The following is a 72,089-nucleotide window of genomic DNA, read 5'->3' on the forward strand; positions in this document are numbered from 1 at the left end:
GATGAGCTAGATGATCATAAAGTTGTCAAGATTATGTTGGAAGCTTATTCACCTAGAAATGAGATCATAGTCACTCTAATTAGAGACAAGAAGAAGTTTGAGTACTTCACACCAAATGATGTACTTGGGAGGATCTTGACCTTTGACATGCAAAGAGAAGAAGCAAATGAGAGGAAGAAACTTGGAGAATTGGAAGCAAAGTTAGAGGGCATCAAGATCAAAGATGTAGCTCTCAAGGCCAACAAATCAAGCAAGCAAGGCTCTACAAGCAAGTCCAAGATCAACCAACAAGCTTCAACTAGCAAGCCCAAAGCAAGCAAGCAAGTTCAAGAAAGAGTAGAGACCACATCATCTTCAAGTGAAAGTGAAAATGATGATGATCAATATGAGAAAGTTGATGATGTTGCTCTCTTTATAAAGAGGTATCACAGGGGGCTAAACAAGCAAGGCTACAAGGTAGTGAAGAGGAGCTTCCCAAACAAGAAAAAGAGGACATGCTACAATTGTGGAAGCACCAATCACTTCATTGCCAAGTGTCCATATGAGATCAAGGACAACAAATACAAGAAGGACAAGAAAGAGGAGAAGGCCGACCATAGAAAGAGCAAGAAGTACATGGGAGAGGCTCACATTGGGCATGAATGGGACTCAACTAAGGAAAGCACAAGTGAAGAGGATGAGAAGGTTGCAACTATTGCTATTCACAAGTCGTCCCCTATACCAAGGCTCTTCAATGACATGTCCAATGATGACTACTACTCCCCTCACATTTGTCTCATGGCAAAGGGTGAGAAGGTAAAATCCAAATCGAAGGCCAAATCTCCTCCACCTCCTAGTGATATCTCTAGTAGTGATATTAGTGATAGCTCTAGTGATGATAAATCTAGTGATGAAGAAATAAACATGATAACTAAAAATTTGGATGGAAAGACCAAATTATTCATCACTAAGCTAATGGAGGATCTAGAGAGTGTCCAAGCCGAGCTAGAATCTAGAGAAGAGACTCTTATCCAACAAGAGGATCTCTACATTGCTAGCAAAGAAGCTCTTATATTAGAGAGAAGTGAGATGGAATCCTTGCGCAAGGCTTTGGCCAAAGAGCAAGATGACCATGCTATCACAAACAAAGCAAATAAAGCTCTCAAGAAAAAGTATTGTGACTTAGATGAAAAGCACAAAGAACTTGAGATGCAATATAGCATTCTTTGGGATAGCAACTCACATCTCACTAAGGCAAAGGAAACCTCTACTCCCTCCACTAGTCAAGGTTGTGGAAAATGTTTTAATCTTGATTTGAATGTCTATTCCACTAACCTTGCAAACATGGAAGCTATGAGAAAGGAGATTGCTAGGCTCAATGAAGTCATTGGAAAAATGGTGGATAAGTGTGACCCAATCCAATGTCAAGAAGGTTGATGAATCAAAAGGGCCATAATTCAAGCAATGAAGGCATCCGTCAATCAAGCATGGGCTTGGACACACAAAAGGAGCCAAGACAAATGGAAGAAGGATAGTGAATGGCTATGAGTGTGTGCAGTTTGAGAGGAAGGACAAAATTCATACAGATCGGCCTGCACATACCACGACAGTGCAGCATCCCTGAGCAGCAGTGCCACCCAGTGGCAGTGCCACAATGCCGCGCCCCGCAAAAATGGGAAGGCTACCAATTATGTTCCTAATCAAATTAAGCCCAAGAAGAAAGTGTACCAGGAGAAACAGGTTTTCTAGAAGCCTAAGGAACCAGTGTGGGCCACCAAGAATAAGTATGCCTATCAACCAAAGACTTATGCACCTCGACAAAGCTTGACATCATGCTTTGTTTTGAGGAACAACAGCAATGGAAAATTGGTTGCTAAATATGTTGGAAAGGAAACCAACATATATAGAAATACTTCTATTTGGGTTCCTAAGATTCTTGTATCTAACATGCAAGGCCCCAAGTCAAATTGGGGACCTAAATCTAGCAACTAAACTTGTTTGGTAGGCATACTCCTCCAGTGGATCAAGTTGGGTGCTTGATAGTGGATGCACAAATCATATGACCGGAGAAAGGAGTATGTTCTCATCATATTCCCGATGACGCACTCAACTAAAAATATTGTCTTTGGAGACAATTCAAAGGGGGATGTGATTGGTCTCGGTAAAGTTGCTATAACCCTTGAGCATTCAATTACAAATGTATTACATGTTGATTCGTTGAGTTACAATTTGTTGTTCGTTTCTCAATTGTGTGAGATGGGCTACAATTGTCTCTTTTCGGATAAGAGTGTGGAAGTCTTTAGAAGGGAGGATTCCTCTATTGTCTTTATAGGTCAATTAAAGAACAAGCTTTACTTAGTTGATTTCAACAAAGTAAAGCTAAGCTTGAGACTTGTTTAGTGGCAAAATCTAGCATAGGTTGGCTTTGGCATCGCCGACTAGCCCATGTTGGGATGATGAACTTGGCCAAACTTCTAAAAGATGAACACATTCTTGGACTAACAAATGTTCACTTTGAGATTGATAGGATTTGTAACGCTTGTCAAGCTAGAAAGCAAGTTGGAGCACCTCGCCCACCAAAGAGCATCATGACCACCAAGCAACCATTGGAGCTAATACATATGGATCTCTTTGTACCGGTCGCCTACATAAGTATCGGGGTAACAAATATGGTCTTGTTATTGTTGATGACTATTCTCGTTTCACTTGGGAATTTTTTTTGCATGACAAGTGCCAAGTTCAAGAGAAGGTGAAGTTATTTGTTAGAAGAGCTCAAAAGGAGTTTGGTCTTCCCATCAAGAAAGTGAGAAGCAACAATGGGACCGAATTCAAGAATACTCTAGTTGAGGAGTTTCTTGATAAAGAGGGCATCAAGCATGAGTTTTCAACTCCATACACACCTCAACAAAATGGTGTAGTAGAGAGGAAGAACCGTACACTCATTGACATGGCAAGGACAATGCTAGCTGAGTACAAGACGCCGAACATCTTTTGGTGTGACGCCGTCAACACCGCTTGCTATGCCATCAACCGCCTCTACCTACACAAGAAGTTGAAGAAAACTTCATATGAGCTTCTAACTGGTAACAAGCCTAAGGTGTCTTACTTTAGAGTGTTTGGGTGCAAGTGTTTCATACTTAACAAGAAACCCAAAATCTCTAAGTTTGCACCTAAAGTTGATGAAGGTTTTCTTCTTGGTTATGGATCAAATGAGCATGCCTACCATGTCTTCAACAAAACCACCAGGAGAGTTGAGGTTGCAGTAGATGTGACATTTGATGAATCTAACGGCTCTCAAGTGGAGCAAGTTGATTCAAGTATTGTAGGAAAGGAGGATCCACCATGTGAAGCAATCAGGCAATTGGCTATTGGTGATATTAGACCACAAGAAAATGAAGTCACTGAAGTGGTGGTTCCTCAAGTTGCTGCTGCACCAATTTCCACTGACGTACCTGATGCTACACTGCAGCAAACACCTGCTGCAACACCAGAGCACGGCAGTGCCACACTTGAGGGCGGCAGTGCCGCACCTACACAGTCTAGAGCAGCTGATTTGACTCCAGCTCATGGACAAAACCTACAACTCATATTTGAGCAAGATGATGATGAAGATGAAGAAGAGGCCATTAAGCATCCAAGGCTAAGGCAAACAATACAACAGGATCATCCCATTGATAACATCCTTGGGAGTCTTCGAAAAGGGGTAACAACTCATTCACATTTAGCAAACTTTTGTCAATATTACTCGTTTGTTTCCTCTTTGGAGCCTCTTAAGGTAGAACAAGCACTTGGAGACCTAGATTGGGTGATGGCCATGCAAGAAGAGCTCAATAACTTCGAAAGAAACCAAGTGTGGACTTTGGTGGAACGACCCAATACCAATGTCATTGGTACCAAGTGGGTCTTCCGCAACAAGCAAGATGAGAATGGAGTGGTGACAAGGAACAAGGCAAGGTTGGTTGCTCAAGGTCTCACTCGAGTAGAGGGCTTGGACTTTGAAGAAACATATGCACCGGTGGCAAGACTTGAAGCAATTTGAATGCTTCTAGCCTATGCCACTCATCACAACTTCAAGCTATATCAAATGGATATGAAGAGTGCATTTCTCAATGGCCCTATTTAAGAACTTGTCTATGTTGAGCAACCACCGGGCTTTGAAGATCATAAGTTCCCCAACCACGTCTACAAACTCCAAAAGGCGCTCTATGGGCTTAAGCAAGCACCAAGAGGATAGTATGAATGCCTTAAGGAATTCTTGCTTAAACAAGGCTTTGAAATAGGCAAAGCTGACCCTACCCTTTTCACTCACAAAGTTGGTAAAGATATATTTGTGTGCCAAATATATGTTAATGACATAATATTTGGTAGTACTAATCATACTTTTTGTGAGGAATTTAGTAGGATCATGTCAAAGAGATTTGAGATGTCCATGATGGGTGAGTTGAAGTTCTTCCTCGGATTTCAAATCAAGTAGGTGAAGGATGGAACTTTTATTAGTCAAACGAAGTACACCCATGATATGCTCAAGAAGTTTGACATGGTGAATGCCAAGCCTATCAAAACTCCCATGCCAACCAATGGACATCTTGATCTCAACATTGAAGGGAAAGCCGTGGATACCAAGGTATATCGTTCCATGATCGTCTCTCTACTTTATTTGTGTGCATCTAGGCTCGATATTATGCTTAGTGTGTGCATGTGTGCTAGATTTCAAGCTAACCTGAAAGAGTGTCACTTAGTGGTTGTTAAGAGAATCTTGAGATATTTAGTACACACTCCTAACCTTGGTTTGTGGTATCCTAAGGGCTCTAAGTTTGATCTACTTGGGTATTCGGATTCCGATTACGCCGGTTGCAAAGTAGATCAAAAAAGCACTTCAAGGACATGTCACTTCCTTGGACGATCCCTAGTGTCTTGGAGTTCTCAAAAGCAAAATTGTGTAGCCCTTTCCACTGCCAAGGCCAAGTACGTTGCGGCCAGTGCCTGTTGTGCCCAACTACTTTGGATGAGGCAAACTCTTCATGATTTTGGATGTCATTTTACCAAAATCCCATTATTATGTGACAATGAGAGTGTCATTAAGCTTGCAAACAATCCCGTAAGCCACTCTAGAACCAAGCACATAAACATCCGTCATCATTTCTTGAGAGACCATAAAACCAAAGGAGATATCAAAATTCGCCATGTGAGCACCGAAAAGCAACTAGCCGATATCTTCACAAAGTCCCTCGATGAGTCAAGGTTTTGTGCTTTGCGTAGTGAGCTAAATATACTTGATTCTCATAACATGGTTTGAATTTTAGCATGCCTCTATTTGATAAACTAGTATCTAGGCAAAAGAGTTGAAAATTTTCATATTGTGCATGAAAATGATTTATAAAAGGCAACTTATGTATCATGATCAAGGTCTGTATTGATTATTTGTTTCTGGTCATGGTATATACGTGATATGTGTCCATATCTTATACAGAGAGAGTCATATAGATTATAGCTAACTCCCACTGTTTTGGGGAGTGCGGCAGTGCCGGGCTAGGCATGCGGCAGTGCCACACTTTGAATCTTAATTGAGGCAGCAGCTGCAGGTACCGTTACCGCCGCCGTCGTCGTGGCGGGCTGCGGCGGCCAGCTTCAGGGAGAGCCTGTCCCGCTCCCTCTCCTTCTCCCTCAACGAGCAGGAGAAGGACGACGAGGTTGAGCTGAGATGGGCGGCCGTCGAGAGGCTGCCCACCCTGGACAGGCTCCACACCTCGCTGCAGCAGCTCCATGCAGCGGCGGACAAGGACCAGGACCAGCTGCAGGCTGCTCCTGCGCCATGGCAGGTGGTGGACGTGCGCACGCTGGGTGCGGCGGAGCGGCGCACGGTGGTGGACACCCTCATCGCCAATATCCACCGGGACAACCTCCGCCTGCTCCACAAGCAGCGGCAGAGGATGGACCGCGTCGGCGTCCGCCCGCCCACGGTGGAGGTGCGCTGGCGCGACGTCCAAGTCGAGGCCGAGTGCCAGGTGGTGCACGGGAAGCCGCTCCCCACCCTCTGGAACGCCGTCGTCTCCAGCCTCTCTGTACGTGTTCTTTCCATCGGCGCCCGGCCGGCCCAGCTCTCTCCTTTCTCTCTCTTCTGCGGCGTCCATTACGTCGTCCATTGATTCCATCAGGTGGTGAGCACCATGCTGGGCCTCAACCGCCAGCAAGAGGCCAGGGTGCGCATCCTCCACGGCGTCAGCGGCGTCGTCAAGCCGTCCAGGCTGACGCTCCTCCTGGGACCCCCTGGCTGCGGCAAGTCCACACTCCTCAAGGCGCTCGCAGGGAAGCTCAACGCCACCAGTCTCAAGGTGACAGGAGAGATAGAGTACAATGGCGTGGAGCTGAGTGGCTTCGTTCCGGAGAAGACGGCGGCTTACATCGACCAATACGACCTTCATGTCCCTGAGATGACTGTCAGAGAGACCATCGACTTCTCTGCAAGATTCCAGGGCGTTGGCAACAGAGCAGGTAATGTCTCCAGATCAAATTATTAACTGGTGAGCACCACTCACTCTCACTACCATTGTATCTTATTTTCTCAGAGATCATGAAGGAGGTGATTAGAAGGGAGAAGGAGGCCGGCATTACCCCTGACCCTGACGTCGACACTTACATGAAGGTAAACCACCACTAGTAGTTTATCAATTATATATCATGCATGTTTTTCCAATGCAAGTGCCCACATCATTTTTATATAGTTTACTTAACTTTTTTCATTGTCTAACTATAACAAGCAAATTATGCATGCATGTGCACATATTCTACTCCAATTCTAACGGGCATTATTGTATCTTAATTTCATAGGCGATATCTGTGGAAGGTTTAGAAAGGAGCATGCAAACAGACTACATTATGAAGGTACTACTATAGACGTACTACAGTACAATTGTCGCCTGAGGACACATATGCATGCTCTTGGTGTTGGTGGCCCACCGTATATACGAATAAGCTCTTCCTCGATTGACAGATTATGGGACTTGACATATGTGCTGACATAATGGTGGGAGATGCAATGAGAAGAGGTGTTTCAGGCGGTGAGAAGAAGAGACTTACCACAGGTGATTCCACGACTCAAATTATTTGAGGGCGTCCCAACTACAATTATGTAGGGATTGAATTTCTTCTTCTTGAGTTCGAGGGATCCCCCATATATGCATTGCAAACAGGACATAGAAGTTTTAAGCGCCCTCTAGAAACGTAGGAGGTTCACAGGAATTGTATATCTAAATTTTATAAGAATTAGTTCAATTTCACATGAAAAACGTAGGATTTAATGCCCGCGTGGGGGGGCAGGGGACTTTGATGCCCTTTTTGGTGAATAACATATGATGCTGAGAAGCACCAGCCTCCTGGACATGGATATCGTGCTTTTGAGACCCTCCAGTATCTAATATATCGGTTCTAGGTTTGATGTATGTGCATATCACGTTTGTGGCAAGTTCCCTCTTATTCATTGTGGTTCATAGAGTAGACACTGTTTTGGTGGACTTATTACTTGTGTACCAAGTTAACATGTCGGTTTGCCAAAATCACATTTCAACATTATCTATATTATTATATAATCCTGAGAGCATTTCCAATAGATTACTTATCTCATCCCAATACTAAAAAACTACTAGATTACTTATCCTCTCCCCAATATCAAAAACACTTAAGTAACTACCAAAAACCACAGCCATCGATCGTTGTTCTTGCCACGTGGACTTTTCCGACAAGCCGGTGCCATTGTTTTGCCATGGAGGACAACTACACATGAGTCATTCACCATTGCCCGTCAATCGAGCGCCACAAACATGAATCATGCACCGGCGGTAGCCAATGTTGCCTACAGACTCAATCACGGGGCGGGTGGTGGATCCGTGCATGACGGAGCGCGACACCAGCAACCAACCTAGCTGCTTCCCCACGCTCGGGGCTTAGTGACAAACCCGCTTCCCCATGCCGGCGACCAACCTGCTCCCTTGCATATCTAGTCATAGGGGAGTTCGAAGCTGGCGGATCCAGTTATATGGGGGAGCTCGAAGCGCGTGATGACAACCTCGAGGAGCAGGAGCAGCTTTTGCTTCGCAACAAAGGCACGAGACGAAGCAACCGGTGCAGTCGTTGTCGTGCCTGGCATTCTCGGCGCCACTGGAGCTGGGGAACCAAGAGAGGTGGTAGAGACTAGAGGGCAGTGGAATGGCGTCGGGCCTCGGGAGCAAGGAAGGGAGAGGAAACGATGATTTTGGAAGTAGACACATAAATGACACGTGGGTCTCAGATGTCAGGGCAGATATAGGGTACCGGGTTTTGGTAGTCTGTTGGATGTGGGAAAGAAAAAACTACATTACTAATAATGAGAGAGAACCTATATTCAGTTTTAGGGGATGGAGGATAAGTAATCTGTTGGAGATGCTCCGACGTCAGTAACTAAATTTAGTTGACTCAATTGAGGATGCTTGTTCCATTACTGAAGATTCTGTCTTACAGGAGAAATGATAGTAGGACCCTCAAAAGCACTCTTCATGGATGAAATATCAACTGGGTTGGATAGCTCCACAACATTTCAAATTATTTCTTGCCTCCAACAGTTGGCTCATATCTCAGAGTCTACCATACTAGTCTCACTTCTTCAACCAGCACCAGAGACGTATGAGCTTTTTGATGATATTATCTTGATGGCTGAAGGAAAAATTGTATACCATGGATCTAAGAGTTGCATTATGAGTTTCTTTGAATCATGTGGATTCAAGTGCCCTGATAGGAAAGGCTTTGCTGACTTTCTCCAAGAGGTAAATATACAAAATTGGTTATGTAAAAACAAGTAGCATCATAATTAGCAGTTTCTATTACATTTCCTATAGCATTGCTTGTTCATAACACTTGTTGGGGGCATGGCATAATGCATTTAACAAAAAATATGTCTCCCACTAGAACAAACGAGAGTATATGGAACTATGTATCTTTGTCTCTCTACATCCTACAAGGGAGAGTTGTGTCTTGACCATTGACCTTCAACACCAGAATCCCGTCCTCTATCATTATTGGTTTACAAGATTGGCCATATACTGACAGTCTTCATTGAGGAAACAATCCGAATATCTATAGCTTTTGCAAACTCTAACAGAATCATCCTGTTTATGCAGTAATGCAAAAGGTCAACCTTGCATGCCAAACTTTATCTACTTTCATTTTTTGCAATATGCAGAATAGCTAAACTAGACATTTAGGTTGACACAGTGTTCTTAATAACTACTATTTATGTGGGCATATGTCTCAAGTTTCACTGTTTGTGTAACGTACAAAGGAGTAATATCTATAGTTTGTGAACTGTCATGAAAAATTGTAAAAAATGTACATATGAAGCAATAATCAAGTATAGATTAAACTATATATTAGGGTAACAGATTAACTTCGTTAGAAGCTAGGAATTCTTATTCTTCCATACTTATATATAGGTCTTATCGGAAAAGGATCAACAACAATATTGGAGCCGCGGTGGAGAATCATACAATTTTGTTACCATTGACCAGTTCTGTGACAAGTTCAAAGTGTCTCAAATTGGCCAGAACCTTGCTGGGGAGATTTCAAAGCCTTATGACAAATCAAAAGGGCATAAAAATGCCTTGTCCTGTAGTATCTACTCGTTATCCAAGTGGGAACTCCTCAAAGCATGTTTCGCAAGGGAGCGTCTCCTCATGAAACGAAATGCCTTCATCTACATAGCAAAAATTGTTCAGGTAAGCCACATAGAAATGATATTTTGTAGAAAACATTGTCGATAAATACAAATTGTTGAACATACAGATTTAGTATTATTAAACAAATATAAAGACTAATCACCTAATTTTGTAGTTCCACATGATTCACATGGAACTAAATATTGATGATCATAAGAAAATTACACATATTATTCGTAGCTTTGGCTATAGGGAGAAATGTATGGGATGTACACACACACACACACACACACACACACACACACACACACACACACACACACACACACACACACACACACACACACACACACACACACACACACACACACACACACACACACACACACACACACACACACACACACACACACACACACACACACACACACACACACACACACACACACACACACACACACACACACACACACACACACACACACACACACACACACACACACACACACACACACACACACACACACACACACACACACACACACTTCCTACTCAATTTGATAGTTAAGAATTTTCATTACATGTGCTTATATGAACTACTTAACTACACTTTTATGGTGTAAAGTATGTCTTACAGTTGACATGAACTAAGGTATGATTTTACATTTTCTTAGTGCGCCCACTAGCAATTAATAGTTCACTATTACCGCAGATTGCACTACTTGCTGCTATTACTGGGACGGTATTTTTGAACACACATATGGGTGTTGATAGAGTTCTTGCTAACTATTACATGGGTTCACTATTCTTTGCACTGATCCTGCTGATGGTGAATGGATTCCCTGAGCTTTCTATGGTAGTTAGCAGACTTCCAGTCTTCTACAAACAAAGAGACTACTACTTCTATCCTGCATGGGCTTATGCAGTACCGGCTTTTATCCTAAAGGTTCCAATCTCTTTAGTTGAGTCAATAGCTTGGACATCACTATCTTACTTCCTCATTGGCTATACTCCCGAGGCATCCAGGTAGGAATTACAATTTTGTTATGACTAATTTAATCACATAATTTTTCTGTTATCAACTTTGGTAATAATGCTTGTGTGTCAACATTTTATCTGCATAAGCTTCTCTAATAAAGAGGTAAAATCATGCATCTCATGTTTTTTTGTGACTATCATGCATCTCATGTGTGTACATATTTATGCGCATTTCCCCTAGTCTAGCCAAAAGAAGCATTGGGTAGATTCTTTAACTAACTTTTCAGTGACCCCTGTTGAGGTCAATTATATATAAGTTCTTTAGGCCTTATTTAGCTCTAGGTTTCTAAGATTCAGTTACTAAGTTTGCTAAAAAAATTAAGAGATTCATTTATAGATCTGTATGTTCTGACACACTCCATTTGTGTCCGTAGATTCTTACATCACCTTCTTATCCTCTTCCTAATCCACACTGGAGCATTGTCGATGTTTAGATGTGTCGCCTCTTACTGCCAAACAATGGTGACTGGTGTAGTGGGTGGTACAGTGGCACTTCTACTCATCCTTCTATTTGGGGGTTTCCTCATTCCTCATTGTAAGACATTCCCATGTTTTCATGAATTTGTACTTCAAGCAAGATATTGGCCTACAACTATTGAACACAAACTGCTAACACATTTTGTGTCAAATTGCTACAGCATCCATGCCTAATTGGCTGAAATGGGGATTTTGGCTTTCACCATTATCGTACGCTGAGATAGGTTTAACTGAAAACGAGTTCTTAGCACCAAGATGGATAAAGGTAAACTTTGACATAAAGAATTTGTACCACCAATTGTGCACTCCATAAGAAAATCATTCCCCTTGTTCCTTGGAAGCATGCCATATTTTCTTATACAATATTTGTGTTTTTTACTTCAGTTTACTACCTTGTTAGCAGAACTTGCAAGCGAGGTATACACATGGAATTAGTAGATTGATTATCAGAGTACATGGTGCATGTTTATGTATGCAAGGATATTCTAGGGCTGGCTTAAAGAATTAGAACCAACCACAAAGATCCTTGCCTATCTCAAATAAGTCTACACTTCCCAAAGGTGTGCATGGGACTCTAGCTAGGTCCACGATAGCACAAGCGATGTATGCTCGACTCTAAGTCCATGGCTTTAGTGAAGATATCAGGGTGCTGTGGAGAAGGCATCCCTTTAGTAAAAATATCAGGGTGTTACGATAAAGTAGGAACGCGTGGAATACATGAACAAGCAGACAAAGAGCAACTCTCTCATGAACAAAATGAAGATCAAACTCCATAGTCTTGTTGTGCTAACATTGAATGGGGTTGGAGGACATGTAGACAATGCTGATGTTGTCATAGTATACCAATTACCAACTTAGCTCAACAAAGAGGAGAGCAGAGATCAAGGAGTAGCTGATGTGTAGCCAAGTAGATTTGGTGATTGGAGTGGCCAAAGCATGATATTCTACCTCGACACTAGAGCAAGACATATTACCTTGATATTTGGATCACCAAGAGATAAGGTTGCATGCCATCAAGAAACACAATATAGCTCGAGGTGGGCAAGTGTACCAAACTCAAAGGGTCAACATCACTATAGAGTTACAAAGACTTCAAGTGTCCCAGCGCACCAAGATTACAAGGGCACAAAGCCCAACTTACTCTAGGTCGTCTCAAGATAAAGCCTAAGGACTCGCTAATCAAGCTCTAAGCAAGATTATAAGCTTTGGATATTAACACAAAGCTCCCATATGGGGTTGGAGTGTATCTATAGCTTCTCTTGTCTCCAACAACCTTCAAATAGCCAATAGAAGCCACCCAAGTATATATATAGCTCCTCATGGCTTGGATGACTAAGACGACGGTGCCAGAGCGAGGTGGATGTGTTGGTGGGTTGGGCGCACAGTGAAGACACAAAGGCCGATGAACACTAGGGGTATAATGGTCTGTTGATATTGGCACCTAATGACTAGTTTTTGCATTTGAAGATCTTTCATTGAGCAACCAGTGGGCTTCAATAAATTTAGTAGAATGATTGCTGTTAGTGGTAAATTGGCAAACATTTATAAGATTCTTAATCCTTAGGGAAGAACATTATTTATAGGAAAGAACAAAACAAGTCGGTTGGTAGTAGAAGTGACGGGAAGCAAAGACGACCCATTGTTGGCAACATTAGATGAAGAAAAATGACACTACCATAGAAAAGAAGAGCATGGAAGGATACAAACGTCAAAGGCCATGTGGGAGGTGGCATTTTAATCAAAGTAACACTTGTTTTGCTAGGCCAACGTCAGTGCCATGGTGTTGAAGTTGGATGCAAGGGAATGTTGGTCTCATGAAGAGACACCAGCTATGGGGTTGTGGAACACTGGAGGGGTGGCATGCAATGTTCAGGAGCACTAACCAGAAACGCTTGCTATAGATGTAGTGATGTGGACTAGTTGCATGGGGTGAAGGGATATGAGCAAGGGATGGCCAAGGACTAGGACACATCTAAATGGACTCGGTCCATGGTTTATAGATTGATGGATAGGGAGAGAGAGAGAGAGAGACTTGATTACCAATGAATTAATGTTCAAGGTGTCAGATTAGTTAGCTCCGGCAATGCCTAGAAACAAGATCGCATAGACGGATTTAGATGGTAGCACATGAGACACAAGGATTTATACTGGTGCGCTAAACCCTACTCTAGTGGTGAGACTGCTCTTGTGTTTGTATACTCAATTACAGGGGTTGTTGCTCCTAGCTATGTAGTAAATTGGAATGATGGGAGAAGATCCCGAGCCCGAGGTCCCTACCCTCCTTTATATAGGTAGAGGGGGTAGGGTTACAGAGAGGGTGATCTGGCTAATAGATTGGATTCCTAGTTTCTTACACGGAATATGCAACAGATTGATCCTAGCTATCGTCTAGATACGCCTGCCTTGGCTTGCCTTGATCTCCACGTTGGTCGATCGTGTCAACCCTTGCGGGACTCCTTAGCGACTGCTGGGCCAACAGCTTGGCGATGGTCATATATACGGGTGGTGCGGGTCCCCTAGCCCATATATTTGACACAAGGGCAAGCTAGAAAACATGTGTATGGTGTGGTTATGCCCATCACTGTCTTGAAGAAGTCCCTAGAGATAGTGGCATAGATCCACTACTAGTTAATACAATCCATGCAGACTCGATCCAGGACGGTCAAGTAGGGATGGTCATTGAGAATGTGGCTCTAGAGGGAGAATTTCATGAGCATGATGAAGAAGTGGCCACACCACATGGTGTAGTTTCTAGTTGCTAGATTCGAAGATATGAAGAACAAGGGTCCTGAACACACGTTTAGGGTAATAATAGCTAGAGCATGATAATTGACAATCGTCGTTGCTTTGTGAAGTAGCATAGTGTCCTGATGGGAACATAATGACTTGGCTTCTTTGTCATCATAGGGTAGACCAATTGTGCCAGCGCGCTCACAAGCCACGTGCTCAAGGGTGGCACACATGCAGGCATCAACAATTTGTGTTCCTGGGTAGTGCGTTTGCCTCTGTCTAGCAGCTTTAGCGCGAGCAAGAGCAGCGTTGCTGATAGCTTTCGAGCACTCCTCCTAGGCATCACAATCAGGTCAAATTGGTGAGTTTCCTCTATAGCCATGCATTCTTGCTCGAGTGTTGCCTCTTCAGTAACATTATTATTATTATTGAGAGCAACTGCAGTGGCACTAGGGGAGATTGGAGACGTGGTGGAAGGAGGGTTGCCGGCCATGGAGATGGTGGCAATAGCTAGGGTTTAGGCGAAGGTGTGTGATTGAGGATAAACTAGCCTGAAACCATGGAGTAAGGTATACACACATAATTTGTTTATATAGGCAAGGATATCCTAGGGTTAGCTTATAGAATCCGAACCAATTATAGAGATCATTGCCTATCTCAATTCAGTCTACAGATGCGCGCCAAACTCTAGGTCCATGACAACACAAGTTGTGTATGTCGAAGAACTAAAGGCCTAATTTTTAAGTTATATTTGTAAAGTTGTAAATCAAATTTATTTTGCCTTTTAATGGATTCCTGTTGTCACAATGCAAAATATATAACAAAAAATGTAATATGCAATTTTTCATCACTGAGATAGTACTAAACTTTTTTCCTATGTTGATAGTTCACAATATCTGGTGTGACACTTGGAAGGAGGATATTAATGGACAGAGGGTTGAACTTCTCTAGCTACTTCTATTGGATTTCAATTGGAGCATTGATTGGGTTTATTTTGTTATTTAGTATAGGTTTTGCTGCTGGCTTGACTATTAAAAAGTGTAAGTGCACTATTATTTAAATTTTCTTTGAATTCAAAATTTGGACTACTTTTAATTCTCAAATATATTTTGATTTGAATTTTAAAGTTGATGAAAGCTTATGCTGAATAGTTCAAACATACAATGCATAATTGTTCTAACCTCCCATGTACCTCATTCTCAGCTCCAGGAACTTCTAGGGCTATTATTTCTCGTGATAAGATTACCAAATTTAATAGAAGAGACCAGTGTACATTTATGGACACTAAAGATGGGATAGATAAGACACAAGAAAATTCTTCTACTCCTAGCAGGACTGGTTAGCCTCAATTCTACAGTGTGGAACCAATTATAGTTTCAGAGTGTTAGTGAAATGGAACTCACTTTCGATAATCGATTACATTGCAGGAAGGGTGGTGTTACCTTTTGTGCCCCTTACAATATCATTTCAGGATGTGAACTACTATGTCGACACACCTGCGGTAATTATCATACTCTAAAAAGTCAAGATAGTTGCTAGTGAAAGAAAGCCATGCTTGATGGACCATCACATGGGCATGGCAGGCACGTGTGCTTCCTAGTGAAGTAAACAAAGGAAAAAAATTACTAGCAGAAAGTAATTAGGAACATTTATTGACCAATAAAAAATGTTTATTGTTGTAGGAAATGAGGGAGCAAGGCTACATGGAGAGAAAACTTCAACTACTCCACAACATCACAGGAGCCTTCCAACCAGGAGTCCTTTCAGCACTCATGGGGGTCACTGGGGCAGGGAAAACAACCTTGCTTGATGTTCTTGCTGGGAGGAAAACTGGTGGTATTATTGAAGGAGATATAAGAGTAGGAGGCTATCCTAAAGTTCAAAAAACTTTTGCTAGGATATCAGGTTACTGTGAACAAACTGATATTCACTCCTCACAAATCACAGTGGGTGAGTCTGTTGCATATTCAGCCTGGTTGCGTCTTCCAATAGAAATTGACTCCAAAACACGAGATGTGAGTTATAATTGATGATATGGCATAAATAAATGGTTCTTTTACTTCATAGTTGTACCTTAGGTACATCAAAATTACAAATAACTACAAGGTAACTGCTATTCTTTCCCCTTGCAGGAATTTGTCAATCAAGTTCTTGAAATAGTTGAGTTGGACAAAATAAGAGATGCTTTGGTTGGAATACCTAGGATAAATGGACTATCTATAGAGCAACGGAAGCGTCTCACAATTGCAGTTGAGCTTGTATCCAACCCTTCAATCATATTCATGGATGAGCCAACATCAGGCTTGGATGCAAGGGCAGCGGCTATTGTCATGCGTGCAGTGAAGAACGTTGCAATACACAGGTCGAACAGTTGTGTGCACTATTCACCAACCAAGCATCGAAATATTTGAGGCATTTGATGAGGTAATAATACCATTTGTGCATCCTCTAATTTGTCAACGATAAAAAGGAGGTAAATTCAAAATAATAGGAAGAATACCTTCTATAGTTCTGTTTTCCAAGAACAAGATAAAGTTCAAGTTATACCGTACCTGAGTAGTATGAAGCACTAGAGGAGCTAGCTGAAAATTCATGCAAACTCAGATGTAACGCCAAACAATTCAGTCACTAGAAACTAAAACTTATCCATATATTAATCGTCTACCTAACGGACAAAAAACTACATTCAATACAAAACCTTCTTCAACCTTCTGATGGTCTAATTGTTTGAGATGTTGAGAGTACAATTAACCCTATTATTTCCAAAGAAAAAATTGTTCTTTCATCTAATTTATTGATATGGTTTCTTTTAAATAATATCATACATTGCTAATTATTATGTAAAATTCATACATAGCTGATGCTGATGAAGAGGGGTGGACAATTGATCTATGCTGGGCCGCTTGGACACCATTCGTGTATGCTCATCCAATATTTCCAGGTAACTAAAAGAAAGTTCAATTTTTGTGTATACACATATAGTTTATATTGTGACTTAAATCAATGTAAGTCATCTTACATTGCAAGCAAGATAGACTTCACAATGGTTTCCATTTGTTTTGAATATTTTCAATAATTATAACATGATGTGTTTTTGACTTCTAGAGTGCCCATGATTTCCATTGTACATAACACATGGAATAGACTTGCTATATTTCATGAAAGAGTAAAGTACACAAACTAGCTATATCCCTAAACTTTGAAAGTTGTTGTTTCAAACCCCCTAAGCTTTTTAAGTGGTTGATCTGAGGTCCAAAACCTTCTACTCGATCAACAACTACTCTCTCACTTTTCATGATTGATCTAGTGGCATTGCATGCGCCAAGTTCAAGAATCACCTGGTATAATTTACTCATCGTGAAAATGCATTTAGTTTTAGTGAAGACAACAATGACCTATATTTTATCCTCGAGTAGAGTGTGTTCCATAGGCTAACATACTTGTGAAAGTATTCCCTCTATTTCTTTCTAGGCAATACCTGGGGTACCCAAGATAAAGGACAACTACAACCCATCAACATGGATGCTAGAAGTTACCACAACATCTTTGGAAGCTCAACTAGGAGTCGATTTCGCACAAGTTTACAGGGACTCGTCAATGTACAAGTAAGCTTTGAAAAAACATCAAAATTAGTTATAAACCATGCGTATGACACTAACAAACATTTTAATACAATCATTACAAAATACAATATGTAAAACAAGTTTAGAGGCATTGTGTATCCACAATACTTATGAAAATAAATTTCATAGATCATAAAAGCAATTTGATTAGGAAGGAACACCCTATTCGCTTGATCATATCAGCCATGATACAGTGTTTTTCTCTCACAACAAAACAGCATCAGCTGGCTTATAAGCCATAGAAACGATCAATCGAACAGGGTGAAGCAACCGACTTATATGCCATGAATTCTCTCTTATTTGTTACGAATTAAATTTTGCATAACATCTATGCTAATAATAAGCTTTTGGGATTGAAGGGATAAAGAAGAAATCGTAAGACGCTTGAGCATACCACCTGTGGGTACAAGCAACCTCCATTTCCTGACATGGTATCCACAAAATTTTTGGGAGCAGTTCAAAGCTTGCATTTGGAAGCAATGTTTATCATACTGGAGAACCCCTTCCTACAACTTGGTGCGGATTGTGTTCATATTTTTTGCCTCCATGGCCTTCGGGGCATTATACTGGCAGCAAGGCAACATAAATCGTATGTATGTAAACCATCATTTTGACCAATATGACACCACATATCTCTTAGTTATATTTTTCTTAATTAATTTATTGTTAATTAAACTTTTTGGGGGTAGAAATGACGAGCAAGGTCTATTCAATATATTGGGGTGCATGTTTGGCACCGCTATATTTGCTGGCATCAACAACTGTCAATTGGTGATGCCATTCATCTCCATTGAGCGATCTGTCGTCTATAGAGAAAGGTTTGCAGGAATGTACTCTCCTTGGGCTTATTCCTTTGCACAGGTAAATATAGACTTGGTGCAAACTACTTACATAAGGAGGCTTATAAATTAGTTAGTTCTAGAGCTCGTAGCAATAATGTTTCGATATGGAGTTAGTATTAATTAATATTTGAAGACTTTAACTTTATTTTATGTTTTTCCCAAGTAGGTCATTATGGAGATTCCTTATGTTCTTGTGCAAATAGTGTTGTCCACATTGATAGCTTACCCAATGATAGGGTATGCATGGGAAGCAGAAAAGTTCTTCTGGTTTATATATACCATGTTCTGTACACTGCTCTACTTCCTATATTTTGGAATGATGATGGTGTCACTCACCCCAAACATCCAAGTGGCGTCCATATTAACATCTCTATTCTACACCATGCAATGCCTCATGTCTGGCTACGTTGTGCCTGGTCCAGTAAGTCCTTCCACTCACTTAATGGCGTAGTTTGCTCTATTTCGTTTGTCGATGTTTGTGATTTTTTCATTCAATGTATCATTGAGCTTGTTTCCAAGGGAAATATGCTAGTGAATTAAAGGAGTGGTAAATTTTCCACTTCTTGGTTTCATGTTAGCTTTAGTCAAGGATTTAGTAAAGCTACATATATGCATTAGTGAAGAAACAAAACTAATCTTAGATGAATAATAGACTGAAGGAAAGTATTTTATTATGCATATAGATACTACTAAGGTTGCATTGATGCTGGGTAATTTATACTAGCTTTTTGGTGCATTTGTTGCAGCAAATACCAAAATGGTGGCTATGGTTGTACTACATGTCTCCCATGTCATGGACACTCAATTTATTCTTCACCACCCAGTTTGGGTATGAGGACCACAAGAAGATTGGGGTATTCGGGGAGACCAAATCTGTTGCAGCATTTCTTAGAGACTATTTTGGTTTCCGACGTGAATTGCTACCCCTAACAGCTATAGTTCTGGTGGCCTTCCCCGTCTTCTTTGCCACTCTATTTGGTTACGGCATTTCAAAATTTAACTTCCAAAGGAGATAAATCAGTAAATAATCAAAAGCAAAGTTTATTTGCATAGTGTATCATAAAGGTCAGTCTTGTGCACATTAGATATGTGCTGTAGTGCTAATGATTAGCTTGTGTTTGGAACAAGTAGTTGAGTAACATGCAAAGCATCTAGAATGGAATGTATTATGTGGAACACCTAAAATACAAACTGTATTGCTCTTATTTAATCGCTCAAAATATACATATGTTTGTTTCTGCTGTTGTGCTGGACAGGACTATTATTTTTCATAGAAAGCTGAATGGACTTTACTAGTTTCCAAGTAATGCTTGTGAACTATAATATTTAACGTTTGGTATAATGGACGAATGTGTTCAATGTAGTTTTTAAGCATCATTTAGTAGGACAAAATGTTAAGTTACAATACTAAACAACAAATTGAAGTGCACTATATGTGCATCAATTTAGAAAACTATACTACTTATTTAGTTTGGTTCCTGTTCATCCAAAGAGGTACAATTTTAGATAAATCTTACTTATAGAGTGTGGCACTTGTAACTTGTTTCCCACCACTTCTCTAGGTAAAAGGGGACTTAGGTATTCACATTTTCATTCCATGACTCCTATTTCTTCAATAACTAAATGACAGAAGATCACTTAGATAGAAGGTTCATCTCTGAGGGTGCTAGTTATATCAAATTTTGACCTTGAGAGCTCAGCTTTGAGGTACAGGATTCCACGCCTTAAGACCAAGCCTTTTAGCTTTGGCTTGTTGGTGAACCATGTTTGTCTTGGCCCAGGCGTCGGCCCCGTTCTAGGATTGCTTCAAGCAATAAAACCGAGGTAGGTTCTCTTAGTGGAATATAGTCTTCAAACTAGACCTCTTGGCGAAGTTCTACAATAGATAACAACAAGTTAGCTATTTGAGATGATTAAAACCTTGACCCTCTATTTAGAAGGAAAACTAACATGATGGATGATTCATTGTAAAATACTGCCCAAGGTAATGGGAGCTATCAAATGAGTACTAGTGGATCATAATCCATAACAAGAAAATGAAAGCAGCAACTTCGTCATGGGATTTATAAAATGCTAGCATGTTGGATAGAACCAATTCTACGCTTCCTGTGAGCACAAGCTTAGTCAAAGAATAGAAGGATTAATCAATAATCTCCTAAGGCACAATAGATTACATAAACCAAACGTGCAACCCAATCTACCTAATAAACACATCTGAAATCCTCAAGTTGTTCTTATTGCTCATTACGCTCGTTGCATGCTATAAAGTAGTTTTTGGCGTATTTTTGATGATCGTCTTCCTGGTTCCCATAATACTATTACATTCTTGGATGAAGTAAATGTTATACTAAATGCTAAAAGATAAAAAGTCGGCCACATGCTATTTAGCCATTATTCAGACAAACAACCACTTAAGCAGGCAAAACAACTTTTTAAACGGGATAAACGTCCGATTAAACAGAAATGTCATACCACTGTGTAGCATTTTATACGATGTGTAACAGTAAACATTGGTGCATAGTATTAGAGATATGTATAGTCTAACACATGTATATCATGTGACATGTACTCCAAGTTGTACTCTGACAATATATGAAAGTCAGCCCTATATTGAGGGTGAGCTGTTCTCTAATTCTCTACGTGGTATCAAGAGATCGGGTCCTCTTCCGGCTCCTTCCTCTACCCTAGCTTCTGTCCTGCGCCATCTCCTCCTTGGCCGTGTGGCCACCCCATCTTGCGACGCCCCTGCGAGCGATCTTCGCTCCCTCCGATCAGGATCCCTCTCCTGATTGCCCGCCTCCGCGTGATCCTACATGCCGCCTTGCCCATCGTGCATGCGACTTCTTCTTCCTACCACTCGCCCCCATGTGTCTGCTCACGCAATCCTGCATCCCGCTCACTTTTGCATGATCTTTCGCGCCTCATGTGCTCGCTCGTGCAACCCCATGCACACTGCCCACTTGCAGCTAACCTCTGATTGATCCCTACCTAAACCTGTCTTCCTTCTTCTTGCATCAAAGAATTTGCATATTTCAGAAAAGAGAAAAATTCCAACATATGTACTCCTTTTAAATATGTATGATTTCTAATTACTTCTGCCAGAGCATACACAATGAGAATGCAGCATATATAGATAACAAAGGTTAAACCTATGTATGGTTTGTTGTCTGGTGCACACTTGACATGTCAGGTGCATGTGCAGAAGCTGCAACTTTTGGGCAATGACTAGTTTGCTTGTGGGCTTATAAATAGAGTGTGTGGCTAGGTGTTTGAGGGTGGTGTGGTGTTTGTGAACCCTCCCACACATATGAGAGCCAAAACTAACTACTCCACTCACTTGCATAGTTGAGATTGCGATTCAATGTGAGATTGAAGTGACCTAGTTCTTGTGCTTCAGAGAGAGATCATCTAGTGCACTAGGGGCTAGTTAGCAAGCTTGAGGGCTTGTTACTCTTTGAGGTTGCCACCTCATACATGACTTGGAGGCTTGGGGGATCCATTATAGCATAGGGAATGTATTCTTCTTTCGAAGAATTGGCCATTATCCCCCGGAATGATTGCGGATGGGGTCTAATAGAAGTAAGTAGATGGAGAGATCATCCACAAACGATTTGATTTCTAGTTTTGTCGTATCACACCCCGGTATTGATATCAGATACGTATTTTCTGAACAGGCACTAGGGAGGTCATGCCAAAGCGCTACCCTGAGATTAGACTCGAAGGGTAGTAAGACATCCCGCCAGGATGCCCTGTCCGAAGTCAAGTATTTAGGACAAGTATTTAGGAAACAAAGATTGTGTGGTGCTCAGGAAGCATCCACATTGTGAGGGGTGTTGTGCTTGCCCCACGGGAGATCACAAAGAGCAACTCTAGTAGAAGCGAGGTGCGAAGAGCGTCAAGTGGTTAAACTAGATCAAAGTGCTAGAGATCAAGTTGGGAGCACACCTCAAGGTGTGAGAGCAAGCTTGCGCGCTTGCCGCTAGCAAGAGTATCAGTGTTGACATTTCTTAACGCAATCACCAAGTATGGAGATAGAATCCATCCTTAGCAAAGGCGCCAGGAATGTGCATTGGCAATCCTTAGCAACATTACTAATATTTAGCAATGTCACTAAGTAAAGCCTTGATAGTTCCTTAACAATTTTAGATATTTATCCGCAAGCGCATGGATCTATCATTGTAGCATTTCACCCGGGAGTATTCAAGGTATCGTTATTTATATTTTACCAAAGGAAGGCATTAATTGATTAAGAGTCTAGTATGGATATGAACTCAATAATATACTTGCAAAGTGAACCAATGTTTAATACAGGGGTAAAGATGGTATAATCAATATAGTGGACACACACTTGGGCATTCCTCAAAGATAAAAGGAAAATAAAGAATAATCCTAAGTAGAGCATGGCATGTTCTAATATAGTCATGCAAAGATTAGTTGATGATCGTACAAGTCACATAATTAGTTTTAGTGCTAAGTGTGAAGCAGGCCGGGAGGCCACCGAGTACGTGTCTGCCAGGAACCTCATGTGACAATTTAGACTCCTACACCCTAAATGAACATGGCAGAATACAAGGGACGGACAGGGCTGCCACCACCTGCCGCCTACCCCTCAACCGTGGAGAAGGACAATGCATTCACCTATCTCTCCATACCTGAGCACCACACCCTATACACAGAAACTACCCATATCCCCCCGGGACTCCAACCCTATGGATCAACAAATAAAAGACTTGGGCACATCCAAAGGCACGATGAACCGCTACCTCAACTTAGCTCTAATTCCAATCATATGAGTTATATGAATGATTAAGCATAAAGTCATGTATGCTAATCTCATGACATAGAGACTATATACTAGTTCATATGTCAAGTTCATAACATAAAGACTATACTTTAGTTCATAAGTATGACTATAATTATAAGATGAGTACAAGACTTTGGAAGAACTCATATTTCTATTCATACCAAGAATCTCTTCTTCCAAGGAGTCAAGCCCTCCAAGGTAGCTTTGCCTTGCTCTAGATTACTACAAAAAGGTAAAAGTACAAGAGAGAGTGAGGTGTTGCTCAAATGGTGTGTGTTGAAGAGGGAGCTCTCCCCCTCTATTTATATAGGCTCTATGGCGGTTTGGAGAGCATATCTGGTGGGAGCCCCACATGCCACTACATCTGCATGTTGTCCAGGCACTGCCTTCCGAAGGAGTGGCCGAGAGGAGCTAGGGGCGGTGTGCCCGCACCAAGGGTGCGGCCCCACCCTGATCGGCTCTCCTCGCCACCGCCTTCGCATGGGTGGTTTTGCGCCCAAATTATCTGGGTAGATGGGCCTTTCTATTATTCCATTGCGCAATTCAGCATTACATCTTGTCATAATGCGCCTTTTGGTGTATTTTCCCATTGTCGGCGCGAAAATATGGTAGCCACGCCAGGTGGACACGCAGCAAGCCAGAACGATCTGGAGATCTGCCTGGCTTCAACGTAGGACCAGTCGATCCTGTGAATTCCCAAGGGCGTGCCAGTCAATTTGATCTGCAATTGACAAGGAGAGAAAGTTTATCAGTAATTTAGGGTGAAACATGCTGGTTTTGCCCAGAAAGTTCCAAGTGTGCCGCTTCAGGAGCAGCCAGACAGGAAAATCGACTAAATAGCCGATACTCAAATATGACTCATTACAATCTTTGGAATAAGAAAAACATTCCTAACTTAAGATAACTTGGACCCTAATCTTTTCTTTTTTTTGTAGAGTCTGACATATTTTTCCCAACGCCAACCGTAGCTCATTGACGTTATCTGCTGATGTCATCCGAAGAGAGCCGATCCCAGTACCACATCTGAATCAGTTGATATCGATCCTTATACAATCAATTCCTTGATGACACAATCTTGAAAGCTTCCAGTTCCCGTGTTCTTCCCAAATTTTGGTGTAAACACCCATGTATTCGAGTTTAAGTCCTGCAAAACAAGAATCTATAAATACATGTGGAATTGGGTCAATAGTAAATGCATATGTGCATAAGGTTGCTATTTTCTCCTCTTTTTATGTCTTAATTGGCGGGTCAAATGGATTGTTAAGGACCACCAACAATTGGCGGCAACCTCAGGCTTGCCTCAACATGGATTAAGTGATTGGCAAACCACCGAACCTCGAGATAACAATCTTTGTGTCATCTTCTTCCCGTTGGTTTGCAATCTTCTTACACTAGCTTGTATTACTTGTTCTGTACTTGTGCTGCGTGGTTGCTCTTATGTAAATAGTTAACTTGTGTAGTTAATTAATAGCTCTCTTATGCTAGTTAGCTTGTGTAGCCAAGTAGCTTAGTGTCGGTGTTTTGAGTAAACACCAACGAGTAAATTTGTGTTATTGTGCGTCTGGCCTGGATGGTGTGCTAAAAAGACACAAGGTTTATACTGGTTCGGGGAGAATGTCTCTACATCCAGTTTGTGGCTACTGCTCGTGTTATTAGCACTGAAAAGTTCATAGTAGGGGTTACAAATGGGCGAGAGAGAGACAGGTCCTAAGTCTCTGATGGAAAGGTCGAATGGGTGCTGAGAGCTTGGTTGCTGCTCAGCTATATGTTCGAGGTTCAATGCTAGTGGTTCTACTGTGATGTGGTGAAATCGATCCCCTTAGTGGGGTGCCCTGTTTTATAGGCCAAGGGAGAGCAGGGATTACAGATGGGAGAAAAGAGGAAAATCAGAGGCAAAGGAAGTCCTTCATCGATGCCGGGTCTTCCTTTTCCTCTATGTGGGCCCCGCTGACATGGCAGGCGGTGACAGGGATAGCTCCATGTTGGGCATATGTTCGCTGACCCTGACAGGGCCACGCTGGGTGACTGTCCGTTGATGATGCCATGTCCTGGCATTGTCAGCGAGTTGTCACATCCCATCCCGCCCCGGCGGGCGGCGCGACGGACCAGGGTGCTGATCAACGGCCATACAGGGAGCAGACAACACAGTGACCGCATGTTCGTTACTGTGGATGATGCGAGTTTCCTTCTGGACCATAGTGATTGTCATGAGCTTCCATAAGGATCCATGCCCAAGGGCAAATGATGGCGCCCACAACACTGTAAGGCAAATGTCGGCGCCTACAACACTATTTGGGCTCTGCCATGCCTAGAAGGTCGCAAAGCACCCTTCTGGCATGGCCTGACGGTACTTTCCTGCAAGCGTGCAGGGTACAGTCCTTGGTATTGTGGTTGACTTAAGTGTCCTGCCTTATCTGCGTGCGTCGTTATAAAGGAGTCACGCATAGATGTCGGGCGAGGCGGAGCTAGCCCTTAGACGTCGGGCAAGGCGGAGCCAACCCTTAGACGTTGAGTGAGGTGGAGCTAGCCCTTGAGGGTCGGGTGAGGCAGACCCAGCCCTCAGACGTTGGGCGAGGTGGAGCCAGCCCTTGGACATCGGGCGAGGCGAAGCCAGCCCTCGGGGGCCGAGCGAGACAGAGCCATCCCTAGGGAGTCAGTCGAGGTGGAGGCAACCCTTGGGGGTCGAGCGAGACAGAGCCATCCCTCCAGAGTCAACCGAGGTAGAGCCAACCCTCGGGGGTCGGGCGAGACGGGGGCCCATGGCCACAACGCCCACCGAGGCGGAGCCAACCCTCGGGGGTCAGATGAGGTAGGGCCCTCCACCTTGGTGGCCGGATGATGTGGGACCCGGCAAGTGGTGTAGTTGAAAGGTCCTAGTATGGCTAGAGGGGGGTGAATAGCCTATTTAAAATTCTACAAATCAACTAGAGCAATTTGATTAGTATGACAAATAGCGTAATGCAAACTTGCTCTAGCTCTACAAGGGTTGCAAGCCACCTATCCAACAATTCTAGTTGCAATGATTACTTAGGCACACAAAGTTGCTACTCTCAAGAGCTCAACTAGATGAATGTAAACAACAAAGCAAGCTCTCAATTCTAATTACTCTAAAGAGCTTGTGTCAACTAGTTTGCAAGAATGTAATCAAGTAAGTAGGGTGATTATACCGCCGTGTAGGGGATGAACCAATCACAAGATGAAGATTAAGCCAATCACCGGGAGAATGCAAATGACAAGAGACAATCGATTTTTCTCCCGAGGTTCACGTGTTTGCCAACACGCTAGTCCCCGTTGTGTCGACCAACACTTGGTGGTTCGGCGGCTAAGAGGTGTTTCACAAACCTCGTCCACACGATAGGACACCGCAAGAACCGACCCACAAGTCAGGTAACTCAATGACACGAGCAATTTACTAGAGTTACCTTTCGGCACTCCGCTGGGGAAGGTACAACTCCCCTCACAATCACCGAAGGCAGCCACGAACAATCACCAACTCGTGCCGATCCTTCACCGCTGCTCCAACCATCTAGGTGGTGGCAACCACCAAGAGTAACAAGCGAAATCCGCAGCGCAACACGAATACCAACTACCTCTAGATGCAATCACTCAAGCAATGCACTTGGATTCTCTCCCAATCTCACAATGATGATGGATCAATGATGGAGATGTGTGGGAGGACTTTGGCTAAGCTCACAAGGTTGCTATATCAATGAAAATGTGCAAGTGTGCTCCCTTGAGCTGGCCATGGGGCTATAAATAGAGTCCCCATCAAATAGAGCCATTATACCCCTTCACTAGGCAAAACGTGCTCTGACCGGACGCTCCGGTCATACTGACCGGACGCTGGCCCTCAGCGTCCGGTCGCCCGATGGACGCCACGCGTCACCAGCTTCAAACGCTGTTCGTCAGATTTCAACGGCTGCGAAGCTGACCGGACACTGAAGCCCCAGCGTCCGGTCGTTTCTAGTAAGCTCCCTGAGGCATATTTTTTCGACCGGACACGTCCGGTCCACCTTGACCGGATGCAGACCAGCGTCCGGTGCTCAACCCTAGCCACTGTGTCGTCTGACAGCTCGACCGGACGCAGCCTTTCAGTGTCCGGTCGCTAAGTGACCCAGCGTCCGGTCAATAGACCGACGCCAGCATCATTTCGACCAACTCCATTTCAACTCTAACTTCTTCACCCTTGCTCAAATGTGCCAACCACCAAGAATTTTGCATCCGGCGCAATAGAAAATAGACATTTCATTTTCCCGAAAGCGCCGAGAGAGACCCCAAACCCATCTCCACCCTACAAACACCGCCTCCTTTGTAAATGCACCAACACCACCAAGTGTATCACCTTGTGCACAAGTGTTAGCATATTTTCACAAACATTTTCAAGGGTGTTAGCACTCCACTAGATCCTAAATGCATATGCAATGAGTTAGAGCATCTAGTGGCACTTTGATAACCGCATTCCGATACGAGTTTCACTCCTCTTAATAGTACGGCTATCTATCCTAAGTGTGATCACACTCACTAAGTGTCTTGATCACTAAAACAAAATGGCTCCTACATTTTATACCTTTGCCTTGAGCCTTTTGTTTTTCTCTTTCTTCTTTTCCAAGTTTAAGCATTTGACCATCACCATGCCATCACCATTGTCATGATCTTCGCCATTGCTTCATCACTTGGAGTAGTGCTACCTATCTCATAATCATCTTGATAAATTAGGTTAGCACTTAGGGTTTCATCAATTAACCAAAACCAAACTAGAGCTTTCAGTAGTTGCGCCCTTGATCGCGGGGACGAATCAATGTTGATGGTCATTAGCTCCTCTTATTCGGGTACCCTAGTATTGGTCCCTGATAGGAGCCCCCGGGTGATTTCAAGTAGAATCACCTGGGGGATTTTCTGACTTGCTAGTGGGTGCACATGAGCGCACCCAGTGGGTGTAGCCCCCGAGCCTACGGAGGAGTAGAATACTCCTTTAGAGGCTTTTTTGAAAGAGGGGATTCTGCCCTGGGCGATTCGAGTAGAATCGTCTGGGGGATTTTCTGACTTGCCAGCGGGTACGCGCGAGCGCACCTGGTGGGTGTAGCCCCCGAGCCTACGGAGGAGTAGAATACTGTTGACACCATTTTTTGCACGTGTCAAAATGATCAGAGTGGGCTACTCGGTAGGAGGAAAGTTACTGTATACGCTGATAGTCGATAAAAATCAGCTTGTAAAGATGGTTGCCGATGAATGGTGGTGATCGATGGAAAGGTTGATTTAGACTCGGGCGTTGCCGATAAGGTTGGAGATGTTATTGTCGATGCCGATGAAGGAAGGCTTGAAAACTACTGCCGATGAAACAGGAAGTATGCCGATGGAAAGGAGGTCGGTGAGAATTCCATCGTAATTGAGGCGGACAGGGAAATAGATAGGAGTTGATTTCCTTTTCTATATTTGTTAGAGTATGATTCATGTAAGAGTCACGTGTTTCCTTAGATATGGACTTGGTGTCCTAGTCGTATTTGGTTATGTCTCTTTAGATCAGGGTATAAATATAGATTGAGGGGCAATGTAATATATATCAATCAATATCAAAACCAATTTTTACTCCTATTTGCATCTACTTACTTTTCGGCGACTTCGTCAATTTGCATATTTTTCCTTTTTACGAGTTCTCATTGATTTGGCGAGTTGCATCGCTTCAGTGCGACCTTTGGCGATTCTCGAGTTCCGCGTGAGTACCTCTTGGCCGTGACTTTCGGGCGTATCGCTGTTGTCAGGACCAAAGTGCTCGTATCTTCATCCTTGTCGATTAACAGGTCAAATCGACTGGCACGCTTTGGATATCGATTCGGGTATTAGCCCTTTGTGTTTGCAAATCCACTTTTGCATCAACACATCTTTAGGCACGCCTGGTGGGACAAATCAATCTGATCAATATGTTCAATCCCGAGATCGATTCAGGGAACATTATCGCGGTATCAGAAGAAGATCTTAAGGAAGAGTAGAGGCAGGCTATGGAAAAGGCTGTAGAAGAATACAGGCAGCTTTGTCTGAAATCGTTTAGCCTGAACAAGAGTGGACAAGTCATCCAGAAGCAAGATTTGCCGTTGCCTCGGTAGGTTACCTTTGACTCCAATCCTGGTAAACTTCAAGAGATGGTTAATTCTGCAGTAAATCATGCTTTGATTAATCATTCCAATGTGCTGTCCAATACTGCTCATAATGCTGTGGTTCGAACTCTCAAAGAAGGACAAGCGTCACCGCATTACGTTGGGCCTGCCTATCACCAACTAGAGCCAGCATCTATCAATACTCCATCGGCTCCCTCGGCCATTGTGGGTACAGAAGTTACTTCTCCTCCAGTATCGGTAGGCTTACCTAATATTCAATCTACACCGATACGATCAGATCCGGTACTACCAAGAGGACGAGTTCAGCTTAATACAGATCTATCGGCATTAGCTATGTCAGGCCTTGTGTCTCAGAATAGCCAGATTCCTGCTAATTGGTGGGGATATGGTATGCCTCCGGAGTCATCTGCTTTCAATCCTGGGTTACCTCAAGTGTTTGATGTAGTAGGAAAAGCTCCTATACCATCGGCTGTTTCGCCGATGGCTCAAGTGCCTCAATATGCCACAGCAACTACTGTGCAACCAACTCCAGAAGGTTTCCAGATGCCTTTGGTTCAAACACTCAATTCAAGTCCATCGGCAAGCTTACTGCCGATGTAGTAGAAAGCCCCTGCTATGAGTCAAACTGGGGTTCAGTTCATGCCTCAAGCTGGTTATAATTATCCAACAATGTCAGCAAATTACCAGCCATCGGTAAGTTTTGTACCGATGAGTTCTAATAATGGTTGGTCAGGACAGTTACCTGTTCAACATACAGTTCAGCAAAATCAGCAGGTTGTAGGGATTCAACAAGGTCATATGCAAGCTGGTTTCCAGAATCAAGCATTGGCAGCTCAGCCGATGAATCCTTTCCAACAGGTTAATGGACCACAAGTAACGGCAAATATGCCGATTGCTGGAGATCGTGGGCCACAAAGATATGTGGAGGGATATCAGCAGGCACCTCCTGTAGAAATTCAGCCAGTTCGTCAGCAGGAGGCTGATGCTTTTTGGGCCGATAAGATAGCAGAAATTATGAAGGATCAGTTTGGGATAAAGCCCAAGGTCAATACTTATTCTTATCGGACTCCATACCCTCCTGCATATGATTTAATTCCTCTCCCAAATCGGTACAAGGTACCAGATTTCACTAAATTCTCTGGGCAAGATGATACATCAACAATAGAACACGTCAATCGCTTCATTATTCAATGTGGAGAGGCAGCTAGCAGAGATGAATTAAGAGTTCGATTATTTTCATCATCTTTGTCTAGATCGGCATTTACATGGTTCATTTCATTACCACCAAATTCTATTATTACTTGGGTTGATCTAGAAAAACAATTTCATAAGTATTTCTTTGCTGGAATCCATGAAAAGAAGCTTACCGATTTAGTAAAATTGAGACAGCGTAATGATGAATCGGTAGAAAGCTTTGTGCAAAGGCTACGAGATGTAAAAAATAAGTGCTACAGCCTGGTGCTGGATGATCGGTAGCTTGCCGATCTGGCTTTCCAAGGGTTATTGCCACATCTTAAAGACAGATATGCTTCTCAGGAGTTTGAAAGCCTTAGTCATCTTGTGCAAAGGATCTCTGATCAAGATACTAGGGTTTTTGAACCTAAAAAGAATTGGAGTAAAAAAGTATCATTTGTTGAAGAAGTAGGAGATTCTGATTCTGATGAAGAACTAGTTATCGGCTTAGCTGAGTGGGTTAAGAATAAAAAGCCGATATCTTGTCCCTTTGGTCAGAAAGAGCCAGAAAAGTTTACCTTTGATATCACCAAGGCCGACAAGATATTTGATCTTCTGCTTCAAGAGGGCCAAATTAAGCTGTCACCTAATAATGGAGACGGGGATCCCGATCTTCCGTCAGGTGATGGTAACTATCGTTGTGGCGAAGAATGACACACCGATCCGGCTTCAGATCGAAAGATCGAACCCTGCAATCTTAGCACCACAACTCCTCTGGTTATCAACCAAGTCACGGACCAGGTTGACCTCGCCAAGAAGGCTAATCCCTGCCTGCGCAATAAAGAACACAAGCAAGAACAAGATAAAACGCAACCAAATTGCAGATAAAAGATTAATCTCACGAGTTGGGGTCTCACAAACCGAAGAACGGCGAAACTGTTTCTTGACAGAATAATCTAAGCAAAACCCAAAACCTAATGTAGGTGGTGGCTATTGATTATATAGCCTAAGGGACATCCAAGGATCCCTCTTCACGTCCTAAAGGTGTCCCAACACGTTACAAGGCCCAATGGCCCAAAAGAAGGTGTCGCAGCACCCTGACAGATTCTGGATGCTGACTTGTTTCGACGATTCCCGTTGATTCCGAAGAGCTTTTGATGTGAAACCACTTGGATTGGCTTCCTTATCAAATTATCTTTCCATCCATATGTGGATCATCAAAAACGGAGTCCGGATGCGTCCTGGGCGTCCATTTTATTGCAGACTGATCCTGACGGCCGAGGCAGACTCGAACTCGGATTGGACTGGGCCTCTGGCTTGGCTTAGACGTCCTTGCTGGGCTCCTAAGGTGGTGGCCAAGGAGGAGGACGTCCAAGGGCTTTCTTGGTGGGTTCTCCAAGTCCTTGGGGTGTGCTCCCACTTGGGCCAGGGTCCCAAGGATGAATAACAAGCCCATAACAACAGTGTAGCTCCCAGCAGAAATGGCGACAGAATATATTGGTGATTTGGAGGCCTTGCCGATGTGATATTGAGATGGAACCAGATCTATTTGAAAGCTTAGCAAACAAGCTTTCCATCAAGTGCTCATTGACCTCGATCGCACTCCGGATGGATGAGTTATGGCCTTCCCAATGAGGCACTGTCGGGCTGCCGACGAACCGAAAGTTCAACTTTGATGAACTTCCCTTATGAAACACATTTGAACCTACAATCAAATAGTGACATGTACATGTGGAACCAAGTGAATTATAACCAAAGCCACTATGCAAATGTAGGAACGAGCGCACCTTATAATCATTGTTCGTATCCGAAGGTGCCATGTCCTCATCATCCTCCCCTTCTTGACAACAAACCGTCCTCGGTTTGAGCTTAGCTGGTGGACAAGTTGTCGATAGTAGCCAACATTGCTCCCCTTCTTGAAATTTAACATGTTTCTTTATAACAAAACTAGGGGAACTTGACATGACAAGATTATAGCAGTTACAATCCTTTGGTTGATCATACTTTTGCACAATATAAGGAGATTTTAGATTTGAACAAATATAGACACGATGCACCATATACTCTCCTTTACAATTATATTTTCTAATAAAATGATATGTATGTCTAGAGAATCATGGCAAATCAGCATATGCATAAAGTTTCTCCACTAAAGAACTAAGATTACACAGAACATCAAATTCAATGTAACCCAAAGTATTTAAAGAAGACAACAATTTCAGCTCATCAACTTCACTAGCATTATGAATTACAAGTCTATTTTCAGCACAAGTGCTCATTTTCAGCACACATATAGTGTGATCATTCTTCAATGATTGCATGGGTATAACATAAATATCATCATGCAAGTCATAGTCACAAGAAACATCAAGCAAATCATCTTGTGACAAAGGTAAATCAAGCGAATGCTCCACTAAAATTTGCTCTATCATAGCATGATTGGTGGAAAAATTCAGCACATCAAGAGAACTCTCACCTTCTGTGAGTTTAGCATCATGGGCATTACCTTTGCTCTCATGTTCAGCAGGGGTAATAGTTGATGGTTCTGAATTTTTACATGAGGCTGTGAGCTTCTCATTTTCTGTCACGTCATCCTTGCTCTTTTCTACATTGTCCTACAAAAGGTTAGGCATAGCAGGAGGAATAACAACCGACTCTTTCTCTAAATGGTGCACCTCATCATATTAAGTCAAAACAGGAGGTGGATTAACAAAGGTTTCTCGCATAAGAAGTTTCATATCATTCCAAGTTTGAGGCTTATCAGAAGGATCTAAAGACTCCCACCAAGATAAAGCAGAATGTCGCAAAACACTAGCTGCATTTTTTACCTTTCTCCTTGGACACATAAAGCGAGTAGCAAATATGTTATCGATGGCAATTTCTCACTCCATGTACTCATCAGCACCTATGCCATCATAAGTCGGTGGATACGAACAACCTATCATTGTAAACACAAAAACAAGGAACAAACGGTGAAAGTTACCCCTACCAAATGACTATGTGGTTGTAGTGGTGTCACTTTTCACAACAAGTGGAAGTGTCTTACCAAGCTCTTACAAAGTTCTTACCAATGCAAGCAGTGGCGGTACAACCGGCAGTTGGTTCGTGATACCTGTGAGGCAGTGGTACCGAGATTGTAAGGGTCTTTTTCTGTACCGATCTGAAGTATATGTGGAGCTTGGGAGGTACGCAAAAGAACAAATATGTATATGTGGCACACAAGTCAGTGACAGACAGCAATATTGAATAAATGTCCAGAGCACTTGTCCTAGTTGCTGGCCTATACGTGTTTCTATCACCAGTTGTGATAAACAAGAGAGGAAACAAGGATGAAAGGAAACAAGTATTAAAGGTAGCAACGGATATGAACAAGGCAAAAGATACCACAAACAATAGAGCTATTGAGTGTTCCTTATGTGCTCCTTTTTGATATCTTCTATTCTCTTTTACTATTTTTTTTCTTTTATTTTTTTTGTCCAATCTTTTTTTTCTTGCTTTTTCTCTTTTGATATTTTTTTCTCAGCAAGGAGCACACAAGAATAAACCACAAAAAATTTGAGCTCAATTGAATAAAAGATGTGGCCTATAGAAAATTAGGACTGTGCTCTAAAAAGCATACCAAAACTTGTGGGCCCAGAAACTCAATTTTCCTAATCGAATTTCGCAAATCTAATTTTTGCGAACCCAGCAGTGCTGGGATGAAATAGATCTAAAATTTTCTGGCGTTCTCCGTAGATATAAAATTTTCCCCGTTTCGAGTTCGGATGCAAAAGTTATGACTGTTTTAAGGAAGCTGCTCGAATCAGGGATTTAGTGGACACAAGATGCAAACCGATGGTGATACGGAATAGCGGCGGGTGAAGGGATCAACACAAACTAGAAAAGAACACAATCTAAACCAGCAACAAGACTTTGACCTAGGACATAAACTCAACAAAGCGAACTCTAAAACTGAAATATGCAAAGGTTATGGCGCGGAAGGTTCTAGGATAGGAAATAAAAGTATGGCACTGGACTATAGGACGAATGCGAAACTCTCAAACTAGGGAATAAAAAGTGAACCTGATGGTATACCTTAGCTCTGATTACCACTTAATGGAGACGGGGATCCCGATCTTCCGTCAGGTGATGGTAACTATCGTTGTGGCGGAGAATGACACACCGATCCGGCTTCAGATCGAACCCTGCAATCTTAGCACCACAGCTCCTCTGGTTATCAACCAAGTCACGGACCAGGTTGACCTCGCCAAGAAGGCTAATCCCTGCCTGCGCAACGAAGAACACAAGCAAGAACAAGATAAAACGCAACCAAATTGTAGATGAAAGATTAATCTCACGAGTTGGGGTCTCACAAACCGAAGAACGGCGAAACTGTTTCTTGACAGAATAATCTAAGCAAAACTCAAAACCTAATGTAGGTGGTGGCTACTGATTATATAGCCTAAGGGACATCCAAGGATCCCTCTTCACGTCCTAAAGGTGTCCCAACACGTTACAAGGCCCAACGGCCCAAAAGAAGGTGTCGCAGCACCCTGACAGATTCTGGATGCTGACTTGTTTCGATGATTTCCGTTGATTCCGAAGAGATTTTGATGTGAAACCACTTGTATTGGCTTCCTTATCAAATTATCTTTCCATCCATATGTGGATCATCGAAAACGGAGTCCGGATGCGTCCTGGGCGTCCATTTTATTGCAGACTGATCCTGACGGCCGAGCAGACTCGAACTCGGATTGGACTGGGCCTCTGGCTTGGCTTAGACGTCCTTGCTGGGCTCCTAAGGTGGTGGCCAAGGAGGAGGACGTCCAAGGGCTTTCTTGGTGGGTTCTCCAAGTCCTTGGGGTGTGCTCCCACTTGGGCCAGGGTCCCAAGGATGAATAACAAGCCCATAACAACAGTGTAGCTCCCAGCAGAAACGGCGACAGAATATATTGGTGATTTGGAGGCCTTGCCGACATGATATTGAGATGGAACCAGATCTATTTGAAAGCTTATCAAACAAGCTTTCCATCAAGTGCTCATTGACCTCGATCGCACTCCGGATGGATGAGTTATGGCCTTCCCAATGAGGCACTGTCGGGCTGCCGACGAACCGAAAGTTCAACTTTGATGAACTTCCCTTATGAAACACATTTGAACCTACAATCAAATAGTGACATGTACATGTGGAACCAAGTGAATTATAACCAAAGCCACTATGCAAATGTAGGAACGAGCGCACCTTATAATCATTGTTCGTATCCGAAGGTGCCATGTCCTCATCACCTAATCATGTGATCCCATCGGCAGAAGAGTTGAAGAAGATCTTGTACTGCAAATGGCACAATGCAACTTCACACAGTACAAATGAGTGCAAGGTGTTTAGGCAACAGTTACAATCGGCTATTGAATCTGGGAGAATTAAGTTTGGTACTTCCAAGGCCCAGAAGCTGATGAAAATTGATCAACACCCTTTTCCAGCAAATATGTTGGAGGCCAAAGGGAAGACCAAGGTATTGACGTTAGAGGCTACTGAGAAAAACGCATCAGTGGATCCCCAACATCGGATAACTACCGATGATGCAAAAAGTAAGGGTTTGCTGGGAGAAAGCAGTAGTTCCAAAAACCCTCCTCGACCTGGCATTGTGATTACCCATCGAAGGCAGCAGGAGGGTTGGCGTCAGCATAAGGACCGATATCGACAACAGCAAGAAGAGAGACGTCTGGAAGAATGGTATCGGCATAAAGATCATTGGAGGAGCCCATTTTTCATCCATTGCTGGGAAGAAGGTATTAAATTGCCAACTGTTGAAAATTGCCCTGAGTGCAATGGTTATTATGGGGTCAATCGGTCAGAAAGGAGGTTTCAACCTGGCAATCAGGGTTTATTTATCAATGAGCCGATCAGAGGCAGAGCATCAGTGCATGATCGGCTGGGGGGCAGACTTAGTGTACATGAAAGGCTTGGTAAACGCGCTAGATATTTTCCAAGGAATCAAGAGGAGCTTGAGGGGATGGCAAATGCAAGAGTTCCCGATGAAGAAATATTCTACAGGGACCCTAATATACGCCATGTAGAATCAACTGGGACCTGTTATCAGCCGGTTTGGAAAACCAAGTTTCCTCGATGGTGCCCAGAGGGTCTGACAAAGACACAGAAAAGGAGGATGCAACGTGAGCATCAGGAGGATTTATACCGAGAGGAAAATTCCTCCAATGAGAGGTCCGGTCATCAGCAATGGCAGGTAAAACACAAAAATAAGGGTCCATCGGCAGATGTTAATATGATATTCATGTTGCCGATGGAGTTTTTGGCACTATCTGATAATGAGGAAGAAGTTGTTCTCTCTGATCAAGTAGCTCAGTTGACAATAGATCCAATGATGGCTGTTTTTGAGAAACCTACCGATGACGAGAGACAGCATCTTAAGGCTTTGTTTGTGAAAGGCAGAGTTGATGGGCAGCCTGTATCTAAGATACTTATCGACGGAGGGGCTGCGATTAATATTATGCCTTATGTGATGTATCGGAAACTTGGTAAGGAAGATCAAGACTTGACCAAAACCGATATGATGCTGAAGGATTTTGAAGGCAATGTGTCACCGGCTAAAGGGGCAGTATGCGTTGAATTGACCATCGGCAGCAAAACCTTGCCGACGACGTTCTTTGTTATTAATGGCAGGGGTGCATATAATCTGCTTCTAAGGAGGGATTGGATTCATGCTAATTGTTGTGTTCCTTCTACAATGCATCAATGCCTCGTACAGTGGATTGGGGATAAGATTGAGTTTGTCCCTGGTGATTCTTCTTATATCATCGCATCGGCAGAATCAGATACTTATGAGCGAACTAAATGCATATCAGGAGAAGTTTGGGAAAGAGAGTTCCTTAGAGTTGCTGATTATGAAATTCCACCAATCCAAGCAGTCGGTTCTGAAGAAGAGTTTTAATGGATAGGTTTGCTGATGATGGAAAATTAGGTCAAGGGTTCACATCGGCAGATGATTTAGTAGAAGTAGATATTGGTGATGGCGATAGGCCAAGAACTACTTTTATTAGTGCTAAGTTAGATTCCAAGTGTAAGCAGCAAATAACTGATTTGTTAAAAGAGTATAAAGACCTAGCTGATGTCGTGACTAGCCATCCATAGCCTGATGTTAATGTCGGGATGCACAAAGTCCCCTACCTGGCATGCCAACTGTCGGTGTTTCGAGTAAACACCAATAAGTAAATTTGTGTTAGTGTGCGTCTAGCCCGGATGGTGTGCTAAAAAGACACAAGGTTTATACTAGTTCGGGCAGAATATCCCTACATCTAGTTCATGGTTGCTGCTCATGTTATTAGCACTAAAAAGTTTGTAGTAGGGGTTACAAACGGGCGAGATAGGGACAGGTCCCAAGTCTCTGATGGAAAGGTCGAATGGGTGCTGAGAGCTTGGTTGCTGCTCAGCTATATGTTCGAGGTTCGATGCTAGTGGTTCTGCTGTGATGTGGTGAAATCAATCCCCTTAGTGGGGTGCCCTACTTTCCCTTTTATAGGCCAAAGGAGAGCGGGGATTACATATGGGAGAAAAGAGGAAAATCAGAGGCAAAGGAAGTCCTTCAAGGATGCTGGGTCTTCCTTTTCCTCTGTGCAGGCCCCGCTAACATCGTAGGCAGTGACAGGGATAGCTCCATGCCGGGCGTATGTCCACTGACCCTGATAGGGCTGCGCTGGGTGTCTGTCCGCTGTCGAGGCCATGCCCTGGCATTGTCAGCGAGTTGTCACGTCCCATCCCACCCCGGCGGGCAGCATAGTAGACCAAGGTGCTGATCAATGGCCATACAGGGAGCAGGCAGCACAGTGACCGCACGTCCGTTACTATGGATGATGTGAGTTTCCTTCTAGACCATAGTGATTGTCGTGAGCTTCCGTAAGGATCCACGCCCGAGGGAAAATGACGGCGCCCACAACACTGTAAGGCAAATGTCGATGCCTACAACACTATTTGGGCTCTGCCATGCCTGGAAGGTCGCAAAGTACCCTTCTAGCATGTCCTGGTGGTACTTTCTTATAGGTGTGCAGGGTACGGTCCTCGATATTATGGTTAACTTGAGTGCCCTGCCTTATCTGCGTTCATCGTTATAAAGGAGTCACGCGCAGACGTCGAGCGAGGCAGAGCCAGCCCTTAAGGGTCGGGCGAGGCGAACCCAGCCCTCCGACGTCGGGTGAGGTGGAGCCTGCCCTTGGATGTTGGGCGAGGCGGAGCCAGCCCTCGAGGGTCAGGCGAGACGGAGCCATCCCTTGGGAGTTAGCCGAGGCGGAGCCAAATCTCGTGGGTCGGGCGAGACAGAGCCATCCCTCGGGAGTTAGCCGAGGCAGAGCCAACCCTCGAGGGTCGGGCGAGATGGGACCCGTGGCTGTAGCACCCACCGAGGTGGAGCCAACCCTCAGGGGTTAGACAAGGCAGGGCCCTCTGCCTTGGTGGCCGGACGATACGGGACCCGGCAAGCGGTGTAGTCGCGCCCTTGATCGCTGGACGAATCAACATTGATGGTCATTAGCTCCTCCTCTTTGTGTACCCTAGTATTGGTCCCTAAGACTTAGTTTAACTTGCGTTGCTATGTAGTTGTAGCCCTCTAGTTGTGCTTGTGTGTAACTAGTGAATAGTGGTAGTATGTCACACCCGATTTTATGGGAAAATTGGATGCAGAATCCTATGTGTGCCCAGAGATCAGTCTCACACAAAAAGACGACAAATTACAGTAGTATCAAGAGACAATGCTTTATTATATAACGGCAATAATATTACATAGAGACAAGATTTATTGGAGTAGCGAAAACTTAACATTCTAATCTTCAAGTGAAGCCTCTAAATGTAACACCCTCGGTGTTACACCCTAAATCATTTACTAATACATGTCATGAGCATCATGTTTATGTGTTAATGAATGTGATAAAGTGTGTAGATCAATTTCTTGTAACTTAAAATGATCAATAAAAATGTTAAATGAAAGTTGATTCAATAGCTTATGTATATCAAGTAGGGTTGAAAACCAATTTTTATTAAGCAAAAATACTATAGAACATGTGTGTGATACTTAAAATAAAGTTTGAAGTACAAACTTTGTAGATGACAGTGAAATACTTGCTGTCAAAAAATGATATTACCAGCTAATATTTCTACTAGCCTAGAAATTGCAAATTGAAATCAAGTTCAGCTCAAAAACTTAGAAAATTTCCACGTTTGTCAACAGCTAGACATTGCTATGTTTAGCAAATTATTTTGAGAGATTGGGTTAAGGGGTGGTGTAGTGTTATAGCTCGATTTGGTAGTCTCATATGCCATCTTGAGCATGGTGAAGATGGTTTGGCTCCTGGAGCAACCGTTTAGTCATTTTGGGCGCTTTAAAATTCGTGCATGTCACAGTCTCAGGATGGTTGGCGTCGTGCGCGCTGTCACTGTGTGGCCACCCCATGCCTCGCACATTACCACATCCTGCACGGTCACCCTAGGCTACCACACTGGGTCGGTTGGGCCACCTAGGCTTGGTCGAGGCAGACCGCAGCGAGCCGCTGGCCCCACGCCCTGCTGCCCTGCCTCACGCTGTAGCCATTGGTGCCGCCACGGCCACGCTGCGCTGCTATCACCTCGCTGTCATGTCCGCCCATTGCTGCCTTGCCACACTGCTGACCATCCTCGCACCGCGACGCTACCGCTGCCGTGGCATCATCGTCGCGTCTGCGCCTGTCCGTTGTACCCTCTATGCCACTGCCGGCCTAGTTCAAGGCCGCCACTGCCGCGCGCACGTGGCCGAGCCACCGTCGCCTTGTCATTTAAGACACTATAGCCATGTAGGCCATGCCAGTCAGACATGCGCATGCCTTGTCCATAGCGCCTGCACATGGGTGTCCTGATCATGCCGCTCACATCCTGCCAAGGCAAGGACGAGCTGAGCTCTGACCTATCCCCTCCCCTCTCTCTTCGCTATGGCCTTGGTGGACTGAGCCGCACAATTAAAAACAAGCAAGAAGGAGTCACCATCACCCAATTTGTCATGTCCCTGGCTCCATCACACAACTACCTAGCTACCTGCCCCCACCCCACCTTGAATGGTACCCGGTCGAGCTTCAATTTTGGAGCTTTTCCCCGCCACCGAGTCCGCACATCATCGAGGGTAGCTCCCATCTGACCACCTTGAGCCAAATTGGATGCACTGCTAGACTCACCTCGAACCCCTCCTCACCATGTGCACCTGAGCCATACCCCTACCATTGTCCCAACATTGCTGACACGGTCGTGTCCGCCGTGGCTTATCGCTGAGCTCGCCGCGCGTACGTGGCCAGCCTTGCTCGGGGCATCTCTGGCCGAACCATCGCCTTGGCCAAGTCCTTGGTGAGTCACTGATGCTCACCTACTACCTCTACTACTTCCTTGGTGCTATGGCTCACCGGAACCTTGTCGTCGCCACCGCAGGTTGCCCGCCGATGTGGAAAAGTCACCCTAATTCGTCTCTAGTCTTCTAACCGCTGCCCAGCGATGCGCGTCGGTCCGTAGGTGAGCATCGACCCCCTAACTAGGTCTATGTGGGTCCCAGTTGGCCGACATAGCAGCTCCATGCCGGCCACCGCCGTGCCGGCGAGCGTGAGGGCTTCGGGGACCTTTTCGATGCGATGATGAGTCTCTTCGGGGGCCTTCGTGCATAATCGCTGACTAAAGGAATAGGGCGCATAGTGGTCGCGTTAATAGCAGAAAACACAGGGGCTTTTCTTCTAAAATGCTAGAGCACGTGCAGGCTTCTCCGCCGCGGGCCACGTCGTGTGGGCCTTGCAGGGAGGTTTCATTTTTCTTTTCCTAAGTAATTAGAAATAGTTTTCTAATTTAATTTTTGAGCTGATCTTTGGTAAATCATATAAAATTATGTAGGTGTCCAAAAATTGTGAAACAAATTTTGTTACGTTCCTAAAATTATGCTCTATCTGTTAGTGTATTTAGTTCATATATGTAGATGTTGATACCAGTAGCTATTAAATTATTTGAGAGTACTCAATATTATTAAGTTAATTATTGTAGGAATTTTTGTGGTAAATTGGTGATAGCTTTAGTCCTAAAAATTTTATAGTAGCTTCATGGTATTATTATGTGCTCATTGTAATGTTTGTAGCTTTAGAATAGACTAAACATTAGGATAGTTAAATGCTCTTTGTTTCAAATATACATTAAATCATTAGTAGAAATAAAGATATATCCTTCATTTGTAAAGCTAGGTGTTTGTTAGTTGAACCCAACACTTTGATTGGTAAAGATGATAGTTAGCTTAGTATCTTAGTCATTAGAGCTAGCTTAGTTGCTTAGTATGTGTATTCTTATTTTAAGAGTTGTTGTTGCAAAAATGCTAAGTGTTGCCTCATCATCGCATGCATGTAGAGAACGGGTTAGCGGAGATCGTGACCATCGGCGATCATGAGTTTGAGGAGATCATCGAGGAGTACGAGGAGGAGATTCTCGTGCAGGAGGAGGTCTCAGAGCCGCCACTGACTGACTCAGCTGACACCGTGCCTGTCCAAGGCAAGCCCCGGTGCATAACCCCTTATTTTTGATAATCGTTGTTTATATTTGTTATGTGCATTTACGTTACAGAAATTTTATGAAAACTACATGCATAGATATAACTGTCCTATGAGTCCTACTAGTATAGGTTTGGGTAGTTGCTATGCTTAGGTTTTTGGTAGCGTGAGTAACCTGTCGTTACTCACAATAGGTGATTATTATTACTCTCATAATAAAATGATGAAAGGAAAAATGGAGATAGGGCAGGGATATGGTATGGTCTTTGGTGGGTATAACAGGTTGTGTCTCGCAGCCAATGGGGCTTAGCTTGGTTACACTATTTTCCCTGTCCGTGTCGATTAAGGACCATCCATTGCTGTGGATGGTAGTTAGGTCATAGACTTATTATCCTGAGCACATACTTGCTTATGGGAGCAGGAAGGCTCGTTATGCTCTTGTTGTGGGTTCTGGCTCTTTCTAGACCGACTAATTGGAGGTGGGAAAAGGTGGAGGTCTGAGCACCATACTGAGACCAGGTCTCAAGTGTGGGGGCTTGGACTCCAAGCTTGGACGGGGACCTAGACCCCTTGACCAGAGTGGAATGGGTTGGTCTTGTTTGTGCCTAGGGTACAAACGGGGCGTATGTTTTGGGGTACCTAGCTAGGATACATTGGTTCATGAATCACCATTTCCATGAGATGGTACGACTTGGCTATGGTCTAGCACCGTAGTAAGAACTGAAAGATGAAAGATGGTAAAATGGTTCTGATTGCTCAACTCTTGCTTGAAAGTAGAATAGGTGCTTACCTAGAATGGTTAGCTAATGAAGTAATCATGACTGCTAATAAAACTTGACTGTAAGGATAAACTATTAGTAATGCTTTTTGCAAACAAAAAGAAAATAGCAAACCCATATTGCCTATCATACCCTTGGAGTCGAAAAACTATTCCCACTAGTCGGGTAAGTCTTGCGAGTACATTGTGTACTCAGGGTTTATTTTACCCCTGTTGTAGGTGCAGCTTGAGGAGTAGCTCTTGTGTGGAGGATTCTTCTGGTGGGCACAGACATATCCTTGTATCGTTTTCACTAGATTCTTATTTTCATTCCGCTGTTTAATTATCACACTCTAAACTCTGGTATTGTAATAAATAATTTCTAAGAACTCTTGTTGTATGAAATAGACTAAGTATTGTAAGCTCATACTCATTATTAGATTCTGGATGTAAAACATGGATTGTTTCAAGTTCACCCTTGGGGTGGGCCCGACAGAACTATCCGATGTAGCTAACTTTCGGGGTGCTTAGTGTCTAGAGGAAGACGAGAGCCTCCGAAAGCATGTTATTTCGGGCGGTTCTGCCACTCTAAACACCACAATGACAGTTGACTGGGGGTACATATGCCTAGCACTCCTCAAAAACTTTAACCAAACTCCATCCTCTATTACCCATCTAGGATTTTCCAAAATTTAAATATAAACCAAGCGTAAGTACATGTCGTACTCAACAAATATAACATGGGTTTCATGAGGCTCAAAAGGCTGACACTGGTTTACTGTGATTAGCTTTTAGTGAGTCATAATTTTAGCAATTAAGTAGCAACAAGTTTAGCACAAGCCCATATGACCACATGATCATGTAAACAAGAATAATGTATAGCATAAACAACTTAATCGTAGGTGTTCTTCTATTCCATAAGGATCACAAGGCCACTCGTGTCCGTGAGCATGGCTGATATACCAGTTTTACACTCTACAGAGGTTGTACACTTTCACCATGAGCCGTGATTTAACCTTTCGCCTGAGGCGGCCAACATCTTGACCTACTACCAAGAAAGGTCGGTAGGGTTCACTATGAAGTCTTTCAAAAGTTTGTCTAACAAGTTAGTGGCTGCTGGTTTTCATGGCAAGGAGATATAGAGCCCCCCTTTCGAATGGCACACTCACACAGAAGTACTCATAGGAACAGAGGCTACACTATACCTAGCTTGTCAAGCCCCTTTTGAGCCTTTCGATAACCACTAACAAGCTAGGAAAGGTCTTCATACTATGACTAAAGCCAGAGCGATATAACACTCATGGTTGTACTGTAAGTCTCAGGTTGTCACTTATAGATAGGTCCTTAGGGAGAGAAACTAAAGCATTTGAAAAGTAGCCAAATACTCCAGCACCCTTATGTCCATGTTGCTAAAAACATATTTTAACGTTTATTGCATATACCATTAATCAAGTTACAGATCATGTTCATTTAATTGAGCACTAGCAGAAATACTACCCAATGCATAATCCCATAGGTGACAAGGTACATGTACAAAGCTAGAAAATCCTTAGTGGTAGTCAAGGTAGACACATGCAGTATGAATTAAGTGATTAAAGGTGAATAGGTAACAAGGATGGTCACATGCTATACTTGCCTTTCACTTGCTGCACAACTAATGGTAACCTCCTCGTAGAACCTTCGTTCTTCTTTTATGCAGCTTGCGGCCTTCAGCACTTATGTACAGTTCTCTTCTACTCGTAGCAAACACCAAGCACAGGAAACATACAAACAGACAAAGAAAGGACCACTAAGAACATTGCACCAATCATAGAAAAAGCTTTATATATAGCGTGCTAAGAGAGGGCTCGTTGCTACGATAACGAGAACGCAAGAAACGCCAAAAACGGCGCTACAGTTGAAAAGAAATGACTATGAGACTTTTATATTATGTAAAAGAAAAGGCATATATGCTTGATTTATTTACTTGAGGAAAACCATGTGAAAAGTTACTGAGACCAGATTACTCAAAACATAATTTAATTCAAAAGTCGGATTGAAACTACTCATATTTTATTTATAAACAATCTCATATAATTTAATCAAGTTAAACTTTATCTTTGCAAAAGAAAAGGTATATGAGAGTGCCCTCATCAGCATACCCCATGTACCCATGACATTAGAAATCAATATAAGTATTCTACTACAGCTGAATTAATGGATGAAACGGTGACGGGAGCTGTAACACCACCGTAACGCATGTGCGCACTAAATAAATAATTCAATTTGCAAACAAAACAAAGATGACACACTAGTTTAGCTGAAATAATGACAACATCCATCATTGAGGAAATTAACATGTCCATAGACAAGCAAACAACATTGGTTCATTTAAAATACATGATAGAGAGATACATCAAATGCAGCTTTATTTACTGCTCTGCTAATAAATCCAAGAAGAAGGGAACATAAGGAAAATATTATAGTTTGCAAATGAACTCTTTTTTAATGCTATGTCTACCAAACCAAAAGACAAGGGTAGGGATGACATGAACATTTATGCGGTCCATGTTATATGTGATGATTGTTCCATCCTCCCCAGCAAAGAAAATCAAATTCCATTCTGGGTGAACTGTAATCACTGTGTAGTCCTCAGCACAATCCACGAATCCAAATTTAATATTAATCCTTCCAAATAGGATCAACATGCTAACCGTATGCTTTAATGTCTAATTATTAGTACCATAGTCTTCAAGGATCTAGATTGAAAGCTTGGGACCAGCAACAGTACATACACAAAAGTGACCCTGAGCTTGATGCATGGAGTGTTGAAGACCACTAGGCCTATCAATTTTCCTCCATGTGTTTCTCTCCATATCCACAACAAGTATCTTAGAGTACCCCCAGAGTCCCCCATAATGTGTAGACAACCGTTAAGAAACACACTTGGTGATCTTGAAAATATCACATCAGTATCCTTGCCCCATTCAGATTCCTTATAAATCCATGCTGTAGTTTTAGATGAGTAGATCTCCACACCTGTGCACAAATAGTCATCATCCACATATTCAATCACATGGAAGTGTGAGGAGGCTATCGGATCAAACCCAAAATGAGCCTCACCACCAGAATGGCCAACATCATGGTGTTAGGTGGTAGTATATTAAACTTCTGGGTCATTGGATTGCAGATGACATAGCGGTATCCATCAGCCCCAAGGCATCAGCATAGGATGAGGCTGTTGCAACAATCTGAGACAGCTACATTGTCATGGTTGAAGGGCAAGAATTCCAAGGAGGGGGTGTACACCAGGGGCGCTGGTGAAGTGTCAATTGTCATTCTCACTGTCGAAGAAGAAGCCGACCACATTCTAGGGCAGATTCTTATGGGTGTTGGAGTTCGAGATGAGGCGGTTCTAGGAGCGACAGACACATTTGCAGCAGAACAAGGAGCGGGTGGGGAGGCGGCAGAGGATCTCAAAAACATCATCCTCTGTGAGGCTAGCCAACACATTCATCTTGTTGCGGGCCTCCTCTATTTTGAAGAGCCTGCGATCATCAGTGTGTAGTAGGATTAGAGCTTCCTTAGTAATGAGATCACTAAAGCAGAAAATAATCCAACAAAGATCCATCAGTGAAGTCCACAATTCATACCAAAGTGCAACTTTAACAACCATTAACAATTTTCATGGTACGACCTCATCTAAATTTAAAGTAGCACCACTAAGATATATATAACTAAAATTAGAGTAGCAGTTAATGGAGCTGTAACCATTACAATTTTAGCTAAATCAAGTCTAACCATCACACTTACAATCAGTACATGAACTCAGAGCTTCTTCCATAGGAGACAGACAAAGATTAAGAGGACTATAATTACAATAGTTTTGAAGGAGAAAGAGGGTTGAGCCGCTGTTGGGTTTTAAAGATAGAAGTCTCATCATGAGCTAAGGGTGGATTTGAGTTGGTTCTTGACTTGAAGGCAGCAATTCCATCTTCATAAGGGTTGTACTTTTTATAAGAAGCACCAGGAAACCTATGAACTTGGTCCTAGAAGTTAGGATATTTGTAGTAAACTCCTGGCTGACGGCCATTGAACACAACATAGCAGGGACTTATCTCAAATCTACACAACCCAAACAGGCTGCCTTAGTTTTCACAATTTCAAAATGCCATAAGGACTCACTGGTGGCACTAGAGCATACAGAATAGAAATATAGAATCAAGCAAGCATTGAATAGAAAAAGTAGTTTAAGGCAAAAGCAAAGGGCCTATTTGTTTGCCTAGACAGATAGGTATAATCAAGCTAGCACTTGACAATTAACAAGCCTAGTTACACACAGACATTTACAGTAAGAACACTGAACATGTGCAGAAAACCAAGACATCAGCAGAAAACCAACCAGTGCCACCTCCTACTTCTTTTCATCAACCAGTGGCCAAACAAAATCTCCAACCAGTGGCCTAACAAAATCTCCAATGCTTGAATATTTCTTGTATACCTGATGTTCAAGCAAGGACCAAAATAGTGAAGTGAATAGGAAAAGGTGAGAAAGGTGACCTGTGGATTGGATCTGTCGCCTCTGTCGCGTCACACAACGAACATAGACGCCAATGCCACCACGCTCCATCGGGAAGCCCTGCTGCCTAGCATCCAAAAGGATGCCTGAGCCACCATAGCACACTAGGGATCCTCCGCTACCACTGCCGCCGTAAGTCCAGCGGGCACAAATTTGTTTCAACTTGCAGGGGATATTCAATACATAGGTCAACCTGTAGGGCATCCACACAGAGAATATATACTACTATAAGGACTCCAAAGACATGTCAACACAACTAGGCATCTAGCGTAATGGTGAAGATGGTCCATTCCTTGCTTTGGGTCCCGTGTTCGACTCCCAGGTCTCATGGTTTTTTGAAATAGATTTTATTAAACCCCAGCGGCACACAAGGTACAAGTTACATGGAAGCCATCGGGTCCCATTGGTCAGATGGAGAAGGGTCCAGAAGTGACACGCAAGCCATCGGGTCCCATAGGTCGGGTGGAGATGGAGAAATGTCCCACAGGTACACGTGACACGCAAGCCGTTGGGTCCTATAGGTTGGATGGAGATGGAGAAAGGTCCCATAGGTACACGTGACACATAAGCCGTTGGGTCCCATAGGCCGGATGGAGATGGGTCCCACAGGTACACGTCGGATGGAGAAAGTGAAAGTGCAATCAACCCTTAATTGTGGGTTTTGGTGATAATGACCATGCAATTAGAGAACTAATGACATTTATCAAGATGACAAGTAGGGAATTTATATTCGAGGATGCTACACGAAACGGAGGAGCCCCCAATTACAAATATAGATGGCTTTAAACTCAAAAGAGGTTTAAGATTCTTTTATATCTTGAATTTGAGTATAGGAAAAGCCATACTATAAAGGGGGACACAATGCTTAAGCTAATATGTGTTACCAAGTGCTCAAACAACCACAAGCATCCTTAGATTCACAGCCAAGACAGTCCCCACTTCACTATTACCTTTGCTGTCTTGCGTGGTGCGGCACTGTCGCACTTCAAGAGAGGCACTGACGCACTTGAGTCATGGCATAAGGAAGTTAGCACCCACGCTGACTTCCCCAGATGGCTAAACGGTCTTGCCCGACCCCTTGGGTGCAGGATCCATCTCGCCTAACCCCAAGGTCGCGGGATCCATCTCGCCCGACCCCTTGGTCGCGGGATCCATCTCGCCCAACCCCAAGGTCGTGGGATCCGTCTCACCTGACCCCAAGGTCACGGGCTCCGTCTCGCCCGACCCCAAGGTCATGGGATCCGTCTCGCCCGACCCCAAGGTCATGAGCTTTGTCTCGCCCGACCCCTTGAGTGTGGTGACCGTTGAGGGCTGGGGGTATATATACCTTTCCCTTTCCTCCCCAACAGCTATCTGCAATTTAAGTGACCATTGGGGGCTAGGGGTATATATATACCTTTCCCTTCCCTTCCCAATGGTCACCTGCCTCTTCTTCCTCACTTGAGCATGTCCAAAGCAGAGCAGGAGCTCTCTCTCTCTCTCTCTCCCTCCATTGTTGACCTCAAGCCCTCAAGGAAATCCATTGATTTCCCCATCAATCCTTGAGGAAAAAGGGTCCCAAACTCGATTAGAGAGCAGCTCTATTGATTTTCCAACTCTAAAGAGCACTTGGTTCATGTTTTGGCCAGCGGATGTGTTTGTTACTCTTGGAGCTTGGCTCCTAGCTGGGTAGAGTGTCGCCCATGGAGCTTGCCAACTTGTATGGCAGCCCCAGGAGGTTTGTAACCATCTCTTGAAGCTAGTAAACTCACCCCTCATCTCAAGAGTTAAGTCTCTTGACTTGAGACCGAGGAAGGGCTGGAAAGCACTAAGCCTTAGTGGCAAACCTAAACAACGTGGAGGTAGGCAATCCTTGGTGGCAAGCCGAACCACAGGATAAATCATTGTGTCACTTGTGCTTGATTTACATTACTTGCATGACATATTGTGGTTGAGGTGATTTCTGGGGTTTTAGTCAATCTACTTGTGTGTGGTGTTTCTACCACTTCTAGCTCTTGACCTATGATTGTCATACCTATAGTAGCTAGGAAATTTCTCCAATCTAAGTTTTTGTTCATGGACTTTGAACTATGACTCAAAGTTGTCTGCAGTTGCGGTAGTGCCGCTGTTCAGGTCTGGTAGTGCCACCCTCTAGAGCGGTAGTGCCGTAGGGTGTATTTGATAAAAGTTTGAGTGTTTGTTTTGACAGGCTATTCCCCCCTCTAGGCCAACCATAGATCCTACAAGTCATATTGTCGATAGAATATCGTCGGCAGTCCACCGAGGGGTATCCCGCGATGGTAGATTGATCGGCAGAGGAGCGTGTAATCAAGAACAAGAAGGCAACAGAGACACACGAGTTATATAGGTTCAGGCCGTCAGTATGACGTAATACCTTACTCCTGTGGTCTGTTGGTTTGTATTAGCTATCGTATGATTTTCGTGATTTCGTTGGGGGTCCCTGACCGCCTTATATAGTCTGGGGGGCAAGGTTACAAGTCGGTTAGATCTGAGAGATAATCGGAAAGTAATAACAGATTACAAGAAACATGGGATCGTACGTATCCTATCAGATCTCATAACATCTTCAGGATATCCTCCCCGTGCCTTGCGGGAGTCACCGAGCAGAATCGTGCCCCGCAAGGCTCCTTCTTGTGGGCTGGGCTGCCCCTAGAGGCATAGCCCATGTGACCTGATGTGGGTATCCAGGGTCATACCCCCCTCAGCTAGTCCCCGAGCGCCTTGTATCCGTTGTGCAACGCCGTCTTGAGACTTTCTGAGCAGGTGCGAACCAAAACTGAGCTGTCCAAATCATGGTCCGACCACCATAAGGAGTCGCTGAGTAGTTGTGAGCAGCTGCCGAGCAGCGTACAGCATCACCGAGCAGTGTGTTCTGAGCACGGCTTGTCATAAGGGTGTAAGGAGCTCAAGTCCAAAATTGAAAATTCCTGCATGGTAAAATGAAGTGTGCCCACTTAGAATCCGAAAACGAGGGTAAAGATACCTGGTTTTATCTTTTAGAGGCTCGGAGTCTTTCAGAAAAACAAACACATTCACCGCAAGGTGAAGTGTGCCCACTTAGTCCCCAAGCCTGATAGTAGGTGACGTAGTCATGTGGTGCCAGGCTAAAAAATTAGTAAACCGTCCGAGCAGGTAGCCAGTCCCCGAGCGTAGCCTCGAGATAAAAAACAAACACATTCACCGCAAGGTGAAGTGTGCCCACTTAGTCCCCGAGCCTGACAGTAGGTGACATAGTCACGTGGTGCTAGGCTCAGAAATTAGTAAACCGTCCGAGCAAGTAGCCAGTCCCCGTGTTTCTAGCGTAGATATCGGATAAATCAAACCGTGGCGAAAAATTCAGAGTAATGGCTGTACAGTATCAGTTACTAAGCCTCATTAAAATGCGGAGAAATCGGAGAATAAGTGGCGGCGATAAATGAGCGGCGTGGGCTACTGTGACGTGATAGCCCAAGTTGCGGCCCATTAAACCATTTTGGAGGAGTCAAAGTAGCGCTGATCGCGGGAACGGTTTCCCAAAAACCCTTAGATTCAAGGGAGAGTGGGGAAAGTGCTTTATAACAGCGCCGCATTACACATCGCCTCCTACCTCTGTCAAGCCGCCCTGCTTCCTACCTTCGCACTCCCTGCGCTCCACATTCCGCACCAATCGCGAGCATTCGCCTCCAACCCTAGGACCAATCCATAGGAAATGGCGCCGAAAAAAGGAGCCGCAAAGCCGAGGAAGGCGGCCACCGGAGCCAGCCGCGACGAGGAATGGGTGCCGTCAAGAACGGGGGTGGCGGATCTAAACAGGATGGTGGCGGCGGGTGTGCTGTCAGACCACCTTACTACCGGATGGCGGCTGGCTATTGGTGAGCCCTTCCCAACACCTCATACTGATGAGGCTGTAGTATTTGAAGATTACTTTTGGCAAGGATTAGGGTTTCCTGTCCACCCCTTTCTAAGGGATCTTATGGAGTTTTGGGCGATTAGCCTCTGCAATCTGCACCCCAACACCATATTGCATGTGTCCATCTTTATCCATTTCTGCGAGGCGTTTCTCGGTATTCTTCCACACTTCAACCTCTTTAGGCATCTGTTCTATCTGAAGAAGAAAGGGGGCAGCGGTTCAAAGGTGGTCGGCGGCGTGTACCTGCAGCTCAGGGATGGGATGGTCAGCGAATACATCAACGTTCCGCTGAATACCACCCTGAAAGGTTGGAACGCCAGATGGTTCTATATTAAACAAAGTCACCCAATGATTCGATGCGACGTCCATCACATCCTGGTTAACCATAGTAACTGGTCGGAGAGACCCAACAACGCTGACATGGAGCAAGTAATGGAACTTCTGGAATTGATTAAGGGCGTGGAGCTTAGGGGTGAACTGGTTGCAGCTAGCTTCATAGTTCGGCGCGTCCAACCCTGCAAAGAGAGGGCCCACCCGACGTTCGACTTTAAAGGTGATAACGACGGTACCCGTGAAAGCACGGACGGCCTGACGAAGAAAGAAGTAATAGATCGTGCCATGGATCTATTTACTTCCAATGTCTCATTCAGCTGGCCAAAAGGAACGAAGGCTTTCAACTGCGGCAATCCACCTCCTCAGGTAACCCTTTCACTTCGCATCGACCAGGCATCAATTGCCGAGCATAGGACTGACTTACTTATGAAAAGATCCATTCGCAGGATAGGGCAATATACTTTTCAAATGTGCCGAGAGCCGATTGGCCTAAAGGAGTAGACGTTCGGCGGCCGCTACAGACCGAAGAGGATGAGCCGAGCTCCTCATCGGATAGTCCATCCCTAGTGTCAGAGAAGGTCCACGGGAAAAGACCGGCAGTAGACGAGCCGGTCCAAAAAAGGAGAAAAATCGCAAGCTCTCATGCACACAAACCAGGCGGCATCTCTCTTGGAGAGGACTGAACTGTTCGGCCACGACGAACGGCTGTGCTAGAGTGGTCGGACGATGACGAGGACCAGTCAGCGCTTCCACCGAGCACGACGGAGGCACCGGCGGATGCTGACGCTCCCAAGCAGCAAGCACGGGAAAGTTATGGTCGGGCAACGGCGGAAAACCTGGTGATGCAAACTACCAAAGTCCCCGAGCAACAAGAGGGGATAACCGCAGAACAAAGCATAGAAGGGGGGCCCCGGGCACCAAGAAGAGCGGCAGCCCGCTGCAGAGGCACAGGAGTCCTCCCATAAAGCGGACCAAGCAGCCGCGCCTGGGGGGTCAGGCAGGCATCGCCGATTCAAGAAAATCAATCGGAAGACCAAACCGTAAGTATATTTGCCTTGGAGTAATAATATTGTTCCTTGATTTCTCCTAGTTACTGAGAAGCCGATATTACGCAGTGCGACGCTGAGTCCCGTGACCTCAGAAGAAAAAATGATGACTGCTCCTGTCCAGGAGTCCCCGAGTGCTCGACGAATAGAGGACGGGCCAGCCTCCGCTCCCAACAGACCCAGCGATGGTGAATCATTGGCGCACACGACAGGCGTGTCGGCGATCGCAACCACGGCTATGACTGAAAAAGTCGATACCTTGGAAACGGAAACTGCAGCTGTTGTTGATGCGCCGGAGGTTAAAGATGCAACTCCGTCAACGGCCGAGGAGCAAACGTCATCACCCGCAGGGATGCCAGGAGTGGTCGGAGCGGTAGTCCGACCATAGAGCCCCCTGGTGGTGCCTCAAGCGACGGCGGAGGAGGACGAGGTCATGGAGATCGAGCGTGCCGCACCTAAACCCCAGTCCGTCCGGATTCTCCGAAAATGCGGGGAAGAGGTGGTAGTCGTCGAGGAAGAAAACACCACTAGGGAAATAAAGAGGTTGAAATCCGCCGTCGCTGGAGTTATGACTCAAATCGAGGTGAGTACTGCGCCTGTAACACCGATATATGTTGTCGGAGATCAAGGTTTATCTCTTGCATTGTTAATCCGCAGGGGATAGCTCGGACAGCCGATCAACGACACCAACTGATAAAGAGGATGGAGCCCCTCGCCGAGGAAAATAAGATACTCCAGGAGGCGTTAAGTCTTTCGGAGAAAAGTATTCAGAGGGCCCAGCGCGAGCGGGACCTTGCGGAGTCGAACTCGCGGGACCTTGAACATCAGAATGGGGTTCTGTCCGAGCGACTAACGGCTGCGTCCGAGCAGCTGAAGAAGACATCCGAGCAGCTGGCGATTGCATCCGAGGAACTTAAAAATATGTCCGAGCAGTTGGGCAAGAAAAACGGAGAACTCGATAGTAAAACCGAGCAGCTCGACCAGAAGTGCCAGCAGTTGGAGGATGTATCCAAGCTGAAATCCGGTATTCTTTTTCACATAATGTACTTTGCAGTAATTGGCCATATATTTTTTCCTTTTCTTATCTTTTGTGCTTGCAGAGCAAGATGCAGAACTCAACCAGCTTCGCCAGACCGTCGAACAAATCCGACAAGAGAAAACGAAGGAGTCGGAGCGAGCAGATAAACTGGCTGAAGAATTGAAAGGTAGGTACCCCCTGATCGGAAGTAATGTCGTAATACTTTTTTGTTGTGATGAACCATTGTAATTCTTGTAGATTACCGACATAAAACCAAGGCACAGTTCGATGTGCTGGTGCAGGAAGCCAAAGTCCAGAAGGACAACTTCAACACTATAACTGCCGCAATAAAACCAGTGCTCGACTGCTTCGACATTTAACCGGCGCCCCGTCCTAATGGTAGGCAGCAAGGGCCAGGCACCATCGTTCAGAGATGCAAGGCAGCGTGGGAGAACTTCAAAAACTTCAACCGCGACGCCGTTTTGACCGCCGCTACTGATACCCATGCAGTGGTTCGGTCCCATTATCCGTCTGTCGACATCTAGTCGATAGGTGGTGGGTTCACCGATGGGCTGAGCGACGCGCAAACCCAGTAGCTGGAGGATGACGTTCAGGATGTGGCGAAAGTGCTTGTCGGTGATATAGACCTGTTTGGTGAAATAGAAACTATTGGCGAAGCTTAACAAAATGCCCGGATATTACCGCCTGTAACACTTGATTTATCTGGCTATGAAGAATCGTCGTATTATCAACCCGATGCAGTTATGCATAATATAAGCGGTGTTTGATCAGTTAGTTTTCACTAAACTTGATGCCTTAGTTAGGTCGAGATCCGTAACGCATAACGCGGAGCCCATGCGTATGTTGAAGAAACAGGCGTTATCATAAGACCGTGGCCAAGCGCCCCACACGCAGAGCACGGAGCTCATAGCACATTAGGTGGGATGCTAGAGCCTTGGCGTCCTTCGGAGTTATCAGTGTGAAAAAGCATGCTGCCCAACAGCCAACTTGAGTAACTTGGCGGGAGAAATGGCTAAAGTGGCGTCCGAGCAGTTAGTTCATGCCTGAAATCTAGGCCTTGACTAGCCCATAGTCGATAACGTCAAGCGCAGAGACCCTAACACGTGTAGGACGAATAGGCATGGCCAAGGAACCGCAGCCGACCAACCGTAACGCAGAGCACGGAGCCCCTAAGCACGTGTAGGATGTAGTCGGAGACTGGGTCTTCTCCATAGAAAACAGAAGAAAAAATGTGTGCTGCTTGACGATCGGCGGGCTATGTTTCGAAATTTGGAACGCAAGATCGTCGTTGTTTTAGTAGAATAACCTATGTGACCCGGAGAAAACATAGTAGGCGATTTTTGGAAAAATCGTGTTTGGTGATTGGGAGTTAACGTGTTCGGCGAATTGGAGGAGTCAAGTTCGGCGATCGGGAGTTAACGTGTTCGGCGAATTGGAGAAATCGTGTTCAGCGATTTTTGGAGTAATTGTGTTTGGCGATTTTTGGAGTTAATGTGTTCGGCGAATTGGAGGAGTCAAGTTTGGCGATCGGGAGTTAACGTGTTCAGCGAATTGGAGAAATCGTGTTCGGCGATTTTTGGAGTAATCGTGTTCGGCGATTTTTGGAGAAATCGTGTTCGGCGATTTTTGGAGTAATCGTGTTTGGCGAATTTTGGAGTAATCGTGTTCGGCGAATTGGGCGTGCTTGGCGAACGTATTGGAGATTGCCATGTCGTGGCGTATAGCCCGAAGGCGGTAAGTGAAACTTATAATGGATGAAAAAATGGAGGAAAATTATGGAGACCAGACCTTTATTAATATGAAAGTAAAGAATACATATCTGTGTTATTTCAGGGGTAGAAACGTATAAGGTGCTCTATGTGCCAGGAGTTGGGAACATCGATTCCATCTAAGTCACATAAGCGATAAGACCCTGGACGAGTAACACCTTTGGTGACGTAAGGGCCCTCCCAGGGCGAAGACAGCTTGTGAAGCCCTTCGGTTTTTTGTTTCCGACGTAGGACGAGGTCGCCGATCGCGAACGAACAACCTTTAACATTTCGGTTGTAATACCTCCACAGACCTTCGAGGTACTTGGCTGTGCGAACGCAAGTAATCAGACGTTCTTCCTCGGCCCGATCGATGTCTTCTGTCCGAACGGCTGCGGCTTGCTCTTCATCATAATTTTCTACTCTAGGTGCTCGGAATGCAATATCCGCTGGGAGTATGGCCTCTGAGCCGTAGACCATAAAATATGGAGATACGCCGGTACTGCGACTAGCTTGAGTGCACAGTCCCCAAACCACAGCCGGTAGTTCTTTGAGCCATCTTCCCGGATGCTTTTCTTCTCTTTGATAGAGCCTTTTTTTGAGGGCGCCGAGGATCATGCCGTTAGCCCGCTCGACCTGGCCGTTGGCTCTAGGATGAGCAACGGAAACATATTTAATAGAGATGCACCTGTCTTCGTAGAAGTCCCAAAAATGATGGCCGGTAAAAGTTAACCCGAGGTCGGTAATGATGTTGTTCGGGAGCCCGAATCTGTGTACGATGTCTTCAAAGAGCTCGACTGCTTTCTTAGCAGTAGCTGCGACGAGTGGTTTGTACTCGATCCACTTGGAGAACTTATCAATGGCGACGTACACATACCGGAAACCTCCTGGCGCTGGTTTGAAAGGCCCGATCATATCCAGTCCCCAGCATGCGAATGGCCAGGAAGCTGGAATGGTCTGTAATTCTTGTGCCGGTACATGTATTTGCTTGGCAAAAAACTGACACCCCTCACATCGTCGAACGAGATCTTCTGCATCGGTAATGGCCGTGGGCCAGTAAAAACCTGCCCGGAAAGCTTTGCCGACTAGTGTTCTCGAAGCCGCGTGATTGCCACAGGAACCAGAGTGAATTTCGGAAAGCAGCTTCACACCGTCATCTTGGATGATGCACTTTTGCAGTATTCCTTCCTTGGCACTTTTCCTCATCAGGTTACCATCTACTAGCATGTAATGCTTGCTTTGGCAAATTAGTCGTTCGGATTCGATTTTGTCGGCGGGTGTTTCGTCGCTGGAGAGGTACTTGATGAACTGTTCCCTCCAATCGGCGACCGGCAAAGGTACCGCGAGTACCAACTGCTCGGCTGGGGGTACTTCTACAACTTCCTTATCCTCTTTTATAGATGGTGCCAGGAGGTCTTGGACGAAAACCCCTGGCGGAGCCACGGTGCGAGAAGATCCTATCTTTGATAGCTGGTCGGCTGGTTGGTTTTGATCCCGTAGCACGTGGTGGTACTCGATACCGTAGAATTTCCCTTCAATTTTTCTAATTTCGGCGCAGTATGCGTCCATTTTCTCACTGGAACACGACCAATCCTTATTGAGTTGGTTGATAACCAGCGCGGAATCCCCGTATACCATGAGGCGTTTGACGCTGAGCTCGACGGCTATACGGAGACCATGGAGACATGCTTCGTACTCCGCGGCGTTGTTGGAGGCCGGAAAATGTATGCGAAGAACATATCGGAGTTTATCCTTTGTCGGCATGATGAACAGAATACCCGCACCAGCACCATTGATGTTAAGGGCGCCGTCGAAGTACATCACCCAGTGCTCGGGGCAAGTGGCGGCAATGGGTTCTTGGATCTCGGTCCACTCGGCGATGAAATCAGCAAGCGCCTGTGACTTAACGGTTGGTCTGCTTCTGAAATCAATGGAGTAAGTGCCAAGCTCGACGGCCCACTTGATGATGCGACCATTGGCCTCTTTATTGTGGAGAATATCCCCCAGCGGGAACTCTGTGACCACGGCAATCTTGTAGTATTCAAAGTAATGTCGGAGCTTGCGTGAGGTAATCAAAATTGCATATAACAGCTTTTGCACCTGAGGATAACGAGTTTTGGGCTCATTAAGTACCTCGCTGATGAAATAGACTGGACGTTGCACCTTGTAGGCGTGTCCGGCTTCCTCACGTTCAACAACAATAGCCGTACTGACAACGCGAGAGGTGGCGGCGATGTATACTAGCAGAGTTTCATCTGGTCGTGGCGCTATCATGATTGGAGGTTTTGTTAAAAACAACTTGAGCTGCTCGAAGGCTGTATCTGCCTCCTCTGACCAAGAAAAAAGCTCGGATGCCTTGAGGAGCTTGAAGAAAGGTAGCCCTTTTTCACCGAGACGTGAGATAAAACGGCTTAGCGCAGCCATGCAACCCGTAAGCTTCTGTATATCTTTGACACACGTCGGTCGTTTCATGTTGGTGATGGCAGAGACCTTGTCAGGGTTTGGTTCGATGCCCCGAGCGCTGACGATGTAGCCGAGCAGGATACCGGATGGAACTCCAAAGATGCACTTTGAAGGGTTCAGCTTCCATCGGTATTTGCTTAGGTTGGAGAAAGTTTCTTCAAGGTCGGTGATAAGATTGTCGGCGGTTCTAGTCTTGATGACCACGTCGTCGATGTAGGCTTCGACGTTGCGGCCGATCTGTTGGTCGAGGCACGTCTGGATAGCCCTTTGGTAGGTCGCGCCGGCGTTCTTTAGTCCGAAGGACATAGTGGTGTAGCAGTATGCACCGAAAGGCGTGATGAACGACATTTTGACCTGGTCTTCTTCCTTGAGGGAGATCTGATGGTAGCCTGAGTAACAGTCAAGAAAGGAGAGCAACTCACAGCCGGCGGTGGAGTCTACAACCTCGTCTATCCGAGGCAGGCCGAAGGGGTCTTTAGGGCAGTGTTTGTTAAGATCAGTATAATCAACACACATTCTCCATTCTTTATTCTTTTTCTTAACAAGAACAGAATTAGCTAACCAATCTGGATGATACACTTCGTTTATAAATCCGGCAGCTAAGAGCCGTTTTATTTCTACCCTAATAGCCTCCTTTTTGTCCGGCGCAAATCGGCGAAGTTTCTACTTGATCGGTTTAGCGGTCGGCGAGACATTCAAGGAGTGCTCGATCTTCTCCCGCAGTACCCCCGGCATGTCTGCAGGTTTCCAAGCAAACACATCGGCGTTGGCACGTAGGAAGGAGATGAGCACGCTTTCCTATTTGGGGTCAAGGTGAGCCCCAATTTTCATCGTCTTGGAAGGGTCGTCGAGGCCAAGGCCGATCTCCTTGACTTCCTTGGACTTGGCGGAGGCACGGGGAGGCTCTGGGATCTCCATGTCGTCAGCAGATGCCGTCTTGGCTTTGGCGACCACGCTAGCCATCTAGATGGAGAGGTCGGTGGCTTCGGCGAGGGCGAGACTTTCTGTCTCGCAGGCGTAGGCGACGGAGAGGTTGGCCCGCAGAGACAGGACTCCTGCAGGCGAAGGCATCTTCAACACCAAATACACATAGTGCGGAACAGCCATGAACTTGGTCAGAGCCGGACGCCCTAGTATGGCATGGTAGGCGGTGTCGAAGTCGGCGACATAAAAGTTGATATGCTCCACTCGGTAGTTGGTTGCCGTGCCAAACTGTACTGGTAGGGTAATTTCCCCAAGTGGTCTGGATGCCCTGCCAAGTACCACACCCCAGAAGGAAGAGTCTGAGGGCGTGAGGTCTGTTGTCCCGAGGCCGAGCTCCCTTAGGGCCCCGGCAAAGAGTAGATTCAAAGCGCTTCCACCGTCGACAAGGACTTTTCTGAAAAGCACCTTCTGGACAGTCGCGTCAAGGACGAGGGGAAAACGCCCTGTGTAGGGTATATCCGCCCACTGGTCGGCCCTGCTGAAGGTGATGGGGATTTCAGACCACGGGCGATAGTTGGGGTTGGTGGTAGTTTCCTCTGAAGCGACGGCGAGCACTCGTCGGGCGGCGAGCTTCCGTTCCCTTCTGCTCTCGTTAGCGGCGAAACCCCCAAAGATGGTGGCGACCACCTTGTCATGGTCCTGGAAGGCATTGTTATTATCCCCAGGTGGTCGACGTCCTCCGTTCCCACCATTGTCGTCGTTGTACTTTTTCTCCTGGAACTCCTTAGCCAAACCAAGGCAATCTTTCATCTTGTGTTTGGCGTTCTTGTGCAGGGGGCACGGTCCGTCGAGGATCTTCTTGTACTGCTCATCGTAGTTACGCTTTGCGTGCGGCTCATTGATGTTGGCAACAAAGTGATCTGGTCGGTGGCGGCGATTCTGACCAGGTTTGAATCCATCTGGCCGATCTCGTCCGCTGTCCCGATGGAAACTGCGGTCGTCGTAGCGGTGATCATTGTACTGCCGGTTGTCATTGCGGTCGTCATGGCGGCAAACGTTGTTCTGTCGGTCGTCGTTGCGGTCGTCGTGGCGGCGAGGCGGGCGATTAGTGCCCGTATCTTCATTAAAACACACCTCTGCTTCCTCAGCATTGGCGTACTGGTTGGCGGTTGTGATCATCTCGCCGATGCCGGTAGGTGGCTTTCTATTGAACTTAGAATGGAGTTCACGGTGATAAAGTCCTCGAACGAAGGCGGTGATGTCTTCGGCTTCCGTGATGTTGGGAATAGAATTCCTCATCTCGGAGAAATGTCTGATGTAGCTGTGGAGTAGTTCGGAGGGCTTTTGGTTGATGCGGTTGAGATCGTGCTTGCTGCCCGGCCGCTTGCATGTGGCCATGTAGTTGTCGGTGAAGACTCTTTTTAGATCTTCCCAAGATCCGATGGAGTCCGGGGCAAGGCTTGTGAACCAGCTCATGGCGGCTGGTGTGAGCATGATGGGGAGATAATTCGCCATGACGTTGGTGTATCCTCCGGCGGCGTGGACGGCGGTGGTGTAAGCCTGCAGCCACTGAGTTGGGTTTATCCTTCCTTCGTAGGGCTCGACTCCAATGATTTTGAAACCACGGGGCCACTAGAGCGCTCGAAGCGCCCTGGTGAACGCAGGGGGCCCTTCCGGGTTGTCGGCACCGATATCAGCAGTATTGCCGGCGATGATCGGCTCCAGAGCTGAGTCCGGGTTACCGTACTCTTGCTCGTAATCTTGGCGGCGTTGCACTTCATCTTCATGGCGCCCGAAGCGGCGCTGATCGATACGCCGTCGTGCATCCCAAAGGTTACTGAGGTGCACTCGGGCGTCTTGTTCGACCTCTTGGTCGTGTTGGCGATGATGCTCGGCGTGGTGGCCTCCGACTCCCCCCTGGGGAGGTAGTGATTGGTCGGCGAAACGGCTTTGACTGGGGTGGCGATTAGATCTAGGATCGGCTGATCGGTGAACCACGCTTGTGGAGCATGATGGTCTCTGAACCTCTCGGATCTCATTAACTTGACAGTGTGCCGCTTTTAGCATAGCGATGACCTTGGCAAGCTCGGGCGTCTGCGGGAGGTGTGCAAGTTCGTTGGCGGCCACCACCAGATTGGCGCTCGGAGTTTTGAAGACGTCGTGGCCATCAACGTGGAGGAATTCTTCGTTGAGGTTGCGATGGAGGGGCCTTCCCTGCGAGTCGAATTGGTTATCGCGAGCGGTCTCGGCCATCGCAATGGCGCATTCATTATCATGGCGTTGTGTGCGGTTGGCATTCCTGTTTTCTTGGGCGGCGCGTTCCTCATCTGTTTCACCATTCCGAGGAGGGCTGTCGATGCTGACGTTGAAGATTGCGCCACCCCGGAAAGGTGGGAGAGGGGGTTGCTCGGTGAAAGTCTCGGCGAGGGGCTCAGTGGACCCTTGAGACTCGGAGTCTGGATTTTCCTCTAGGATGGTTTGGAGGGATATTCCGGGACCCCGGCTTGCGTGCAGCATGTTGACGGTTGGTGGGAGCTGGTCGGTGAGCTGGTCGGCGAATTTGCCCCTCAGGGCGCCCTGATACGTAGCGGCGTTGTTGACGAGCCCGAAGGGTAGGGCAGCGAGCCCTAAAGTTTGCCGAGCATTGAACACCAATAGATCGGGATCGGAGGGTGCTCGGTGCTGAACAAGGGTGTCCAGAGCCGACTCAGCAATGGAGAGGCAATCGGCGAGTTTCAGGCCGACCCGATCGATAGATTCGATCAGATCATCATTGTTGACATGCCTCCTCTGGTAGCAAGGAAGCGAGCGGCGAGTGGCTGATGAAGTCGACCCCAGAAGTGGTTCCGAGATTGGATCTGTGGTTGCAGGTGCGAGGGTGGTCAGCGCAGAACAGATCTGCACCGGCTCGAGAAGCTCTCCAACTCCGTCGGCGTTGATGACCCACGTGATGGATCCGACCGTGAAGATCTGGTCGGGCTGCGGGAGGGACGAAGAGCCTATGGAAAAAACCATCTTGTTCGACAAGGAAACAGCACGCACACCCCTACCTGGCACGCCAACTGTCGATAGAATATCGTCGGCAATCCACTGAGGGGTATCCCGCGATGGTAGATTGATCGGTAGAGGAGCGTGTAATCAAGAACAAGAAGGCAATAGAGACACACGAGTTATACAGGTTCAGGTCATCAATATGACGTAATACCTTACTCCTATGGTCTGTTGGTTTGTGTTAGCTATCGTATGATTTTCGTGATTTCGTAGGGGGTCCCTGCCCACCTTATATAGTCTGGGGGCAAGGTTACAAGTCGGTTAGATCTGAGAGATAACCAGAAAGTAATAACAGATTACAAGAAACATGGGATCATACATATCCTATCAGATCTCGTAACATCTTCAGGATATCCTCCCCGTGCCTTGCGGGAGTCACCGAGCAGAATCGTGCCCCGCAAGGCTCCTTCTTGTGGGCTGGGCCGCCCCTGGAGGCATAGCCCATGTGACCTGCCGTGGGTATCCGGGGTCGTACCCCCCACACATATCAAAGCAGGTTACCTCTTGTGTGCTTCACTGCATGAGGCATGGAGCCTAGAGGAGGATTTGGTATTGTGAAGCCCATCAATGTCGATCCGGAGGACATTGGGCTGCATGACACCGACAACAGTGAGCTTAGCGCCTCTACAACGATGAAGTCCACGCTCCCGCAGCTAGAGGCAACCGATGCCGAAAAAGCTCAAAATGAAGAAGAAAAAAGAAGAAGAAGGGCAGCTAGAAAAGAGAAAAGAGAAGTAAGAGAGAAGAAAAGGAAGGAGTAGAAGCGGTTAGAAGAGAATAAAGCAAGAAAAGAAGACTCAAGAGAGAAGCTAGAAGAAAAAGAAAAGAAGCAAGAAAGAAGAAGGAACAAGAAGCAAAAGCCTCCATTGCATCTTCAAGTGAGCTATCTAGCAGCTCTAAAGATGGTGATGATGATGAGTCATACCAAGTGCATAGCAAGAAGGACAAGAAAGGAAAGGGCAAGAAGAATGACGACAACAAATATGCCACCATATCCTTTAACTATTCTTCTATGTCTATGACTAACCATGATCGCAAGTCTTTCATCAATGTGCCCGCGGGCAAGTTACCTCATTTCGATGGGACTAACTTTGCCAAGTGGAAGCACTTTATGAGAGCCTATCTGATAGGTCTTCATCCTGGCATTTGGGAAGTTGTTTGCAATGGATTTGAGCCAACGGTTGATCCCAAGAATCCAACCATGAAAGAAATGAGAATCATCCACCTCAACGGTCAAGCTACTAGTGTGCTACTTAGTGCCTTGGATGGTGATGAGTACAATAGAGTGATTGGTGTGGATGTTGCCAAGCAAATTTGGGATACTTTGTATCTTGCACATGAAGGGGTTGACAAAGTGAGAAAGGCAAGAATTGATTTGTTGATGTCCAAGCTCAACCGATATGTTATCTTGGATGGAGAAGGGCCACAAGAGATGTTTGATAGGTTGATGATAATGGTGGGCAAGATTAGAGGCTATGGTTGTGATGAGCTAGATGATCATAAAGTTGTCAAGATTATGTTGGAAGCTTATTCACCTAGAAATGAGATCATAGTCACTCTAATTAGAGACAAGAAGAAGTTTGAGTACTTCACACCAAATGATGTACTTGGGAGGATCTTGACCTTTGACATGCAAAGAGAAGAAGCAAATGAGAGGAAGAAACTTGGAGAATTGGAAGCAAAGTTAGAGGGCATCAAGATCAAAGATGTAGCTCTCAAGGCCAACAAATCAAGCAAGCAAGGCTCTACAAGCAAGTCCAAGATCAACCAACAAGCTTCAACTAGCAAGCCCAAAGCAAGCAAGCAAGTTCAAGAAAGAGTAGAGACCACATCATCTTCAAGTGAAAGTGAAAATGATGATGATCAATATGAGAAAGTTGATGATGTTGCTCTCTTTATAAAGAGGTATCACAGGGGGCTAAACAAGCAAGGCTACAAGGTAGTGAAGAGGAGCTTCCCAAACAAGAAAAAGAGGACATGCTACAATTGTGGAAGCACCAATCACTTCATTGCCAAGTGTCCATATGAGATCAAGGACAACAAATACAAGAAGGACAAGAAAGAGGAGAAGGCCGACCATAGAAAGAGCAAGAAGTACATGGGAGAGGCTCACATTGGGCATGAATGGGACTCAACTAAGGAAAGCACAAGTGAAGAGGATGAGAAGGTTGCAACTATTGCTATTCACAAGTCGTCCCCTATACCAAGGCTCTTCAATGACATGTCCAATGATGACTACTACTCCCCTCACATTTGTCTCATGGCAAAGGGTGAGAAGGTAAAATCCAAATCGAAGGCCAAATCTCCTCCACCTCCTAGTGATATCTCTAGTAGTGATATTAGTGATAGCTCTAGTGATGATAAATCTAGTGATGAAGAAATAAACATGATAACTAAAAATTTGGATGGAAAGACCAAATTATTCATCACTAAGCTAATGGAGGATCTAGAGAGTGTCCAAGCCGAGCTAGAATCTAGAGAAGAGACTCTTATCCAACAAGAGGATCTCTACATTGCTAGCAAAGAAGCTCTTATATTAGAGAGAAGTGAGATGGAATCCTTGCGCAAGGCTTTGGCCAAAGAGCAAGATGACCATGCTATCACAAACAAAGCAAATAAAGCTCTCAAGAAAAAGTATTGTGACTTAGATGAAAAGCACAAAGAACTTGAGATGCAATATAGCATTCTTTGGGATAGCAACTCACATCTCACTAAGGCAAAGGAAACCTCTACTCCCTCCACTAGTCAAGGTTGTGGAAAATGTTTTAATCTTGATTTGAATGTCTATTCCACTAACCTTGCAAACATGGAAGCTATGAGAAAGGAGATTGCTAGGCTCAATGAAGTCATTGGAAAAATGGTGGATAAGTGTGACCCAATCCAATGTCAAGAAGGTTGATGAATCAAAAGGGCCATAATTCAAGCAATGAAGGCATCCGTCAATCAAGCATGGGCTTGGACACACAAAAGGAGCCAAGACAAATGGAAGAAGGATAGTGAATGGCTATGAGTGTGTGCAGTTTGAGAGGAAGGACAAAATTCATACAGATCGGCCTGCACATACCACGACAGTGCAGCATCCCTGAGCAGCAGTGCCACCCAGTGGCAGTGCCACAATGCCGCGCCCCGCAAAAATGGGAAGGCTACCAATTATGTTCCTAATCAAATTAAGCCCAAGAAGAAAGTGTACCAGGAGAAACAGGTTTTCTAGAAGCCTAAGGAACCAGTGTGGGCCACCAAGAATAAGTATGCCTATCAACCAAAGACTTATGCACCTCGACAAAGCTTGACATCATGCTTTGTTTTGAGGAACAACAGCAATGGAAAATTGGTTGCTAAATATGTTGGAAAGGAAACCAACATATATAGAAATACTTCTATTTGGGTTCCTAAGATTCTTGTATCTAACATGCAAGGCCCCAAGTCAAATTGGGGACCTAAATCTAGCAACTAAACTTGTTTGGTAGGCATACTCCTCCAGTGGATCAAGTTGGGTGCTTGATAGTGGATGCACAAATCATATGACCGGAGAAAGGAGTATGTTCTCATCATATTCCCGATGACGCACTCAACTAAAAATATTGTCTTTGGAGACAATTCAAAGGGGGATGTGATTGGTCTCGGTAAAGTTGCTATAACCCTTGAGCATTCAATTACAAATGTATTACATGTTGATTCGTTGAGTTACAATTTGTTGTTCGTTTCTCAATTGTGTGAGATGGGCTACAATTGTCTCTTTTCGGATAAGAGTGTGGAAGTCTTTAGAAGGGAGGATTCCTCTATTGTCTTTATAGGTCAATTAAAGAACAAGCTTTACTTAGTTGATTTCAACAAAGTAAAGCTAAGCTTGAGACTTGTTTAGTGGCAAAATCTAGCATAGGTTGGCTTTGGCATCGCCGACTAGCCCATGTTGGGATGATGAACTTGGCCAAACTTCTAAAAGATGAACACATTCTTGGACTAACAAATGTTCACTTTGAGATTGATAGGATTTGTAACGCTTGTCAAGCTAGAAAGCAAGTTGGAGCACCTCGCCCACCAAAGAGCATCATGACCACCAAGCAACCATTGGAGCTAATACATATGGATCTCTTTGTACCGGTCGCCTACATAAGTATCGGGGTAACAAATATGGTCTTGTTATTGTTGATGACTATTCTCGTTTCACTTGGGAATTTTTTTTGCATGACAAGTGCCAAGTTCAAGAGAAGGTGAAGTTATTTGTTAGAAGAGCTCAAAAGGAGTTTGGTCTTCCCATCAAGAAAGTGAGAAGCAACAATGGGACCGAATTCAAGAATACTCTAGTTGAGGAGTTTCTTGATAAAGAGGGCATCAAGCATGAGTTTTCAACTCCATACACACCTCAACAAAATGGTGTAGTAGAGAGGAAGAACCGTACACTCATTGACATGGCAAGGACAATGCTAGCTGAGTACAAGACGCCGAACATCTTTTGGTGTGACGCCGTCAACACCGCTTGCTATGCCATCAACCGCCTCTACCTACACAAGAAGTTGAAGAAAACTTCATATGAGCTTCTAACTGGTAACAAGCCTAAGGTGTCTTACTTTAGAGTGTTTGGGTGCAAGTGTTTCATACTTAACAAGAAACCCAAAATCTCTAAGTTTGCACCTAAAGTTGATGAAGGTTTTCTTCTTGGTTATGGATCAAATGAGCATGCCTACCATGTCTTCAACAAAACCACCAGGAGAGTTGAGGTTGCAGTAGATGTGACATTTGATGAATCTAACGGCTCTCAAGTGGAGCAAGTTGATTCAAGTATTGTAGGAAAGGAGGATCCACCATGTGAAGCAATCAGGCAATTGGCTATTGGTGATATTAGACCACAAGAAAATGAAGTCACTGAAGTGGTGGTTCCTCAAGTTGCTGCTGCACCAATTTCCACTGACGTACCTGATGCTACACTGCAGCAAACACCTGCTGCAACACCAGAGCACGGCAGTGCCACACTTGAGGGCGGCAGTGCCGCACCTACACAGTCTAGAGCAGCTGATTTGACTCCAGCTCATGGACAAAACCTACAACTCATATTTGAGCAAGATGATGATGAAGATGAAGAAGAGGCCATTAAGCATCCAAGGCTAAGGCAAACAATACAACAGGATCATCCCATTGATAACATCCTTGGGAGTCTTCGAAAAGGGGTAACAACTCATTCACATTTAGCAAACTTTTGTCAATATTACTCGTTTGTTTCCTCTTTGGAGCCTCTTAAGGTAGAACAAGCACTTGGAGACCTAGATTGGGTGATGGCCATGCAAGAAGAGCTCAATAACTTCGAAAGAAACCAAGTGTGGACTTTGGTGGAACGACCCAATACCAATGTCATTGGTACCAAGTGGGTCTTCCGCAACAAGCAAGATGAGAATGGAGTGGTGACAAGGAACAAGGCAAGGTTGGTTGCTCAAGGTCTCACTCGAGTAGAGGGCTTGGACTTTGAAGAAACATATGCACCGGTGGCAAGACTTGAAGCAATTTGAATGCTTCTAGCCTATGCCACTCATCACAACTTCAAGCTATATCAAATGGATATGAAGAGTGCATTTCTCAATGGCCCTATTTAAGAACTTGTCTATGTTGAGCAACCACCGGGCTTTGAAGATCATAAGTTCCCCAACCACGTCTACAAACTCCAAAAGGCGCTCTATGGGCTTAAGCAAGCACCAAGAGGATAGTATGAATGCCTTAAGGAATTCTTGCTTAAACAAGGCTTTGAAATAGGCAAAGCTGACCCTACCCTTTTCACTCACAAAGTTGGTAAAGATATATTTGTGTGCCAAATATATGTTAATGACATAATATTTGGTAGTACTAATCATACTTTTTGTGAGGAATTTAGTAGGATCATGTCAAAGAGATTTGAGATGTCCATGATGGGTGAGTTGAAGTTCTTCCTCGGATTTCAAATCAAGTAGGTGAAGGATGGAACTTTTATTAGTCAAACGAAGTACACCCATGATATGCTCAAGAAGTTTGACATGGTGAATGCCAAGCCTATCAAAACTCCCATGCCAACCAATGGACATCTTGATCTCAACATTGAAGGGAAAGCCGTGGATACCAAGGTATATCGTTCCATGATCGTCTCTCTACTTTATTTGTGTGCATCTAGGCTCGATATTATGCTTAGTGTGTGCATGTGTGCTAGATTTCAAGCTAACCTGAAAGAGTGTCACTTAGTGGTTGTTAAGAGAATCTTGAGATATTTAGTACACACTCCTAACCTTGGTTTGTGGTATCCTAAGGGCTCTAAGTTTGATCTACTTGGGTATTCGGATTCCGATTACGCCGGTTGCAAAGTAGATCAAAAAAGCACTTCAAGGACATGTCACTTCCTTGGACGATCCCTAGTGTCTTGGAGTTCTCAAAAGCAAAATTGTGTAGCCCTTTCCACTGCCAAGGCCAAGTACGTTGCGGCCAGTGCCTGTTGTGCCCAACTACTTTGGATGAGGCAAACTCTTCATGATTTTGGATGTCATTTTACCAAAATCCCATTATTATGTGACAATGAGAGTGTCATTAAGCTTGCAAACAATCCCGTAAGCCACTCTAGAACCAAGCACATAAACATCCGTCATCATTTCTTGAGAGACCATAAAACCAAAGGAGATATCAAAATTCGCCATGTGAGCACCGAAAAGCAACTAGCCGATATCTTCACAAAGTCCCTCGATGAGTCAAGGTTTTGTGCTTTGCGTAGTGAGCTAAATATACTTGATTCTCATAACATGGTTTGAATTTTAGCATGCCTCTATTTGATAAACTAGTATCTAGGCAAAAGAGTTGAAAATTTTCATATTGTGCATGAAAATGATTTATAAAAGGCAACTTATGTATCATGATCAAGGTCTGTATTGATTATTTGTTTCTGGTCATGGTATATACGTGATATGTGTCCATATCTTATACAGAGAGAGTCATATAGATTATAGCTAACTCCCACTGTTTTGGGGAGTGCGGCAGTGCCGGGCTAGGCATGCGGCAGTGCCACACTTTGAATCTTAATTGAGATTCGGCCCAAATGGTTTTACTGTGGGGCCCATTTTCTCTTCCTCTTATCCTCAGGTCCACAGTAACTTCTTACCCTCTCCCTTTTCCCCGACACCAACGCCTGCGCCTCTCACTCCTCTCGTGCCCATGTCATCGTCGTCGCTTGGCCGCATGTTTTCGGTCTCTGGCTGTGCCGCGGCAGCTGCCAACCCACCCTCAACGTCACTCACGGATGTTACTGCCCTTGGCCAGAGCAGTTTCTTCCCTCTCCTCTCCATTCCTCATTTGAGAAGATGGAGCATGGAGATAATGACCGAAAAGGGAAAAGAAAGATGAATGAGCAAAGAGACAACGATCCACCTCGCCGTGGTCAAGGGATGTCAACAGCAGCAGGCAGTAGTGTAGCTCCAAGGGGACTTATTGATAGGGGGAGGCGTGAGCAATACATTGAAGATGAGGAGAGGCTGGAGATGACATGTTGTACCACTGATGCCATTCCTGACACCCCACAACATCTCTCTGAGTTTGATGGCAGATACATGAGAGATTTTGAGTGTGAGATCATCATGAGACCTCTAGATGACTCCCACCAGCATGCAGTTGTCAACTATTTGAAGAGTTGGAAGCTGGTGGAAAAGGCAAGGGGGATCAATCCCTATGCAGTGCGCAAGGATTTGAGCATTGATTATAGATTCTAGAATGAGTTTCATTCCAACTTTTATGCCACTGCCATTCTTGCATCCAAGAAAACCAAGATCATCAAGATGCAGTACATTGATTGGGATATGATGCAGGAGAAGGAGGAGCCTGAGTTTGACAAGGTAATCAAAATTTGTGACAGGTTCCAGCTTTCATACATCATGGGTTTCTAGTATAACTGGAACGAGGAGGTCCTTACATAGTTTCATGCCACATACTTCTATGACCAGACCTCTGATGAGATTCACTGGATGACTGATGGTCGGCACTACCGAGTCAACTTTGTCACTTTCAGCTGGATTCTTGGCTTTGGGGAAGAGCACAGAGGTTACACTTACATTCATGATGAGCCTCGAGCTGAGATTTGTGAGATCAGTTACATGTAGAGAGATAGAAGGATTGCAGATGGCAAGAGGAGTGGTCTACATAGCTTCTATTACATCCTCAACAACCTCATCAGGAACACCATCAACCCAAAAGATGGAGCAGCCTCAGATATTAATGTCTATGTGAGAAATGTGTTGGCTAGATTTACTCCAGGTGGGGACAGGTTCAATGTCCCTAGATTCATGTGGACTGAGTTGAGATTTGTAGGGGAGGATGGGAGGAGGGGGCTGCCCTATGCCCCTTACCTCATGTTCATGATTGAGAGGGTCACTGGATTTTATTTTCCGAAGGATGGTGAAACGACCCCGATTTCCGAAAAGGGAAATCCACAGCGTCGAAGTGTAATAAGACCGTTGTAGATCATATTACCCAAATTCTAGTCGAATATCACATCCATACAACGATAATATCATAGTACAAATAGTGCGGAATTACATAATTTATTACATCGCCGCATTGACGGAATCAAAAGTAGCATTCATTCAGAACAGCTTGAAGATAAGATCGCCAAACTCGAGCGTAGGCACGAACCCCTCATCCGTCAAACTCCTCGGAGCTATACTCCTCAGCAAAACCTGTGTGCCAAAATTTATTAGTACGATTTGTACTGGCCACTCCCATCCCTATGAGCATTGCTTTGTGGAAATTGGATGCAAGTTGGACATAGTCAAAGGAACCTATAAAGCTGGGGTTTCCTATGCATTAGCATATCAAGTAAATAATAATAGTTTGTCAAGTTTTAACACCATTCCCACACACATTCCACTCCATCCCCTTTTCCGAGCCAGGTTTCGATCCTAGGATCGACATACCACCATCTCCATATCCTCTCCATACCATACCATCGCTCAGTCGATAGGCCAACTCCCTCTCGGCACTGTCTCAAGGCCCGTAGCCCCTGGCTATGACCGACACTCTCTCACGGGGGAAGAAGAGAAGGACTCATCTCACTATCTAGTTTAAGCGAAACCTAGGAAAGGTCCATAGCCGACAAGTCGGCACATGTATCGATCGATCAACCATACACTCTGCAGAGGTTTTACATAACCACAAGATCTACCTTCCTCGCTGACCGTCGTCAACTCGGCTGATTCCGGCCGCTTGCTAGCCTAGGATAATGCTACTCTACCATTCAGCCCTGGTTCACCCCAAGTCAAGTCTGGGGTGGCTGAAACTGTGAGTCATGAGCCGGGTCCACAAGGTCTCCATGAAGTCTTGGAAGGGTGTGGGGGAAATCCTCCGTGCCCCATACCTCCTTACACTGTCCGCTATCAACCTAGCAGTAGTGGCAATATCCTACCAAGTAGTCCAGCCGTCCCGCACCATATAGGGCGAGTGGTACGTAAGGCTTCCCGGTGAATCTGAGTACTAGTAAGTCCTTAGGGATGACCAAGCTAGAATGTCTTCATCAGGGTTTCCATTTATTGTGCCACCACATCACCTCCATCCAGGGCTCCTCCCATCACAGGTTCACACCCAGGTCCACCTCATATACCATTTACCCACCACAGGTATCCATTTCCAGGGGTGCCCAGGTAGCATCCCATAGCAAGACTTGCCCCAGGCTCGTCGTATACTCCAACTTGGTCGACACAACCCTCACCCTCCACACACCCAAGTCACACACGCAGCACTCTCCCCATAGTCCAGATAACACCAGTTTCCACCACACACGTAGTATAAGCGTAGTAGAAGTATAAGTAATGAAATATATAGCAGTAAGCATGTGTCTAGCCTAATAGCAGGGTATGCAGCAGTAAGGTTGCGTCAAGGTAAAGGCTTTCAAGCAAGCATACTACCATGCAAGTCCTACCATAATATGACTGTAGCAGTAAAGTAAAGCGATAGTAGTTCTATGTTAGCCATGTGTAATAGGTGCTACAAGATTGGGTGGGATGTGGCACCTTCAGTGTAGTTGTCTCCGTTCTCCTCACGGTACTCATGGTCCTCGTCCGTCAGGTTCTCCTCCGAGTCTACATCGTTCGCATTATAGTCGCGTTAGCGACGTCTATAGAATAGCACAAAGAAGCAATGGAAATTCAAAAGAGCCAAATGCACTCAAACATGGGTTCATTGCGTAGAGCTTGTTTTTAGATAAATTTTGGTCCTAGTTTCATATTTTTACGAGGTCGTATGAATTAGTTATGAATTTCCGAAGTTTAAATCATTTCTGAAATTGGATTAAAGGCTGAATTA

General features: G+C 44.9%; 1 protein-coding gene across 1 annotated transcript; it reads left to right on the top strand.

The window, feature by feature from the left end:
* Positions 1-5,560: 5,560 nt before the first annotated feature.
* Positions 5,561-19,441, top strand: LOC136531878 (ABC transporter G family member 41-like). Its single transcript, XM_066524541.1, is given in 22 exon segments — positions 5,561-6,041; positions 6,135-6,471; positions 6,546-6,622; positions 6,808-6,861; positions 6,971-7,061; positions 8,473-8,774; positions 9,441-9,722; positions 10,375-10,688; positions 11,075-11,235; positions 11,339-11,442; positions 14,794-14,947; positions 15,111-15,245; positions 15,335-15,408; positions 15,590-15,922; positions 16,040-16,261; positions 16,263-16,331; positions 16,765-16,848; positions 17,379-17,512; positions 17,890-18,123; positions 18,220-18,391; positions 18,539-18,793; positions 19,119-19,441. Coding segments are annotated over 22 exon segments (3,990 nt in total). The 5' UTR covers positions 5,561-5,909; the 3' UTR covers positions 19,389-19,441.
* Positions 19,442-72,089: the final 52,648 nt, after the last annotated feature.

Source organism: Miscanthus floridulus, unplaced genomic scaffold (assembly GCF_019320115.1).
Source record: "Miscanthus floridulus cultivar M001 unplaced genomic scaffold, ASM1932011v1 fs_46_1_2, whole genome shotgun sequence".
NCBI lineage: Eukaryota > Viridiplantae > Streptophyta > Magnoliopsida > Poales > Poaceae > Miscanthus > Miscanthus floridulus.